At 42.4% G+C, this 70084-nt stretch overlaps 7 protein-coding genes and 1 pseudogene across 10 annotated transcripts; 4 read left to right on the forward strand and 4 right to left on the reverse strand.

Moving 5' to 3' along the window:
- Positions 1-11022: 11022 nt before the first annotated feature.
- On the reverse strand, positions 11023-12494 carry LOC127776900 (uncharacterized; annotated as a pseudogene).
- A 3808-nt stretch (positions 12495-16302) lies between these two features.
- Positions 16303-21361, forward strand: LOC127775366 (trigger factor-like protein TIG, Chloroplastic). Its single transcript, XM_052301590.1, has 13 exons — positions 16303-16711; positions 16867-16950; positions 17395-17523; positions 17911-17999; positions 18138-18321; positions 18961-19051; positions 19364-19518; positions 19737-19829; positions 20020-20112; positions 20262-20342; positions 20414-20563; positions 20663-20758; positions 21018-21361. Exons 1-13 carry the CDS (start codon positions 16421-16423, stop codon positions 21093-21095), a joined length of 1614 nt encoding a protein of 537 aa, XP_052157550.1. The 5' UTR covers positions 16303-16420; the 3' UTR covers positions 21096-21361.
- Positions 21362-26664: 5303 nt separating this feature from the next.
- LOC127777916 (protein-tyrosine-phosphatase IBR5) lies at positions 26665-30297 on the reverse strand. The gene is made up of 5 exons (XM_052304539.1): positions 29846-30297; positions 28344-28443; positions 28051-28108; positions 27856-27962; positions 26665-27338 (listed from the first exon to the last, which is right to left on the reverse strand). Exons 1-5 carry the CDS (start codon positions 30119-30121, stop codon positions 27025-27027), a joined length of 855 nt encoding a protein of 284 aa, XP_052160499.1. The 5' UTR covers positions 30122-30297; the 3' UTR covers positions 26665-27024.
- A 5705-nt stretch (positions 30298-36002) lies between these two features.
- On the forward strand, positions 36003-39174 carry LOC127776498 (pentatricopeptide repeat-containing protein At4g38150-like). The gene is made up of 5 exons (XM_052302891.1): positions 36003-36099; positions 36189-36346; positions 37026-37866; positions 38464-38660; positions 38761-39174. Exons 1-3 carry the CDS (start codon positions 36096-36098, stop codon positions 37860-37862), a joined length of 999 nt encoding a protein of 332 aa, XP_052158851.1. The 5' UTR covers positions 36003-36095; the 3' UTR covers positions 37863-37866; positions 38464-38660; positions 38761-39174.
- LOC127776901 (60S ribosomal protein L15-1-like) lies at positions 38361-39004 on the forward strand. Its single transcript, XM_052303468.1, has 3 exons — positions 38361-38365; positions 38505-38633; positions 38761-39004. The coding sequence occupies exons 1-3, from the start codon at positions 38361-38363 to the stop codon at positions 39002-39004; spliced, it is 378 nt and encodes a 125-aa protein (XP_052159428.1).
- Positions 39175-39953: 779 nt separating the features above from the next.
- On the reverse strand, positions 39954-44340 carry LOC127776497 (65-kDa microtubule-associated protein 1-like). 2 transcript variants are annotated; one of them, XM_052302890.1, is made up of 10 exons: positions 44085-44338; positions 43341-43401; positions 43029-43232; positions 42540-42797; positions 42230-42445; positions 41844-41999; positions 41436-41747; positions 41223-41310; positions 40877-41025; positions 39954-40542 (listed from the first exon to the last, which is right to left on the reverse strand). In XM_052302890.1, the coding sequence occupies exons 2-10, from the start codon at positions 43383-43385 to the stop codon at positions 40240-40242; spliced, it is 1731 nt and encodes a 576-aa protein (XP_052158850.1). In that variant the 5' UTR covers positions 43386-43401; positions 44085-44338; the 3' UTR covers positions 39954-40239. The 2 variants fall into 2 exon arrangements, with proteins under 2 accessions (XP_052158850.1, XP_052158848.1); XM_052302888.1 differs by having other exon boundaries at positions 41436-41999; positions 44085-44340.
- A 13785-nt stretch (positions 44341-58125) lies between these two features.
- Positions 58126-69582, reverse strand: LOC127777360 (protein S-acyltransferase 11-like). 3 transcript variants are annotated; one of them, XM_052303938.1, is made up of 5 exons: positions 69395-69582; positions 68044-68278; positions 67626-67924; positions 67033-67526; positions 58126-58135 (listed from the first exon to the last, which is right to left on the reverse strand). In XM_052303938.1, exons 1-4 carry the CDS (start codon positions 69416-69418, stop codon positions 67035-67037), a joined length of 1050 nt encoding a protein of 349 aa, XP_052159898.1. In that variant the 5' UTR covers positions 69419-69582; the 3' UTR covers positions 58126-58135; positions 67033-67034. The 3 variants fall into 3 exon arrangements, with proteins under 3 accessions (XP_052159898.1, XP_052159897.1, XP_052159896.1); XM_052303937.1 differs by lacking the exon at positions 58126-58135 and adding an exon at positions 65553-66292; XM_052303936.1 differs by lacking the exon at positions 58126-58135 and adding an exon at positions 65553-66541.
- LOC127777359 (protein HOMOLOG OF MAMMALIAN LYST-INTERACTING PROTEIN 5) lies at positions 59298-63737 on the forward strand. Its single transcript, XM_052303935.1, has 7 exons — positions 59298-59593; positions 59731-59831; positions 60911-61020; positions 61116-61191; positions 61376-61519; positions 62396-62467; positions 62565-63737. The coding sequence occupies exons 1-7, from the start codon at positions 59500-59502 to the stop codon at positions 63432-63434; spliced, it is 1467 nt and encodes a 488-aa protein (XP_052159895.1). The 5' UTR covers positions 59298-59499; the 3' UTR covers positions 63435-63737.
- Positions 69583-70084: the final 502 nt, after the last annotated feature.

Consider the following 70084-nt stretch of genomic DNA (forward strand, 5'->3'; position numbering starts at 1 on the left):
CTGTCCTCCTGTTAGGTAATGTTCACGTTAGTATTATGATAAGTTGTAGTAACGTTAGCAAGATAATTAAAATTCGCTTTACCTTCGTTTCACAAGTCGTGTTAATGTTTGGATTTATATAGGCCTCTTCGTGATGATTTGATAGACTCCCTAGGATCATTTTGTTCTTGTTCAACATCCTACATTAGAGTCAACTTTTTTTAGCGGTCTTACATAAGTAATATTAACAGTGTACTTTATAAACTTTACCTCAAACACATGCGTAGTATCTTTTCGATCTGGGCATTTTGAATCATTTGCCATGCAATCTAGTATCAATGATCACGTACGTGACCAAAAATTTATTGTGAAACCATAGAAATTATTCTCTAAAGTTTGCATCCTTTCTTGTCACCCTTCTTGTAAAGTGATATCGGCTGATTGTTCAGTGGATGTGTTGATATTGTTCAGTGGATTGTTACTAGAAATATAATTCCCAGCAATGACGTAGAAATATTCATGGTATATTTATGGTTACAGATATGATCCGCAAGTGCACGGATATACCATTGTAGCATTTCACCCGGAAGTATTCCAAGGTATCGTATTTATTTAATCATAGGGGAAGATATAATAAAAGCGAACTATGCTAATAATTTATATATTACTTCTATACATCAAAGTGTATGCAGCGCTTAAGTAATTCAAAGGGTAGGTGATACACAGAAGAAAGAACTAAGATACTCTCACTAAACAAATACTAAGCCAAGTGGAGAAAGAATAAGAAAAGAATTCATCCATATACTTCTAGTATACAAACATCTTTATTCTACACTTGCTAGTACACAACCATGCAACCAATACCCCCTAACAATGCCCTCCTAGTGTTTCGACAGACCACCCCGGGTTGTCATACCCCCTAACAATGCCCTCCTAGTGTTTCGAGAGACCACCCCGGGTTGTCGAGACGACAACTTGTCATGGCTGTCCAACCGGGGCTAAATACGGAGGAGTACCCTCCCTAGGAAAGTTTCTTAAGAATATATACTATCATGGAGCAATACCCGTACTGAGCTGTCACCATCAGCGACCCACCTCGACTAACCCGTAGCATATATGCCCAGATAATGATACTTAATAATCTAAGCACCACGCTTACATTATTAAATACTACTCTACATCCGTGCACCCGATATAGAGCAACCAGATTCTCAGACATTAAACCCACACCATTGCACCTCTCTGGTAGGCTAGTTACATAACTATATTGATACATGTATAAAATAAAGTCGGTACTCAGATAATATAAATGGAATAAAATACCGAAGATGTATAAAGAAGAATATTCTATTAATTCGATAAGTCTTACAAAAGAAGAGAGGAAAGCTACTAGAACCATACCCGAATTCTCTTGAAGAATCGAGGACTAAGAAGACTATTCTATTTCCTACTCCACTAGCACTAGAATAATACTAAACTTGAGAAAGAGCTCTTGATCTTCTTCTTTAGTGTGTGTTAGAGGGAGTGAGGGAAGCTCCTTAAATAGGCAGCTTATGACGGTTACGACGGTTGGGAAGGTCAGAAACGCCCTCCAACCGTCATAGGGAGTGAATCTCCACCATCCTGCCAAACCCTGCATCCAACGGTGCACAGGGGGGTCGGCGAAACCATGGTTCGGCCGAACCATGGGCCAACCCAACTAGGCCCAAATCCGGTAGGCCGTCTCCTCTTTAGTTCATCACTTCAGAAGTATAAATTTTGGGCTTGTTTGATCGTGTAATTTCTGTATTATCAGCCCATCTATCCATAAGTCTGATTCTCGATAGCATACTATTGATCATTCGTCTATTTTACTGTCGATTCTCCTCCATTTTATATGATAATCTCTGCAAGTAAATAGTATCCAAGTACAAATGGAAATAGATTATTCTAAAACAAATATGCATTGCATTTCAAGCACAACTAGTTCTCCTTTATTTTAGAAATATTGACGGTTGAAATTGATCTATAACGACCGTCAACACGAAGGTATGGAGTGTACCTGAATAGCACAAGTGAAAAGAGGATGTCAAACATGAAATATATTTCATTAAATAGAGGTCATATGAAAACCCCAGAATATGTACCTGAATAGCACAAGTGAAAAAGGGATGTCAAACATGAAACATATTTCGTTAAAGAGAGATCATATGAGAACCACATAATATACCTCGTCAGAAGTGCATTGAATATTTTGATTGCTATGTGTTTCCGAGTCTTTAGTCTGCTCTTTTTCGCCAGGGATTTCTTTGCATTCTATAGTTCCCCTAATGTCATTGACAATCTATGGGTTAGTCCAAAAGGTGTATTAGAGAGTTTTACGTAGTATTAAAAATGAGATAGTTGCCTTCCCTTGTCCAAAAATGTAAGAAATTCAGTCTTTTTCATTTTTTTTTGTCCCAGTACTGAATTAGTGGTCTTAGATGGCCAGAATAATATATTGCCGCAGCCAATTTATCTAATCGCACTTTTACCCAGTACCAAATCTGCAAGCATTTGTACATAAGATATTCAGTATTGGTCTAAAAATATAACAGAGTTATATGTGCATGTCAATTTTTTAAACAAACACAATTTCTACAATGTTTTGAAACAAACATGTAAGAGGCATAAGTTCCCCTAAATGTTTGTTATCTTCTCTCTAAATTTTAGTATGCCTTTCAGTAACTGATTCCGGGTTAGACTTGACCAGTTTAGTTGCCTCATTTTTTTCCATGTCGTCGACAAGATTGAGATATTCTGAGCACACATATCTTTGAGTTGTAGGACATATGAATGATCCAACTGAGAAAAGAATAAGCCTTCGTATGAAGTGGTCATCATTGCTAGAAGAGTTGATTATTGCTTCATGTAATGCTTGTAAAGTAATTGTTGTTTGTCCTTCCTTTTGTGCAGGTTGAACAATTCAGGTTTTGGTGCCTCAAATATCTCCTCTCCTTTTGATGGCAGTCCAAGCAAACAATTGACATCATCAAGTGTCATCGTTACGAAGGTACCATTTATAGTGAAGGCTTTCTTCTCCTTGTCGTAGCTTCTTGCAATCGCATTGCACAAGTTTCAGTCAATATAAATTTTGTTAATCTTTAGCAAGTTGCCAAAACCTGAATCCTCGATAGCTTCCTTTTGACGTGGACTTAGTTGGAGTGTTAGCTCATCATACATGGTGTATGGGAAGCATACTAGAGTTCCCTGATTAACAAAAGTTAAAATAAGAGTTTAGGCTATGTGAAAATTTTTGCAATTGCACATATATACACCAGCCATGAAACCAAATGGTGCACTGTATTGCACATCATATGCTATTTCTTATAAATATGCACACCATGTCTAGACTGTGATTTATTATGTTAACTGTCATGATTAACAAATAGTGTATTCCTTAGTAAAGTTCTAAATTTATGCCTGAGACTGTCACACATAGATGCAAGGGTATGCCATATGTAGTTGTCAATATCTATGGATCAATCCTCTAATTCGCATATAAGCATGAAACAGTAAGTAAGCAGATATCTTAACACATTTTCAGCATATTTGAAATTGATAATATGTTGGACAGATTACTATCTATAAATAGTGCTATACTTTCTAATCAAAAGGTTTAATAACCTTGCCGGTTCTTTCATTTCTGTAGCTACTACATCATGATGAAGCAAGTTGGGTATGTGTACGAAAAGCCAAGTAGACCAAGAGCAGCAGATCTCTGCTTTACAAGGGAGCTGACTGATCAGGTTACCCTTAATTCCAAAGTAGTTTATGCAATGAATGAGGATTTTATTGGATTTTTTCAATTGTTACCACTGACTGTGAGATGATCAGTGTAGTAGTCAAGAATACACCCCTATCATTTAGCCTTCAGCTTATCAGCATACTTAATTTAGAATTGATTTTATAATCGCTAACAAGTTGTTTCACACATAATAAGTTTAAGCGAAATGATGAAGGCTATAATGTCTTTTTTAAAACGGTGTTGTGAAGTTTGTTATCATTTGGACTCATTTGGAGAGTACTACCCACAGTGGAGAAAATCATAAGCATATTGTTTCTTGCTATTATTCAGAGTTTTTGAGGTAATTGAATTGAATAATTGTATTGTCTCAATTTTTGTTTTGTTTGCCAAGTTTGCTTTTCTGTGTCAAAAAATCCAGTAGGAAATCCAGCAGCATAAGCATCTCTATATGTTCTCAACTTGGTAATTTGGGGTAAGACCAATAATTTTTGTTTCATGAGAGTGATTTTGCTACATCTACCAACATGTAATATATTGTTAGTAACTGATAGATTTTATGACTAAAGATGTGCTCTAGGCTTAGTGTTGTGCATCCGGTTTCTTACCTACATATTTTGAGCCTAATTATATAATCATCGAAATATCATTATCACATGAAAATCTACCCCTTTTGTAGATCACCGCTGAATTGCTAAAGACCTGTTATATTCTCTCTAGATTTAAGTCATCATATATTCACTGCTATATGTTCTCGCTTTGTTCACCTGTAAATCATCATCCTATATTATCTCTGGTGCAGCAGAAACCCATCATGCTAACAAGATTTTGGCGTCATAAACTATTGGAAAAGAGAAGATTGTGGTTCTGAAAGTGTCAATCTGTGTATATCATAGCTTTTGTGGTTGAATGTATATTACTTGTAATTGCAATTGTAAAGTCTCTTTTTAAGAAAAACATACCGGTTTATTCTTCCGTTGCCTTGTGACTGTCATCGTTGGATTGGAGTGTTTCGATTGAAATTTGGATTGATATTTGCCATTGCAATTGTAAAAGGGCTATGTAAAAAGACGTACCCGTTTTTTCTTCCGTTGGCTTGTGCCCGCCATCGCTGGATTAGAGTGTTCTCCTTTGCTCGTCTTCGGGGGCTCGTAATTTGGCCTCATGTTGTAGTTTCATATTTTGATGCCTAGACAATCTAAAGAAAACAAAAACATGCTTGGTACGAGATAATAGGGGATTTTATCCGTAAGTACGGGAAAAATTAGATAATAGATTAAAAATTGGCCAAGCTAGGTAGTATTAAAAAAAACTCATCCATTTAAAACGGAATAATAAGTAATCAAAACGGCGATATTTTATCTGTAAGTAAAGAAAAAATATAAAATAGAGGGAAAAATGTTGGATTGACTATTCCGCTATATTCTATGTGCGGTCGACCAGAAAAACAGGTTTTTTAAGATCGTTTTAGGAATTCCAAATTCCATGATTATTTTATAACCATGAATTTTTTAAAATCGACCCAGTCCGGGGCTTAATACAATTTTTTTTTCCAAAATAATCCGCTTTTGCTATATTCTACGCGTGGTCGACCGGAAAAACAGGTTTTGAAAAATCGACCCAGTCCCGGGCTGAATACTTTTTTTTTCCAAAATAATCCGTTACGCAATATTCTATGCACGATCGACTGGAAAAACAGGTTTTTTTAAAATCGACCCGGTCCTGGCCTTAATACTATTTTTTTTGTCCAAAATAATCCGTTCCATTAAATTCTATGAGCAGTCGACCGGAAAAATAGGTTTTTTAAAATCGACCTAGTCCGGTCCATAATAAAAATTTTTTTGTCCAAAATAATCCATTCCACTACATTCTACGCGCAGTCGACCGGAAAAACAGGTTTTTTTAAAAAAAAATCAAATTAAAACACGGCATCATGTAGATTTATCTATCCGGACTAGTACTACTAAATGCACGGCATCATCCAAATCAATATGTTTGTTGGTTGTTAGCTTTATCTATTACTAAATCCGCGGCAACGAAAAACATAAATTTTAACAGAAATTTTGGCCATTATGTAACGATACAAAATGTGAAACTCGTGAGAAGTTAGAATTTGGAAATAAAACACGATCCGTCCATGCGCATCAGTTCATCTGTCCACCGAAAGCCCCAGTGTCTCCTCTCCATCTCACAAATTTTTGCATCTTCATTCACCATCATGGATCCCATCACTGGTCCATCGGCACCAGACGCATCGAGGCGTCAATCGCTGCAATTTTCTACGGTTACTGCAGGCGAAGACAGTTCTGCTCTCAACTCTACGGCAAAGATGTATCTTAAGTATTTGTAATTACTTTTGTATAATTACTATCGATTCACCATACATGACCCCTGTTAGATCCAATAGCCATCTAGATGAATAAACATAAGCAACAAATAGTTTTTATAGAAAACCAGCTAATTAAAAAACAATAGAAAAATAGGGAATAGTTTTCTTTTATAGATCATAATTATGATACTGAGGAAATTATCGTTGCCAACATAATCACTCCCATCTTCCTGCATCACCCATCCCATGTGTTCATAGCCACTAGTTAGATTAGTACTCTCGGGAATGTTTATGTTCGTAGATAACATAATCACTCCCATCTTCCTGCGCCACCCATCCCATGTGTAAGAAAATACAATATAGCATAGTTAGGTGAAAGAGAAATTATATTCATATTAACTTACTACTCTCGGGAATGGTCCGGAGCTGACTATTGCTTTATTTTTTTAGGTTTCTGGTTCGCTGAACAATATTCAATTTGATTTACCTATGGAGATTGCAGAAAAATTAACCAATTTGCAAATGAAGTAACTGAAATGAGGAGAGGATTTGACAACATCTTAATGGTTCAAGAACTCCAAATGCAACAGACTGCGGTATTCTCTTTTGTTTTTTTCATAATAGTTCAACATATTTTTATATAACTAAGTACAATGTATTTTTTGCTTCAAGATTTAACTCATGGTGTTTAACGATATCCACGCAAGAAACAGATCTCCATTGACCCTGCTGACTACATCGCAAAGCGGGTACATAGACTGGATGGTAGACCCATCATAGCAAACAAAAAGTTTGATTATGACAGAAGGACATTTATAGAAAATAAGAAAGATTACGATTTCGAGGCAATATTTCAAGAGCAACTTAGTGTAGTGGACATATAATTTTTGGATTGTAAGAACACCATCGTGCACATTGATTATGTTGTGCTTACAGGAGCAAATTTGGAGTGTCTCACCAAAGCATATTGTTAAAATGATGACAAATAATCCATTAGCCCAGAGGTGTGTAATTTCCATTATGATCATTATTTCTGTCATGTTTGGTACTAATTATATATATTGTACCCTTGTGTAGATCATTAATGCTTTTGTTGAACACTGCGGGCATACAAAACCTGGAATGGAAATGCATACATAGAGAGGGCATCAGTCGTGTCTATGCTGATGATATCCGCTTTCTATGATGATGATATCCGCTTTCTATGATAGGGTGGATATCAATAGTTATGAAAATATGATGCACGAATCAGCTGGCCGTAGATATTTGCGCCATGACATGGTATTTAATATGTGCTTATCTTGTTTTTTTCCCCATCATGGTTCTGTAATTAAAACAATAAGCACAAATTAATTAATATTAATTAAAACAAGAAGCACGAGTTTCAGAGTGCTTCTTGTTTTAATTAGATAACCATGATGGGGAATAAGCACATATTAATTACCATGTCATGGCGCAAATATCTATCGCCAGCTGATTCGTGCATCATATTTTCATAACTATTGATATCCACCCCATCATAGAAAGCGGATGTCATCAGCATAGACACGACTAATGCCCTCTCTATGTATGCATTTCCATTCCAGATTTTGTATGCCCATAATGTTCAACAAAAGCATCGATGATCTACATAAGGGTACAATATAAATAATTAGTACCACACATGACAGAAATAATGATCATAATAGAAATTACACACTTCTGGGCTAATGGATTTTTTGTCATCATCGTAACAATATGCTTTGGTGAGACACTCCAAATTTGCTCCTGTAAGCACTACATCGTCAATGTGCACGGTGGTGTTCTTACGATCCAAAAATTATATGTCCACTACACTAAGTTGCTCTTGAAATGTTGCCTCGAAATCATAATCTTTCTTATTTTCTACAAATGTCCTTCTGTCATAATCAAACTTTTTGTTTGCTATAATGGGTCTACCATCCAGTCCGCGTACTCGCTTTGCGATGTAGTCAGCGGGGTCAACGGAGATCTGTTTCTTGCGTGGATATCGTTAAACACTGTGAGTTAAACCCTGAAGCAAAAAATACATTGTACATAGTTATATAAAAATATGTTGAACTATTATGAAAAAAGCAAAAGATAATACCGCAATCTGTTGCATTTGGAGTTCTTGGACCGTTAAGATGTTCTCAAACCCTCTCCTCATTTCAGTTACTTCATTTGTAAACTGGTTAACTTTTTCTACAATCTCCATATAGGTAAATCAAATTGAATGTTGTTCAGCGAACCGGAAACCTAAAAAATAAAGCAATAGGCAGCTCCGGACCATTCCCGGGAGTATTAAGTTAATATGAATATAATTTCTCTTTCACCTAACTATACTATATTGTATTTTTATTACACATGGGATGGGTGGCGCAGGAAGATGGGAGTGATTATGTTGGCAACGATAATTTCCTCAGTGTCATAATTATGATCTATTTTTTCCATAAAAGATAATTATTCCCTATTTTTCCATGGTTTTTTAATTAGCTTGTTTTCTATAAAAACTATTTAGTGCTTATGTTTATTCATCTACATGGCTATTGGATCTAACAGGGGTCATGTATGGTGAATCGATAGTAATTATACAAAAGTAATTACAAATACCTGAAGATATGTCTTTGCCGTAGAGTTGAGAGCAGGACTGTCATCTTTGCCTGCAGTAACCGTAGAAAATAGCAGCGATTGAAGCCTCGATGCAAATGATGCCGATGGAACAGTGACGGGATCCATGCATGATGGTGAATGAAGATGCAAAAATTTGTCAGATCAAGACAGGAGAAACTGGGGCTTTTGGTGGATAGAAGAACTGATGCGCGATGGATCGTGTTTTCTTTCCAAATTCTAACTTCTCACGAGTTTCACATTTTGCATCGCTGCATGATGGCCAAAATTTATGTTTTTCGTCGCCACGGATTTAGTAATAATAGATAAAGCTAACAACCAACAAACAAATTGATTTGAATGATGCCGTGTATTTAGTAGTGCTAGTTCGGATAGATATATCTGCATGATGCCGTGTTTTGATTCGAATTTAAAAAAATCTGTTTTTCCAGTCGACCGCATGTAGAATACAGCGGAGACAAATAATTAGTATTAAGCCCAGGACTGGGTCGATTTTTAAAAAAACCTGTTTTTCCAATCGACCCCGCGTACAATATAGCGGAACAGATAATTTTGGACAAATAATTAGTATTAAGCCCGGGACCGGGTCAATTTTAAAAAACCTGTTTTTCCAGTCGATTGCAGGTAGAATATAGCGGAACGAATTATTTTGGACAAAAAAATTATATTCAGCCCGGGACCGGGTCGATTTTAAAAAACCTATTTTTATGGTCGACCGCGCATAGAATATAGCGGAACGGATTATTTTGCACAAATAATTAGTATTAAGCCTGGGACCGGGTCGATTTTAAAAAACACGTTTTTCCGGTCGACCACGCATAGAATATAGCGAAACAGATTATTTTAGGCAAAAAAATTGAATTAAGCCTGGGACTGGGTCGATTTTAAAAAACTTATTTTTCCGGTTGACCACGCATAGAATATAGCGGAACAGATTATTTTGGAAAAAAAAAATTTGTATTAAGCCCGGGACCAGGTCGATTTTAAAAAACCTGTTTTTCCGGTCGACAATTGTATTCAGCCCGGGACCGGGTCGATTTTAAAAAAACCTATTTTCGTCGACCGCGCATACAATATAGTGGAACGGATTATTTTGGACAAGTAATTACTATTAAGACCAAGACCGGATCGATTTTAAAAAACCTGTTTTTCTGATCGACCACATGTAGAATATAGCGGAACGGATTTTTTTTTACAAAAAATTTATATTCTGACCAGGACCGGGTCGATTTTAAAAAACCTATTCTTCCTTATTTTGACACTGGAGCATCAAATTTAACAAGCTACTGCTACTGGTCATTTAGACCTTATTTGCTGGTTGTATTGACCTTATTTATTATTTAGTGCTAGTAAATGGATCAGACTACCGCTACTGGTCCAATTGACTCTGTTTTATTAGACTAGTGCTAGGATACTGATCTTTTAGTGGTACTGGTCATATTGACCTTATTTGATGTCACGTCCGGAAATTCATTGGTAATTTCCGAACTAATTTATGCACTAAAATCCTCGTCCAGGAATCAGCCGAGGTACACAAACTAACAAGTTAATATACAGATTCATCGTAATAATAACGTTACATACTTACAAAAGAAAAAGAAAATAGCAGCGGATAAACGGTCTAGCGATGGCTTCATCTTCATTCCCACATGCAGCTCAACTAGGATATAAGCCAAACGTCTTCTCCTTCGTAACTTTTCTTCAACTTAGGTTTAATTAATTATTGCAAGGTGACTATATGGAATACTCCGCAAGCCATACAACAAGTTTGCAAGTGCACAAGGATCCCAAAGAATAGCATAATATAGGGCTCATTTGTAAAAGCAGCATTTAGCAAACATTTAAAAATAGAAAATACTATAGTAAATAATCATCAATTTTAATCAACACTAAACAGCACTCCAATGCTACACAGGCCCAACCAAACCTGAACAACCAACCCCAGTCGTACAGATCAAACCTCCAATCCAGGAATTAGTCATTCCAAACCAGGAGTTAAACAAGTATCATCATTTATCACATTATTATTATTAATGAGTAGTGTGGACCTAATCACGAAAAACATTGTTAGACCCGGCCATAACCACGGGCACGGCTATTCGAATAGTTTTACTCTAGCCAGAGATGTACCACTGTACCCACAAGATATAACTTCCCATCATGTCACCATGTGCCCATGCTTAACATGTCACCACGTGAGAAATTGTGAGAAGACCCTCCGCATAACACAACTCAAAGCAGTGCACCGTTCCTGGATCATAATCACCCCCTCAATAGCCAGAGGCATGGACTCCCCAGCGACACCCACGGACTTATCGCCGCTTCACAATCTGGTGCCCCACAATTTTTCACGTCTCTTTAAAGCATGTTCTTGACGCCGTAGCTGAGCAGCCTTCAGGCGGAGGTTACCTAAGTCACTAGCGTGCTGTGCTGACAGTTCTATTGAACCTTCAAAAAATAACCAAACTTAGTAAGGTACACCCTGTTTTATTCTGTGGTACATATATATGGTATAGGAACATTTCTAGCTTCTAATGTCATTCAACGTACAGTGATACAGGCTTGAAAGAATTATGTCTAATTTTTGCATATGGTATAGGAACATTTCTACCTGCGTGAAGTGACGGAGGTAGCTTCCAAAGCTGTACTTGGCGCCAAGAGAGTGGCTGCAGCGACCGGGAGCGAACAATTGGCTGCAAAAGCTGGTAATGTTCATCGACAAAGTGAATAACCATCTTCTTGTACAGATTGACGCCAAACAAGTGATGCTCCAGAAAGAAGTAAACCAAATCAGGATTGCTGGGGTGTATGCCTGCAAGGATTGGGACCTGGTTGGGCAAACCCGTTGCCTTGTAGGTCTCATTCTCCCAAATGTCCCCAAGAAATGCCATGCAATTGGTCTTCCAATACGACATGCTTCTCGGACCGCAGATCAGCACCCAAACAACAACAGTAGTTGACTCAACTGGAGCATTGTGTACACGGGTTATCTCCACGTAGCGCAATCTCTCTTTGCTAACCCTGACACAGCGATCAGCCTCAATATCACGCTGTGATTTGTGTTGGTCTTCCTTCTATCGGGATATGCTCTGGGAGCTGGTGAAACTGCAGAATAGGATGATCACTGAACGGGTTGCAGCTGATGAGACCCCTCCACAGATTAACAAACCAAAGGTTCCCATCGAACGAAATGACATCATCGTTGTGCCACCCCCAGTGCAAATTACTTCGTCCGGGCATGTCAGGGCGGATGAGACGACTCACTGCCCAAGCGGGAGTTCCAGAACGGAAGACAATCAGCTTGGCGAGTTCGGCGCCGGCCTCGATCTGCAACTCGGCGATGGCGTAGTCCTTGCCGCCGGTTCCAGGGGAGGTGAGGAAGCCGACGTTCTTGAGGTTGGAGATGTGGGGCACGGATCCGCCGACTCGCTCCGGGACACGCTCGGCGATTCCGGTGGCCTCGTGGGGGTTGCTGGCCCCGACGGGGAGGAATTCGCGAAGCACGGCGAAGCTGCCGGGTGGGTCGTCGTCGAGGTTGAGGCCGCAGGAGGGGCTCGCCGCGGTGTGGACGAGGAGGCCGAAGGGGTCGGCGGCGGCGACGTACGGTAGCTCGTCCGGGTTGCTCGGGAGGGCGTGGAACTTGGCCGGCACGGTGAGCGTCGACAGACGCGGCGGCTCGGCGACGTTGAGGGCGACCTCCCGCGGATCTTCCTCGTCGTCCACGCACGCGACGCGATCGAGTATGACCCACCCCCGCGCCAGCTCCTCCGCCGCAGACGAGCTCCCCTCCTCCATTTCGCACCACCACCGGCACCGGCGTACACCGAGAAAATTGACATTTAGCCACTTTCAAGGATGGGTTTCGCTGTAATGCCATTCCGCCAAGTTGCTTCGCTAAAATGCCATCTCCACGCTCGCGCAACACGCTGCTTCGCCATTTTTCCAATTTCACCGGATTAACACACAAAATTACGAGTGTTGTGACCAATGTGCCCTTGGGTCATTCTTCAGGTCAGTGAGACAAAGGGGATCGAGAGTGAGAGAAAGGGGATCGAAATGCGTCGGCTCTTGCTCACGGTGGCGCCCTAGATCGATCTCGTCGGCATCGCCATTCCACCCGCCGCCGCAGTCACCTCTCACCCTCACCCAGCTGTAGCTCACGACAGCGCTGCCATCGCCATTCCACCCGCCACCGCCACCGCAGTTCCAATCTCGCCCTCACCCAGCTCTAGTTCACGGCGACGCTATTCCACTCACCCGCCACCGCCGCTGCTGCAGTCCCCCCTCTCGTTGACGCCGAGGGCAGCCTCCGAATGCCGTCGTCCCCGACATGAGATAGGAACAAGGTGGAATCGATGGAGTATAGCAGCGACGGAGTAGAGCGGCAGCGTGGCGGCATAGTGCAAAAAACCGGACCGGGCCGCCGGTCAAACCGGTAAAAACCAGAACCAACGCCCTTCACGGTCTGTTGCTGAGAAAAGACCGAAGGGTCAATAAACCGGGCTGGTGAGTAACTTCTGGAGATTAATGGGCCAAATCGAAGGGCCAAGTCCACACGTGAAGGCCCAAAGCACAATACAAGTGAAAATCAGTGTAAAAAACAAGCATGCGGAGGACTCGACCCTGGGTCTCGAAAGCTACAATGTGCTCTAGTAGCCACCAGACCAATGGATTTCACATGCTCAGATGGGAAACAGTGGCAATATGGCCGGTTTTTACATGCAATTGAACCGGGCGGGCCAGCGGTTCAACCGCTCGACCCGTGAACCAGTGGCTTCGCCGGTTCGGTGTCCGGTTCGAGTTTTTCTAGGCGGCGCTGGAGAGAGCGCCGGACTAGGACACCGCTTGCTGCTTCATTTGGCACAAAACGACCCCCAAGGGCAATTTGGTCAGCAGACAACTCACTTACGGGCTTAATCCGGTGAAATTGAAAAAACGGCGAAGCAGCGTGTTGCACGAGCGTGGGGATGGCATTTTAGTGAAGCAACTTGGCGGAATGGCATTACAGCGAAACCCATCCTTAAAAGTGGCTAAATGTCAATTTTCTCGCGGACACCGGCGAGGTGGCGAGACGGAGAGGAAGAGGAGGAAGATTAGGAGATGGGAGAGGAAGAGGGGTTTGGGTTTGAGTTTGAGTTTTTATTTTTTCGATACGGGAGAGGAGTTTCGTTTTTTTCTTTTTTGATTGATGATACGGAGAGGAAGATTATTGGGTGCGGCCGTGCAGCGAGCATGCACCACTAGGCGTAGGCGCGCGGTACAGCAGCAATGCAGCGCTCGGTCGGGCTGGACGGAACGAGACCGCTCGGGTCAGCGCGTCTGCGCAGCGGCGTGCAGGCGATGCGTGGATGAGAGTGGACGTTTGTTGGGCCAGGGCGTGGTAGAAGCAAGCCACGCGTCGCACGGTGGTACACGGTACACGCTGCGTGCAAAAGGGGCAAGACCGCGAGAGTGCGTGGCGGAGACGGAGCAGAGGGCGGCCACACAGGTTTCGTGCGATGCGGCCGCACACGATATGTTTTGCCGCAGAGACGACGCCCAAGACCAACTGGGATTGTGGGGATTGTGCCTCGTGGTCGTGGCAGCGCCGCACTCGTCCGCCGAACACGGGCGTGTACACCATCTGGCGCACCATAGGCTTTCCTCTGGAGAAATTTACATGTCTGTAATCCTTTAAAAACCGACCGGTTTCGCTAGAATACCATATCTAAGATGGGATTGGCTTAAATGCCACTGTCAATTTTCATTGTTTCTTGTATTTCTAAATCATTTTACATCCAATTTATTTTATCCCGGAAATTTTTACTCCTGCTCTCCGTCGTGGAAAAACCAAACTATGGTATGTGGAAAAGCTGAATGGGCAAGAGGAAGAGTAAGAAGAAAAGTAGTGAGAGAATGACATGTGGGCCCTACAGGATGATTCAGCTATATAGACCGAGTCAAAGTGCCACATTAGCAAAACCACCCTCTAAAACCGTGAAAGGAGTTAAATTAGACCGGTTTTAGTAGTTGAACGGTCATGATATCCGGTATTGTGATTCAGGGATATAAATTAGATTGGAGCTATAATTTTTAGGGAGTCAAAGTAGACTTACTCCAACGGAAAACAGGAAGTGGGTTATTGGGCCGACAAAAACCAGCACATTAGGCTATGCAGACGCGGCACCGAAAAAGTACATCTAAGGTCAAAATCATCCCTAAACCCAAAAGCCAGATATATAGCATCTCTTAACTTAAAAAACCGGGTCACAAGTCCCTAGACAGTATTGACTCTGGTTGACCGCGGTTTTATCCGATGTGACAGCTGAGTCAGCGTGGGACTCATCTAGGACCCACATGTCAGTGAAACACAACTTCTTCACCTTTCACCCTAAACCCTTAATAGATATGGTTGGTCTAATTATTCCTAATTTTTAATAATATTATTTTAGATATATTTTTTAAAATTTTAATTAAGATTGGAATAAGGTGGATTCTATTAAACCGATTATGAGGCATAAGTCATAACTTTAATTATAAAACTAGTTTACCCCGCGCTTTGCTGCCGGATACGTGGATTAATGCATGTTATACATCATAGAAATGGCATATGTTTATATCTAAATAATGTGAAAATGATTTAGAGATAATGATTTAAAATCGCTTGCATATGGAGTTCTAAAAATATAATAAAATTATAAATGATATGTCATGTATGCATGATATTTAAATACTCTGGACAATAATTGCTAGTGAGTGATGATGTGGTATACTTGCATGATTTAAAATACTCTACTTAATAATTGCTAGTGGGTTATGATATGACACATTTGCATGTTAAGCTTTAGTAGTTAGTGAGCATCAATTTTGTTTTATAGTAGAGTAAATTTCACAAAACCCCAGGTATTGAGGTATCCGTTATATAAAACCCCGCTAATTGTGATTTGTTTCACGAAACCCCATGTTTTGAACCAAAATGTTTCAGGAAACCTCATATGTAAAATACTCATATCCCTATTTTATTATTATATAAGATTATTTTCTAATCAATTTACATTAGTTGGCTATAAAAGGACATATTCTCCTCGTCTACTTCATTTTTTTCTCAATTTTGCGCTGGAAAAGTTTAACATAATACCTACTGATTATAATATAATAATAGGTTAAATATACACATATGTGATCAAAACATGATTATCAACGCTTGTTAAAAAGCAACTAACTACTTAAAAAGTATATTATATATTATTTTACAATTATTATAGATAAATATATTAGTCAAATAAACGATGTAAGTTTGTACCTAAGGTTACATGGAACATTTTACTCTAAAACCTGGGGTTTCATGAAACAAATTGCAAAACCCGGGTTTTTTTGTGCTACAGAAGCCCAAAACGGGGTTTTGTGAAATTTACTCTTTATTATTAGTAAGATAGGATATGTGGTTTTCTACAGCTTAAACTATGTAAAATGTGTTTTTATATGCTATAAATTTAATTAAGATTTAAATAAAATGGGTTCTAGGAAACTTGTTATGTACTTGTGTGCAACAAAAGCCATAGGTCCGTGGTTTTCTTAAATTTACTTAAAGAAGAAAAAAAAAAAAGAAAACTCGAGCAGAGTCTCTTCTTTCACTCGCTTATCTCCCCTTCCAAATCCTAATCCGCTCGCCTCTCGTCTTCTCCCCCACAAAACCCACACACTCGCGCTTGGCTCATCGGCTGCCTCCGCGAGCCGCGGCCATGGAGCTCGCCACCGCTACCGCCGCCGCCGCCGCCTCCTCCACCACCCGTGCTCACCGACCCCGCAGCTCCAGGCTCGCAGTCCCGACGAGGGATAGCTGCTCCCTCCTCCCCTCCTCTTCCGCCCGCCAGTTCGCCGCGCTCTCCACGTCCGCGGCCTCCACCACCTCACGGTCACGAGCACAGAGGCGGCGGCTCCCCTTCGCCTCGGCCACCGTTGAGCTCCGGGAGGCCTCGTCGCAGGGCGGAGACTCCGTCCGGGTCACCGAGACGCTGCAGCCCGGCTCCAGTGTTAGCTCCTCTCTCTCGAATCGCAATCGCTTGTGTGAAATTGGAGAGCGGGAGTGATTCGCTCGCTATGAATTCCCTTTTGTCTCCAGCTTGGTAGGTGTTGTGGGACTTACGAATTTCTGCTTGATTTCTTATGTGTTTGGTTGTTTTTACAGGTCAAGTTCAGTGTGGAGGTGCCTCCTTCCATATGCCAGCAATGCTATGAAACTACTCTGCAAGAGTACGCAAAGCGCTTCAAGGTACCATTTCTGTGGTAGCACATAGACCAAAATGAAACAAATGCGTACATCATGGGAACAATGTTGATTGTTTGCATAATTTGAAAAGACTGGGCTGCTCACCCAGAGATTAGTCTCTTTTTATGGTTAATGGGTATATATGTTTTGTAACTACATAGGAGTTGCCAAGCTGATAACTTGTGCTGCATACCACTGATAGTGTTTTTTGCAAGGAAGACGTGCGGTTGCTCAGAAATGAGCTCTGGTCTTTTGTGTGTAATTGAGATCGACTGCATTTTGAAATTGGAAACTCTTGACGCAGCTATCATGTTTGAGCTTTCTGCATGTAACATCAATATTTCATGATAAATTTATTTGCTATGTTTTCCAAGCAGGATGATGTTCGCAACGAACATGGTATATTCTAAACAATATGCTAATATCCCTCCTATCTCTTCTTGTCAGATTCCTGGATTTCGTCCCGGGAAAGTAGTTCCAGAGAACGTACTTATAAACTATGTAGGACCAAAACACGTACAGGATGCTACGGTTGAAGCTATCTTGAGGCATACACTTCCTCAAGCATTGTCCTCGGTATGAATTTTCCTGAGTTCTGTTCTAAAAAGCACTACTCCAATGCACTTGTCTGAATTTTTTCTTCAGGCCATTCATAAAAAGCAAAATGTAGTTTCGATTACCTGTATTTTCAGAGTGATAGCGAAGTGCTGATATGATTAATACTGATATGCTATGTGTATCATTCATGTCAACAAACCAAAAACTCACCAGCCTTTGGCGTCATCTAATATTTGGGGCAGAAATGCTATGAACTTTGTTGCACAACAGATAACTTATCTCCCTAATGGTCCAACCTCTCCCTGAATCATGATATGCCTTGCTCCATCTCAAAAGATACTACATGTTATGTTGTACACACTATTACATCCTATTCGGTTGATACCTACCTTTCTTTTGTTTCAGGTAGAGGACAGGGCATTAGAAGATTCTGTACGCATTCTAACAAAGTTTGAAGATATGGCAAATTCATTCTCTCTTGATAATGTGTTTAGGTACATAGTTACTACTATCTATTCTAGATTCCTGTTTTTATTCGTCTAACTTGTAAATTTTTGTTTTGTGTACGATTTAGTGATTACTGTAATGTGCCTTTGAGTTCGTTTCTCTTTGTTTCACCAAATTTTACTCAGATATGATGTTTCTGTGGATGTTGCCCCTGAAGTGAGATGGTTATCTGAAGATAAATATAAGAACCTCAAAGTGGTCGTTGAAATAGATGAAATTGTTGATGCTGAAAAGGCAGCTGAGATAGAACTTAAACGTCGTCATAAAGCTCTAGGATTACTCCGAATAGTTGCTGACAGAGGACTGCAGGTAAAATATTTTGGTTTCTCTCTAGTATGTTATAAATGAACTGTACCTTTAGTATTAATTACTCAGAGTATGATTTTCCATTTTCAAATAAATTCTAGATGACAGTTTACAGAAAACTGGCCAATAAAGCTAACTATTATTTTACTCCCACTTATTCATGTTTCCATTGTATGTTATTTCCTGAGTCTTATGATGTCCATAATCTTCCAAAGTCCGTGTAACATTTGTATGCCCCTATTAATGTTGGTTAGCACTGGCAGTACTATTCAGGACCAATATGACCACTGTGATATTTACTTATTTCTATTCACGGGGATATTCCTTTGATAATATCTTGATCTGATGTTGGTGTAAGTCACACATCCTTTTCTTGTTAGCATAATCTATCTGTTCATACAGATAAAAGGGGTTCTAAATCTCCAAGTTTGTCATGTACATGATGCAACTGTATAGTCCAGGATTTTACCATGTTATACATTTCCTTTTACTTTCAGACGTTCTCTTAAAAATGTTGAGAAGTCTTGTATTCAAAATATGAATGAAGGGCTATCTGTATTTGACATGTTAATTTAAAACTAGTTTCATGGTTTTTGTTGGTAATATTGTTATGCCATGACATCTATTTCTGGACTTATGTAGGTAGGTGATCTGGTGGTACTAGATATATTTGCAGAAAGTATTACCAGTGATGGCTCTAAAGGTGAAAAAATTCCATCAGCTGAGAGTAAAGGTTTGTCAATTATTCAGACACATGTTTTATAAGATTTTCCAAAACTTCACTTTTTGGTGCATTATGACTAGTCAGCAAAGTGATATGCTAATGCTATATGTCAAAAGTGTGTGTCCTATAGTAATGCCTTGATGCTGCACTTGTTTGCAGCTAATTTGAGTAGCGGTGTGGCATTAATTCCACATGCCTGGATTTATCTTTTTGTACCGATAATGTGTGCGCAGCGGCTTCCATTTCCGGTTGTTTGGAAACCACGGTGATATATTTCTCTTTTGTGTTGTCACACTCATACATATTTACTATGATTTACAGGTTTCCACTTGGACACTGAGGAAAACAATAACCTTGTTCCTGGTTTTCTTGGTTCGTTAATTGGTATTCGTCCTGGTGAGACTAGATCATTTCCTCTTCAATTCCCTGAGTCCTTTGAACAAGAAAGTCTGCAAGGTGTCCGTGCTCAATTTACTGTGAGTGCAACTAGACTTCCCAAGGATCACATTTATAAATATATTGTGCCTATATCGCACCACATCAGTATCATTTCATATGCCAAATCTAGGCATGTTTATTTGTTTTCTGAGTATGAAATGTTTAATCGCTCTCCACAGTGACAGATTTGTGTCCCAGACTTTCAGTCTAAGGCTATTACCATGATTTTCATTCCCATCCTTCACTAATTCTGTAGGTTGTGTGCAAAGAGCTCTTCTACAGAGAGTTGCCAGAATTGGATGACTCACTTGCTGGAAAGCTCCTTCCAGGCTGCACTACCATGGATCAGGTTCTACCCTATTGCAGTAGTGTTTCTTACCAGTTGTGCTATTCACTGAAACCCTCATTGTGGGATGTGTGCTAGTTGACTTGCATCTTTGGATGTTACTACCGTGTGCTATTCCTTGTTCTTTGTTGAGTTTATAAAATATTAGCTTTAAAGTGCGTTCAATAACGATTATCCCTCCTGACCATTACAGGTTCGAGAACGCATTTTGCAAAGATGTAAAGAAGTGGAGAAAACAGCAATAGAACAAGCAACAGATAATGCAATCCTTGATCAGCTTGGAAAGGTAGTCTTCTTACTCCTAAATAAGGCCTTAAGTTATGAAGTCCTGACTTAGGGGATCATTGTACATCATGCTTGTTTCTGTTGTCAATTTTTTTGCACCTTCTCCAACATCCTGTAGTCTTGCTCTAAATTTTCATTTGGTTTGTATAGTTAGTTGAAGTTGATGTTCCACGAGCCTTATTTCAAGAACAAGGCCAGCAGTTGTATGGAGCCAAACTTCTACAACTCCAGGTACTGGATAATAGTCTAACTATTACCTCTCTTTTCTTCCTTTCTCAATGTAAATTTATTAATTCCTGCAGGCAGAAAGGAAGCTAGATAAAGACCAGCTGGCATCCCTTTCAAGCCAAAAGTCAGTACAGGAATACCTAGAAAGTGAGAGAGAAAATATTAATAGAATCATTAAACAAATGTTGGCTGTTGGTGAAATATTCAAGGCTGAAAATCTGCAGGTAACAATATATACACATGATTTATAATCATGGAACCTCTCTGCTTTATATTTCGTTTCAAACATTTTTATCCATGTATAACAACGTATAGTTCTGCAGTTTTCAACTGAGCAACTTGTAAAGGAAGTTGAGAACTCTATAGAAGAGTTCAAACACTATAATCAAGACTATGATGAGGGGAGCATCAAGCAGCAGGTTTTTAACTGCTTCATCTGATATTTCCAATTCTGAATACCTTCAGTTAACTGAGTGTGGGAATCTTCTCTTGATCGTGTTGTGACAACTTTTTGAGCTGCTAAAATATACCCACTAATTGATAACCATTAATGTGCCTAATATTTATAAGCATAATACCATGCTAAATAAATTATCTGTCCTGCGATGTTGCTTCCACAACTTGAAATCCTCGGTATTTATATGTAACTATGTCTCGTATGGGGGTTGAACCATGCAGGTTCAGGATGTTCTAGAGGCAGCGAAGGTGCTCGAATGGCTCAAGGAGAACTGCATTATTGAGTACATTAGACCATGAATCTAGTGTCAAAGACAGCTGGTGTGAAAATTTTGCTGAGTTACTTTGGTTCTACTCGTACAGATAAAATGAAGCCTTGGGCCAACTCATTGCCTACCGATGGAATGTAAAGTTTGCTTTTTATTTATAACACAAGAAAGAGATATGGTTCACAAATAGATTTCAAATTTCTTTCAAATTCTTTGTATTATGTGTCTATAATTGAACATGGTACAGATAGTTGTTGCAAAAAGTTGATAGTAAGGACGGAATGATGCGTTGTGCTACTTCATTGCTGCTTAAGCTCCATTTTGCATAGCTTCAGTTTTCCCCATTTGGGGTTTGTATGTCATGCTGTGGCAGGTTTCATTTCACTTTTGTCTTTCAAGTGAAAGTACTTGTTCGGTTAATCCCATGAGAAAGAAATCGGAGCCTTCAAATCTTTCCCTCAATTCCCTTGTAACAGAGTAACAGAAAACACCAGGCCTTGCACCTATGATCCCTCTGCTGGATGGCACAACTGTGATGGATCACTTTGGCGTGTGCTCGACTACTCGTGGGCGTATGGGGCTGATGAGCCGACGCTACCTTCCATCCAAAGATGTGGTTCTTTCCCTTAGGTTGGAGGAGAGATTTTCTACGCATGTGAAACGATAAAACTCATTATTACATAATTAATTAACTATTATAAACTTAAAAATTGAATTTATTGGTTTTTTAAACAACTTCTATATAGAAACTTTTTGACAAGAAAAAACACCTCTTAATACTTTAAAAGCGAGCTAACAGAAAATAAGGAAGGTAAAGTTTGAAGTTGAAGAAACAAAAATGGGATAGGCCGTTGGAATCTCCTTCGCCAGTGCTCTCCGCTCGCCCGACTTTGCATCGATGTTGTCCAGGTGAGTATGTGGCTACCACAGCAGAATAATGTTATACATACGACTGCCTCGTCCGACTGAGACGTACGACAATGCATCTCCAACATAGATTAAGCCCTTGCCCATAGCTTTATGCCCTGACGGTAGTACGTGGTGCATTGGATGTGTGAGTCAGAATGGAGTCGTACACTGAAGTCGTATGTATAGCACAATTGACCACAGCAGGCGCCGAGCGAGCCCTAGCCTGCCTCCTCCACATTTGCAAAAATCCAAGCAAACAAGAAGTGGCTGAAAGCGGAATAGGTTCAACGTGATAATTCATCAATCACAGAACACGAGTACATTAGGCAGGTGACTTTCCTTATCTTTACAACCAACTTGTATAAACAGAATAGTGAGAGAATAAGGGGATGAACTAACTAGGAGATACATGTAGAAAGTACACGTGACTTTCCCCTGCTTTTCGCTGCTGCTCACCTGGCCTTGTCTTGTCTAATTCAACACATTTTGACATTAATCCGACGTGCGTGCAGATCTCGAAAGGAAATTGCCTAGGACAGAAGTTCGAAAAACATCCCATTGAGCCTCAAAGGTCAGCTAGACTGTTGAGCCGACAGATCCCAAGTTCCTCGTGCAGCATACCTGTAGCAAACCCAAATCATTTTTGATCGCGCGAATATATGTGCAAGAATAGGATGCAATGTGCTGTGGGGTGACACCATACCCCGGTGGCCTGTTTGCGGGAGGCTTGGGAAGGAGCGACATTGGTTTTGTGTACCTGGGGACGTCCAGGGGTGTGGGGGGTACGGATTGTTATCCTTTACGGTTTCACCTTCATATCTACCTCTTGTAAGCCGCCGTTCAACGTTGTAACCTCATCCTAATATAGTGAAGATATTTTGCTAGTTGGCGCCCGTGGTTTTTTCTCTCATGCTTTGGGAGGGTTTTCTACGTTAAATCTCATGTATTCTATGATTGATCTATTGTGCTTTATCGTTTATTTGCCTATCGTTTCCTAACAAGTAGTATCAGAGTTTGTTCTCACATTAGGGTTTCTGCGATGGCATCGATGAAGTATGATCTACTGCTGCTAGACTACAAGACGAGATTCTCGCCGTGGCAAGTTAAGATGCTAGCTGTTTTGGCGCAATCTTCGGATCTTGATGAGTCGCTAGAAAGCTTTGGGAAGAGGAAGAAGGATGAATGGACCGCTGAGAAGAAGTGGAAAGATCTTAAGGCTCTGTCGCTGATCCAACTTCATCTATCTAATGATATTTTGCAAGAAGTGTTGTAGAAATGTACTGCTGCAGAACTTTGGCTCAAACTGGAATCGATCTGCATGTCTAAGGATCTAACCAGTAAGATGCATATGAAGATGAAGTTGTTCTCGCACAAGTTGCAGGAGAGTGGTTCTGTGTTGAACCACATATCGGTCTTCAAGGAGATCGTTGCCGACCTAGTGTTGATGAAAGTACAGTTTGATGATGAAGATCTAGGTCTTCTACTGTTATGCTCACTGCCTAGTTCGTATGCAAATTTCCGTGACACCATACTATTAAGCCATGGTGAACTAACCCTTTTGGAAGTTTATGAGCCACTCCAGAATTGGGAGAAGATGGAAGGTATGGTTCAGTCTGATGTGTCGTCCTCCAAGGGGTAAAGCATTGCTGGTCAGAGGCAGATCTGAGCAGAGAATCTACAACGATAGCAACGATCGTGACAAGAGACAGAACGGTATAGGCCGTTCGAAGTCCAGAGGTAAAAAGTTCTGTATGTACTGCAAAAAAGAAAAATCACTTCATTGAAGAATGTTGGAAGCTGCAGAATAAGGAGAAAAGGAAATCCGATGGTAAGGCCTCTGTCGTCTCGGGTGCTGAAAACTCTGATTCAGAAGACCGTCTTGTCGTTTTGCTGGTTGTGTTGCTGGTACAGATCGTTATCCTTTAGGGTTTCACCTTAATATATACCTCTTGTAAACCACCGTTTAGCATTGTAACCTCACCCCGATATAGTGAAGATATTTTGCTGGCTGGCGCCCATGGTTTTTTCTCTCCTTCTTTGGGAGGGGTTTTCCACGTTAAATCTCGTATCTTCTGTGATTGATCTATTTTGCTTTATTGTTTATTTGCCTATCGTTTCCTAACAGCGCCGACATAGACACTACGGATGGACGCCGAGGGATACACGGTGTTGTAGTTGTACTGCACCACTGAGGCGGGATGTGCCAATGTGGTGGACCTTCTCTTGAAGAGAAGACACGACTACACAAGAAAGTGTGAGAGAGGTGTGAGGGAGAAGAGGTGGCCAGTCGGCCCTTATTATATAGGCATCGGCCAATGCCCCAAGTGCCTAGTCGGCCTTCATTTCTATTTCCCAATCCCATCTGCAACCTATTTATCAAATAGTCGTTTTTGGTTTGGTACTCTTGAGATATCGTGCCTCCTACTGATGCCATAGTTTTGTTAGCAAGTTCTGAATTTTTAGAATGTTCCATCATCACTTGTGTGGTTTGCTTAGATTAGAAAACGGAATTGCCCCTCAAAGCGTACTAAAGCCCTTTTTTGAAACACGTGAATGGTTAAATATATGAATATGAAAAGAGTCCCCATCGTTTCGCTTATTCGTGGAATACGCGAACGAATAAGCAGAACGACATATTTACAAATGAAAAATAATTTGTGGATAAAATTTGTACATACGCGTTCTTAGAGACTTAAAAGCAAAGTTTGAAAAATAAACTTCGATAAAAAAAAACCCAAAATCAACTCCAAATTTAAGATTGAAAATTCAAAATTCAGCTGATAAGCATAAGCATAAGCGAAAAGATGGAGACGATGATTTGGGTAGAAATACATATGCAAAATAGAGGTAACAATTCTTTAAAATCTATGTGTATTAAGCCATTCCCAGAGAACTTCATAAGATTTGATAAGCTTCAATCAATTATTTCAAATAAACCAGATAGAAAATTCAATATAAGATTGGACTCCTTCGACATTCCGTATAAGTCCCAAAGGTGAAGAAGAAGTTTGCCTTGTTGAACCAAAGAAAAAAAATGATATTTCTTTTTTTTAACGCGCAAAAACCTTACACAACACTGTACTAGGCGTCTAGGCCAAAGACACTCATATCAGACCTAACAGCAACTGAAAGTCCATTTTAATCCCAATCTCAAATCCATACACTACACTATAGTAGTAGTAGTACACCGCAGTTGAAGGCCCATGCTGCAGCCTGCACACATCTTCCTGATAGCAGGGACTGCGAAGTGAGCCTGTGAATCTATGATGATCACTTCAGCGTGTACTCGAGATGGGGCGATGCTTCCTTATGGTCCATCCAAAGAAGGCTACGCGAGGGCCACCATCGGGCCAGCCGCCGCCGGGCGGTGGTGTTTGAATCTCCTGAAGTTGAAGTTGAAGATAAAGATAAAGATTATGTGTTTCACGTAAAAAGATATGGTAATAATGTGTGATTAATTGAGTTTTAATTACTACAAACTTGAAAAATAATCAATCCGATATTTTAGATCAACTTTCATATAGAAATTTTTCGCACGAAACGTACCGTTTAGCAGTTTGAAAAGCGTGCCACGAGTATCCAAAATTTCATCTGCTGTTTTAAGTGGAAACGAAGGGGACCTCGAATCTGCTTCACCCGACTTGGCGCGGATGCTTCCTCGCGTGGGCGTCGTCCTCAGTCACTAGGCGCCGCCGCCCTCGCCTGCCTCCTCCAGTGCGTCCAGCGCGCGCGCTCGGCGTCGAGGCCATGGATGCCACAGGTAATTTGGTTGGAATCTGTACTGTGAAATTTTGCGCAAAATCCGAGCAAATTAATGAGCAGGAAGTGACGACCACGTTCAGCTATGAGTTCTTCCCCTGGCTTTCCGCCGCTGCTGCTCGACGTCGCCATGTCTTCCCTAATTCAGCACATTTTGATTGCATCCGAAGTGCGTGAAGATCTTGAAAGGAAATTGCCTTGTACAGAAGTGAAGAACATGCCGAGTTCCCCCCACACAGCAAACATTAGCAAACTCAAATTTTGAAATTCTGGTCGCCGAATAGATGTGCAAGATGCACTGCTAACGGATGCAAACAGAGCGGATACATATGGATAGTGCTCATACCATGTTTTCATATCTTTTGCCGGATACGAAAATAAATACGAATAGCTCGAATACGGAAACAGATACGAATAAGAATCAAATGCTATTGGACACAAATACAGAAATATTTTTTTCTCGAAACACAAAAATCACCTCAACTTCTAATACTATAATTCATAAAAATATTAAAGGTTTAAATAATATTAATAGTGTAGACTACTGTTAATAGATGGGCTACTATTAAAATAGGTTATAGAGTAATAAAGAAACGAGGTGTGTTTCATGGCTTCAGCGGATATCCGTATCCGTCGGAAACCTAACACCACATTCGTATTAATATACTGGAGAAAAATATTTATATTTATATCTGTATCCGAACTGTCCGCTTCAAAAAAGTATCCGTTTTTTCTCCGGAGCTGATGGAGATTATCCGCTCTGTGTACATCCCTACTGCTGACTGTTCTGACCAGCGTGCACTGTTGTATTCAGCTTTTGGTTCGGGTATCAGGGGTGAAATAATCGAACCATTTCAATGCAAATTACATCGAGTTGGCAGGAAAGTTTCACTGTAAGCAAGGGACTCAAGCTAGTATATCAACAATTGCCAAGATACAAACAAACAAACCATGTGTGTGTATTTTCCAGATTTCTCAGTTCATCTTGCAGCCGTGGGAGTAATATTTCTGGGTGTTACAGCATTCTTGACGACTACATTCTCTACGTTTCAACAAAAACACATGCATAGCTTTTACTTGAGCTTTCCAGCGTAATTTCAATTAACTTGAATTACACTTGAAAAGTTCGACGAAAAAGCACATACATGTTTGTTAAAACGCAGAACTGCAATGGTCAAAACGCTTGAAATCCTTGTACAAAAAATGCAACTTTCCTTCTCAGAAATCTAAAACATCCCGAGAAATCTGACTAAATTCGGAGTTGATTCCTTTTGTATCAATGCAAAAACATACTAGGAGCTGTCCATCATGCTATCGCCCCCAGATGAGTTGACAACACCAAAGCTATTGTTATCTGGGAGCTTCACTTCAGTAGTTCTTTCAGCCCCAAATGTGAAATTGCTAGGGATGTTGTGTGGGCTTACACGCTCAAAGATGGATGCTGCAGCCTGCTGGTTAAAGATAGGCACCTGGATGTCTCCTGATGGTTTTGGGAAACCAAATCCAAGTGAAGGGAACGCATCCGTTGGAGCAAAAGCCTGAGCTGGAATGCCAACAGTGGAATTGAAAAGCTTCTGCTCATATTCGATCAGTTGCCGCTGCGCCGCTGTAGAAAACAATGATCAATATTGTAAGATTATCATGGTGCACTCTGGTAGCATTATGCCCATTTATATGCTAGAGCAAGGTATAAAAGCAGTCTGAATATGAGCAAGGTATTATAAATGCATGTATTTTTGTATCTCAATGTATGCTAGCTGAACTACTCAGTTGTTTCCTTACCATGCCATTAACAAGAAAACTGATGAGAAATGGTAACACTAACTTGGTGTACCACATCTTCTAAATATGAACAATCCAGGATACACTTTGCCTTGAGTTCCCTCTTGACAGCATACCATGAAAAGTTCATGTTACATCTTACCATGTAACTGTAAATTGTTATTTCCATCTAGGGTGTACAGATTTCACTTTTCTTAAAATGGGGGAATTGGATTGGCAGAAGATTCTTAAATGCGACATATTTCAGTTTACACTAAAAACACGTGTGATTTAGTCTCTATTTCTCGCCTAGTTTTTTAAGTGCATCATGTTGAAAATAAGTTGTAGATGTATAAAGGTACCATCAGCCAATTGCACTTGTGGTCTCCTTTCTTTCACCCATTGGAAACACTGGGCAAGTCTCCAGCCTCTGGTCTTCATCAAGAAGGCCATCACAAATGCTGCTGATCTGGTAAATGTGTTTCAGTAACATTAGATATATTGGATGCAGAAACATGAAAAAATCTGCTAACGAGAATTCAAGTATATGTACACACCTACTTTTCCCTGACATGCAATGGACTAGAACACGTGCTTTATCTCTTTCGCACTGTTCTGAAGTTGAAAATAACAAACTGATTAGATATAGGAAGGCCATACTGACTGAATGCTAAACCTATTATAATATTTTGGAACATTCAGAGCGAAGAATGTTATGCTAAGACATAATGGATGACTGCAAGCAACAATGACAGTCTGGCATAGATCATAGAACAACTAGAAAAATGATACAGCATAACTCAAATCTATTTGCTGCAGGCAAAAGGACTGGAAGCACAAGCATCAATACCTAAAAATTGGATTGCATCATCAAACTGCAAAGTCTTCTCGTCTTGAAGGCAGTGGTACGTGAACGAATTTCGGTAAAGGTTTTGACATAAGGGTACAGTCTGCCAAGCAAGAACTATGTAAGATATCATTTTACTTTCAAATAGAACAAGAACATTTGCAAAGTTGCAGAGTACATGTATAAACAATAAAGCATCAATCCTGTCAGATATTGGCTAGCTAACCATTGTTCCTAGTTGCCATCAACTAACTGGTACTTGCAATAGCAAGCTTCATCCCAAATGACACAAAATTAGTCATACAAAGAAGGATCAAATTAGAGATGACGATGTACGTGATAGCGTAGGGGTGGCACCAATTGAAGAGAAGCGTGTCCAATATTGCTTGACGTGGTTTGGGCATATGCAACAGTAGCAACTGATGCATTGCGGAATCTTAAGTAGTGTTAGAGATAAAAGAAGAAGCAGCGTTGGAGTTTGGAATTGGCCAAACCTGAACACCCCCCCCCCCCCCCCCAAACTCTTTTTTTCCCCTTGATATCAATAAATGAATACCTAAGGAACGAACAGCATACACTATATGTTAACCAACAAAAGTAGTTTTATGTTCTCTTAACATAATATTTTGTATGGTCAAAGCTTAATTATCTAATGTTACTATTCCATTTCTATAGTTGGTCTCTTCATTTTAGATAAAGCTTCGGCAATGATAGGATAAGGCAGTAAAAGAGATTTCAAAGCATATAACGTGCCGAAAGGTTTGGCTTTGGAAAGGTGTGTGTGGAAGTTGGTGATCCTAACTCAATGCAAAGCTCCTGAAAATAGACCCAAATTGTTCGTAGCAATTGAACAGATGTAATGTAAGATATTGTAACGTATTCTTTTCCAAAGGGATTGCATATTGATCCCTCTCTAAAAGGTTCTTTAAAAAAAGCACAAATAAGAGTGTAGTTACTTGAGAGCGAGATATACTTATGCATGTATCATAATGACTGACTCCCTAAATTTATTATCCTCTAGGAATATCCCTTTTAGGATAGAAATCCATACTTCTGCAAATGCTTGAAAGACTCCAATCCAGCTATTATAAAACCATCACCTTAAGTAACCTCAAGCAACATTGCCGCTCATCACCCTCAACAATCAGTACAGCTACAACAGGATGACGAAACTACACTCCGATGTCCCATATCAAAATAATTCCAAAAGAATAATCTTACAATTACGTAGAAAAAAAAACACACAGATGCTTCGCTGATAGGATAGGTGATTAACGAGACGCTAACAAACCCTATAACAATCGATCGATCCACCCATTGGCATGCATGCAAACCAATTAAAACGCTCTTACCACACAAACCAAAACGGGCAAGCAAGAATCCACCTCAGCATCGAACCCTAGAGGCCAAGCCAGCCCGTCCCCCCGCGCATCAACGAACCCTAACCAAATCGACCATGCGAAGACGCCAAGAGATCAAAGCAATCGCAAGACGAGGCGGCGTACATTGAGGATGTGGGAGATGCCGATGGTCTTGAGCAGCTCGGAGCGGGAGGCGTTGTCGTAGCTGCCGAGGAAGAGGAAGTCCTTGAGGATCTCCGACGGGAACGCCGAGTCCTGCCTCGGCGCCGCCGCCTGCGCCGCCCCCGCCGCCGCCTGAGCCCCCGCCGATGCCGCCGCCGCCGGCGGGCGGTGGCCGCACACCCCGCACACCTCCCCGAGCTCGTACTTGTGGTAGTGCCCGCAGATCCCGCACGGGTTCTCCCGCTCCCGCTTCCTCATGATGGCCTCCCTTCCGGCGGCTCGAACCGGATCGCCGGCGAGCGGCGGGATCGGATTGGCCCCGCGGCCACGGCGAGCGATCGAATCGGAGAAGGGGATGGCTATGGCTGGCTGGAGGTGGAGCTCGCTGGAAGGAAGAGAGGAGGAGGTGTTTTTCTTTTTTTTTTCTTTTTCTTTTGTCTTTTCGTTTATATGGGTTTTTTTTCTCGTTCTGACAAACGATTTTGTTTTTTTTATTAAGAGTTATTTTATTTATTTTGTTACTAGATCGGATCGGTCATCGGGACGGGGGTGAGGCGGGCGGGAGTGAGTGACACGGAGGCGGGTCAAAGCGGGACTCCATGGACGGACGGATCGGTGGCTGGTCGGGGGATGGACGGTTGGGATTTCGTCCGGGGGTTGTCCGTAGGTGGGTTGATTTGGTGGCCGCTGTTTGAGTGGATGGAGACGGATGACGTATGTATGCAGGAGATGATTCTAATCACCGGTGGACGTTCATCTATTTATTACCGTTAATTAAATAATTATAAAATAAATTGGTTAGGTGAAGATAAATTAATATGTAATATATCACTTCACGAGCATATAAGTTTAAATTCAAATTCTATAGGTACAACAATAATAAACTTAACTGCGATTATTTAACTGCGATTATATGTATACTAATTTGAGTTTTATTTGTTATTTTTTTACAATTTATAAAAGTTAATTTTTAACTTGTCTATTTGCGAAGTTAATATATATCTTGTTAATTTTTTAAAAATAATTATAAATATTTAGATAACATGTACTTCCTCCATTTCATATTATAAAACATTCTAGTATTGTCTATATTTTTTACGTGTTAATGAATCTAAACATACATATGTGTTTAGATTTATTAACATTTATATGAATATAGATAATGCTAAAAATTAGTCTTATAATATAAAACTAATATGAAACAGAGGGATTAATAAACAGGTGAATGTCCATTAGATGATTAGAATAGTTTTCCATGTATGTACGTACGTACCGTGCAGTGCAGGGTTCACATCGTCTGCCGTTTTGGCTGACGGCAAACATTGCCGTTCCCTTCATCCCTGCCACACATCCTTCTATCAACAGCCACATACGGTAGTCCCACCATTTGTGATTAATCTCGGCGGCAAAGCGCGCGAGAACAAAAGCAGAGCAGAGGGAAGTTTATGCTTTTTGGCGCTAATAATATGGATCGACTGACAGAAGCAGAGCAGAGCAAAATACTACAGCAAAGCAAGCTTCTGTTATACTAAGAAGCTATCCAAATACTTGAACAATAGTACATGTCTTATAAAATATTTAAGTATTCGTTTGACAAAAACAGCATTGCTGCACTACTACTATGTCCCAGATAGAGTATTTTTCATCAAAAACTAGCAGCGAAATGAAGCTACTGATGAAATTCTTTAGAATATGCTTAAAAAGATAAAAAATATAGAAGTGTACAGGTGTAGATTAAAAACAAACGAAATTATAGGCTTAGAAAGATAAAAGTGGAAGACACTGTAGGAGAGATTAAACAAAGAGAAATTTGCCTGTATCGCTTACTCGTTCGATGCGATGAAGGATTTCTTGTTCATGCTTTTTCCTACCTGTTCCTGTAGGATCGTTTGGCTGCTCCATTAATAAAGGATTTTGTTGCTGTGGTTCTTCTGTTCCTGGGTGAATAGAAATTTGGTGTTGATCTATATTATTGACGCCAAAAAGTAGGAGCTTCGCTATGCTCTGCTTTTGTTCTCGCGCACTTTGCCGCCGACGCCGAGATTCTATTTGCTGATTATTTTAAGAGAAATAAGTGATTCTGCTGATTAGTAGTCCCTAATTAATCACAAATGGTGGGACTACCGTATGTGGCTGTTGATAGAAGGATGTGTGGCAGGGATGAAGGGAACGGCAATGTTTGCCGTCAGCCAAAACGGCAGACGATGTGAACCCTGCAGTGTAGGTGTAGCTCAATCGCCAGTGCCAGGGACGTCTTCCAGCTTCGCTGATACTCTGCCCGTTTTGCCGTGTTGTTTTGGTCACCACCACGCATCAAAACACTGATGCCAACCGTCAACTTCTGCATGCGGAGTCATCAGTACGACTGTTCAGTTACGGTGCTCGTCTTTCTCTCCTAACTCTAACTGTTGGGATAAGTAGCTTTGTTGCTGACTCACAGAAAGTAACGTGAGAGTGGTGTGGGAATTGAAGAATCCTAGTCACTAGTCAGGGAACGAAAAAATTAATTAGGTGAGTGGTGATATATAAAAAAGGATTTGCTAAAAAAACCAGCGACAGTTTTCTTTTAAAAAAAACTACTGGCACAATGACAAGTCAAACTTTAATTATTAATAGAAAAAATAAAAAAAATCAATCATAACTTTAAATAAAAAAACTTATTTTATTTAAAGCATCTTATTTATATATATATTTGTCATGGTTACAAATATGGTATACCTCTTATCCTACGACTTACAGAATATACAATTATGACATATCATCGTTCATACGATATATTTCCGTATGTGGTAAGGAAGTCTACAAGATATTATGTGAAATGTCCTCACGGGCTGGTGATTAACAGAGTCCTACTCGAAGAGGGTTGGATTTATCCTATATCGTGCAGGGCTCGTTGTCTCCGAGTTCTAGTTGGAGACTAAGGCAACTCACAGTATAAAAGGCACACCCCCTGAGGGGTTTAGATCATCAAATCATAACGCCAACACACCCATCACAGTTTACGAAGCCGGGGGACGTGAAGGCAAATTCGCCGGCGGATCTCGTCGAACGGTCTCGACAAGGATCTTGCCGGGTTCATCTGTTCTCTTTGTACTCTGTGGTTTTCCATATCAATCTCATATAAACTGGATTAGAGTTATTACCTCATGAGGGGCCTGAACCAGTATATTTTTTGTCTTTGTCTGTTTTGATGTCGTATCGTGTAGATCCTCGCACCAATGTACCCCAATACCCTATTTATCCAGTCTACGGGTATCCCTCGTTGATAGTGGCGCACCAGGTAGAGACACTTGGTGCCCAAGGTTCTGCCAATATGACTTCAGGCCGCTCCGACAACTTCATCTATGTCAGCCCCAGCTTGGGAGATTATTGATGCGAAAAACACACACTGACCTAGGAGATCTGCTTAGCTCCAATGCAGGTCCAAGGAATTGCCTTCGGGTTTTGAGGCGCGCTAATTGGTTTGATCCTGCAACCAACAAAAAAAAACAAAAGGGAAACAAAGTTAAATCCATAAACGACAGCCGATCGGCTGGATTGCTGATGATGTATCGTTCAATATTAAGCCGATGTAACATGCATTAGATCGGGAACGAAGGATAAACATAGAAACAGTTAGATCTACCTGATCGGCTGCAGATATCAATAATATATAATCGATACATCGAAATACGTTTAAACCAAGTGGTTGGGATAGATCGGACAGCATGCCGAGACAGTATAAATCACTTGGATCCAAAAATACTTCAAAGTAAAGATTATGTATATTCATAGCATAGCCGATAAGGCAGATCTAATATGTATCGGCTAGTACTCCAATACCACTTTATGCTGAGATGTCAATATAGATGAAATATACTAAACAGGAATCAATCTAATATCAGGATAACCTAACAAACTAATAGTAAGCTTAATATATTCAAACAAGCGAGATCTCAATATAAAGGGCAGATTTAGCGTATCAAGTAAACATATAGGGAACAAGATAACTAAACCAGGTAAGATCGGTTGAAACTCCGATGCTATCTCTATTAGCAATCATAAGACAAGCTAGATATTATGGTTCTAAATATTACTTAACAGATCAAACTCAACTGATGCAGCATTAACCATAGAGGGAAACATAAGATCTAAGCAAACCGATGATAGCCATTTCGAGATGGTAAATATACTGTATAATCTAATTCAGTCATCAATGTTTAACCTTGTTGGTTGTTTTCGATGATAGAGGCTAGCTGATAAGGTTAAACAACGAGACCGATCTAGATTATACAACATATATGATAGCTCGGCGATTCACATAAGCATGATTAGAGTGTCATGAAGATGTAAGCACTAATTTCGAGAACGCAAACCGATGCTGCCCAACTCGAAAACAAGAACTCGTCGAAACAATGAAAGTAGAAAAAAGGTGGCGATGCGCCAAGAGTAATATCGAACTGATGTTACTTGTTTACAAGGTATCAGGTCATATTTATACCCATAATACATAATATGTCCTTGCCAGACAACGACTCTATCTCTATCACAACTCAAAATACAAACAAGTCCCTTAGGCGGACTCTTACCGAAAATATAAAAACATTCTAATTAATAGATGCAATTTCCCTCTTTGGACTCCTTTCATTTGTGGCAATGCTTGTACGGCGCCTCAACCGATCCCAACAATGATTCTAGAACCATCTTCCCGGCATCGGCTACGTCAGCTTCTCCCTGTCCAATTCAGTATTAGCCTATGCAGACAATAGCTGATGCTTCCCGTAGCCGATGCGGTTTCTGCTTCTATGGCCACAGACCTCCAAATCCGTGATCTTAGACCGAATCTATGATTTATCAATTTTGGTCGTTAACAGAGATCCAACCTCAGCTCCGCTAATGTGGACTCAAGTCAAATTTATCGTGTTTCCGGTTTACTCTATGGTACCGATCTCGTCTAGCCCAATCTCTATCCAAACGAGAACGACGTAGCTACGACTCCAAGAAACGACATACCGTCGATTGCTCCTTCCGTCTGAACAGAGAAGCAGACATCGGCTACGACGACATCTGGGGAACGACCTCAAGCGGCCAATCCCTGTCCTCTTATCGGGAACCAGGCGCCGACAAGGACGTTTTGCTAGAAGTCAACCGCCTGGTGTGTCATTCATAAGACACCCAAACATTCTTTGTCGGACTGCCCGGTGGTACAATATGTGAAGGCTGAACTCAGGGTTTGCAAAGAACGAGGGATCCAACGTACTTCACCAACAAATATCACCTGGTGTCTGATTCATAAGTCGAAGATGCATAATCTCTCGAGTTGCAAAATATTTCTCAATGCAACCAAATCTCCACGCCCTCAAATCCAACAACCACGAGCTCAATCTCGATGTGTAGAGTAGGAACGGAACGTAGAGACAACTCCAGATCATTTTGTGGGATTCATAGGTTTGGACCCTCACGAGCCCTCGGTCCTACACGGTCTGGAAGATCGAGAATCATCTTCGTTGAATACTCCGCGAGAAATTGAACGTGATTAACGGGGAGGGCACTAGTGAGGCAGTGCGGTCGTTATAGACCAATTTTGACCGTCAATATAACTATAACAAAGGAGAATTAGCTATGCTTATAATGCATATTTGTTTTAGAATAATATAGTTCCACTTGTACTTGGAGAATAAATTGTTGCAGGAATAGAGCAAATAAAATAAAGAGAGATAAGGAAAACTCACACTCAAGCAAGCTCAAGATTCCTCTCTACACTTTAGTTTAGTATTTTTTTAGTGCTAAGTAGAGTAGAATAGAATAGTTCTTGGAGTCCTCGGAGTCCCACGGATTTTATTATTTTTTCGGATAGAATCGTCACGTAAGCGCCACGTGGGATGAAGACCTAGTCAATGGAGTGCCACGTAGGCACCACGTCAGCTAAAACCGGAGACAATACTGCGGAGGGACCTTGCTAGCACTGTTTTGTAAGTTGGGGGATGAGTTATACCCGGTTTTGTGGTGTAGAGACGAATTTCGAACTCGGTGACAAATTGAGGGACCTAAAGTGAACTTATTCCTTTATTTATCCCTGCTTCCTGGGCCATTATGGGCTGACTCTGACTGGGCTTGACATCCTGCTATAGTCAAGCTGAAAAGAGCAGAAGGCCTCATCCGACGGACACCCTAGGGCCTGGCTCTCCCGCTCCACCTCCCCGCGGCCGCCGCTCGCCGTTCGCCGTTCGCCGCTCTCCGCCGCCGCAGAGACATGGGTGAGCTCCTCCTCCTCCGCCGCCGCTTGTTCCTCGCCGTCCTCCCCTTCCCTTCCCCTCTGATGTTGTTTGCTGCGGGCGAGGTGCAGGGGCTTACAGGTGCGTGTCGGAGCTATGGAGAAGGAAGCAGTCGGGCGTGATGACGTTCGTGCAGCGCGTGCGGTGCTGGGATCACCGGCGGCAGCCGGCCATCGGGCGCCCCACCCTCCCCGACAAGGCCCGCCGCCTCGGCGACAAGGTCAAGCAGGTCGCTCACTCACCTTCCTCCTCTAGATCCCTCCCTGTGTGTTCAAGCGGTATCATTGGATGGATGGATTTGGCCTTGCTGGTAGCTGTCTCTAGTTTATGTTTTTTTTTTATATTTGCCGCGTCTTATATACCCATATATCTGTTCCTAATTTATTCAAATAGAAGAATTGATCTGTTTTCTGGAAATGGAGGTTTAGTTTTTTGTGAGATCATATCGTCCTGTTTATGTGTTTGATCAACTTGAACCTACTAGTGCCGCCATTTGTAGTTATCCTGTTTAGTTTTTTTATGAAGTAAATTTCACAAAACCACATATGTAGTTTTTTTATGAAACTTGAGGACCATAATTCCCAGGGTTATGTGCCACGTGCCAAAATCCCTATGGTTTTGTGCAACTGGAACCATAATAGATGGGGTTTTATGAAATTTACTCTTTTTTATAGTGTGTTATTTTGTGTTGAATGGAATGGGATGCTGAATAGATAAGTGATTTCTGATAACTATTCGAGGGTACAATTAACTGTTATAAAATTGAAAGATGGATTTAAAGTGGTGTTTAAAAATTCATATACATAAAGTTTTTGCAAAAATGGCACCATTTATGGTTAAATTTATTATTTTTTTATTAGAGCAATTGAGCCAGACCGAGTAACCCATCTTTTCTTTTTCCCTTCCAGGTCCCCTGCCCCCACCGCTTCCTACCCATGGCCGCTGCCGCCGCCACCCGCCCCCTCCTCCGGCCCACCTGCTCTGTTGCTAGATTCAACACGCGCCGCCTCCTCTCCTCCACATCTTCACCTCCACCTCCCAACCGCAGCTCCAACACCAACTCTCCTGTCGCCTTCGACTGGTCTGATGATGACGACAACCCCTCCCCACCTCCAATGGAAGCTAAAAGCCCCAATCTCCCGCCGCCATACGACCCCTTCAGCAAGAAGCCCGCAGTCATGGAGCCATCTGACCCCACGAACCTCCAGGAGGTCTTCCATCGGATGCGCACCGAGGGCCTCACCGACTATGCCATCAAGATGTTCGACGGATTGTCGAAGGACGGGCTCACCCACGAGGCACTGGAGCTCTTCGCGATCATCAAGGACAAGGGTGCCATGCCCGATGTGGTCGCGCACACTGCCGTCCTAGAGGCCTATGCCAATGCTGGCCCCGCCCATTGGTGTGACGTTGTGCGCACCTACGACCGTATGCTCGCGTCAGGGGTCACGCCTAACGCGTATACGCTCGCGGTTCTGGTTAAGGGGCTTGCAGCTAGCGACCGGTTCACGGAGGCTGGCAAGTACATAGTGGAAATGCTTGACCATGGAATGCGGCCAAATGCAGCGACATACCTGGCTGTGTTTGAGGCATACGTGAGGATGGAGAAGGTGGAAGAAGGCAGAGTTCTTCTGGAAACAATGAAGAGTAAGGGGTTCACTCCAAGTGAGGAAGCAGTGCGAAGCGGCACGGTGAAGCGAGGGCATGTGTTCAGGGGCATCATGAACATGCTCTTTGACAAGTGATGCGGTATGCATTGTTTCTTGATAGGAAATTGTTGGGCTGTGACTCTTCGTATAGAATGGATGGATATTCTTCTCGGGAAGTGTGTCACCATTCCATTTGGAGAAAATGATCAGATGCACCGTTTTCTTTTATTGTGTCACTGTAGTATCTTAGGTTCTCTGTCTCTACTAGATTTTATTAGGTAGATAGCATTTTCAAGGGATACTTTTGTCAATGTAGGAACATCCCTTGTAACTGTAATTGGCTTAGGTAATATAGTTCTATAACATGTTTTTGGTGCACTATTTTGCTTGGAATTGGCATGGTACATTGGTTTGTCTGTATTTACTGTATTAGTTATGATGTGCTCCCTCCATTTTTTAATATGTGCCGTATATTGAAAATGGAGGGAGTGCCATTAGCAATCTGCTGCTCATGGTTGATAAATTGTATTGTATTGTATTATTTGCTATGATTCTAGCAAAATTTTGTATGGTTGCTCCCATTTTTTAGCCGACATGTTGTATGCATATGCTGCTGTCTGATTCACATTTGAATGTTTTGGCACTATATTGTTAATCTAGATATAGTGCTGAACTACTTTTTTTACCTTGCCTTCAGGGCTATGTGGTTTTACCGTGTCCGAGTCGGCGTGGTGGCAGGAAGAGGCCAGTGCCCAAGGGTATCGTTTACAGCAAGCCCAAGCACCAGGGTATCACCCAGCTCAAGTTCCAGAGGAACAAGAGGTCAGTTGCTGAGGAGCTGCTGGGCGCAAGCTGGGTGGACTCAGGGTGCTCAACTCCTACTGGGTGAACGAGGTATATAGCTTGATTTCATCTGGGATCTCGGGAAGACGACATCAAAATCATGTCTGCTTTTCTTTAATTCCTCGGTTTTTCCATTGTTGGCTTAACACAGGACTCCACCTAACTTTGAGATCATCCTTGTGGATGTTGCTCACAGCGCCATCCGCGACGACCTAAGGATCAACTGGCTCTGCAAGCCTGTGCACAAGCACGGCGAGCTCCATGGTCTCACCTCTGCTGGCAACAAGTACCGTGGCCTGCGCGGCAAAGGCCACACTCACCACAAGGCTAGGCCTTCTTCCCCAAGGGCGACCTGGAAGCGCAACCAGACCGTCTCTCTTCGGCGCTACCGTTAAAAGCTTATATATGCTTTCTTGTTTTGTTATAGTGCAATCCGTTTATTTTTGGTGTTTGTGTTTCTGAACGACTGAACTATCTTCTAGCCTAGAAGAACGGACTCATCTTTTCGTTTATGTTTATTCTTATCAGTTAAAATTTGAATTTTCAACCTTAAATTTGAAGCCGATTTTGAGGTTTTCATCGAAGTTTATTTTTCAGCCTTTGCTTTTACATCGCTAAGAACATATATATAAAAGTTTTATTCACAAATTATTTTTCATTTGCAAATATGCCGTTTGGCTTATTCCGCAGATAAGCGGAGCTCGAAATGTTGTGAAAAACGATTCTCTATTTGTCTATTTGCCTGTGCTGGGACTAAGAATGAATGAGTCAGTTACCGAATGTTCTGTGAGCTGTTATAGTTTGGAGTATATTCTCGTCTGTCTCAAGCAATTGGTAGAACAGAAAGGCATTTTCAGTTTGTTATTCGTAGCTGCTGTTAACTAAAGGCATTTTCAGTTTGTTATTCGTAGCTGCTGTTAACTATTCGTAGCAAGTGTTTTGAAGCCACTCATACTTAAAAGATCAGATCGCCCAACCCCATTTTATCTCTTGACCTGCCAGTGCCAATATAAGAGATACCCAGAAAGGAAATGGTGGACGATTATTTTGGGATAGGCCCCAATATGAAATTATTGGATGCTAATTTTTACGGACCTCGTGAAGATGCTCTAACCAGAGGGGCAGAGACAAAATCCCATGTTTTCTGAATTTTCTGCAATTCGACTGTCTTATACTCCCTCCGGTCAAAAAAAAAAACATGTTTTCAAGACATTTTAAAATTTTGAAACATCAATATAACAAATCATATGGTAGATTCAGCACGGTAGATTTAATGACTGAACCACAAGCAGAGTGGTAATTAAAATCAAAAGAAAATGCAGAGTCGGGCACAAGCAGGGCAGGGGAAAGGCATTCCAAGAACTTGTACATGTAGCAAACAGGTTAACGAATAGTAATACATACCAGCAAAGGCTATACTACAGAGTCTGATGAGAAGGGGAAATAGTACAGCTGAGGGAACTAATCAAAAGTTGAACTCCACTTACTCTACAGAAGCAAAAGATCCTGCCTGAAGGATGGACGTTATATAATTACTCCTCGCTACAAACACAATACATTATATAGCCACAAATCAATGGAAACATCAGAAACTGTCCTCTCTTTATCTAATATACCATAAGGTTAAAGATCATGGTGTGCTCGGAACCGGATCAGTGCCAGAAATGTGTGAGGATGCGTCTTCCTTAGCAGCTGCTACATTCCCGGGGGAAGCTGTCTTGGCAGAGTCCCTCTTGCCATCCTTTCCTCCAGACCTTCCGTTCTGGTGACCGCTGACCGAAAGTCTCCTATTCGGAGGAGTGCCATTAGCACTGCCATTTGATTTTGCACCAGGTACCTTCTTTGCACTGACTGGTCTGTTAGGGCTCACACGTGAACCAAATGGCCCTTCATGGTCGGTGTTCAGTTGTTGCTCGATGTAGCGCTTTTGTTCCTGGGATGTGAACACAGGTGCGCAACATATAAAATGAAGAGTTAGCAAAACGGAACCTGCTGTCAAAAGCAATTGTGCTGTTGGTCTGTTACAAGTTTTATTTATTCCCTCACAATACCAATCTATACAATGCATGGATTAGCCGTATGCAATTTTCACCTAAATGCTGTCTGCAGAACATATTTTTGGTGTTTTGTGACTTGAAAATACTGACATAATTCATCACCAAATAGAGACATGACTCAACACGAGATTTAAAAGAAATTGATCAACGCTCAAGGGTGATACGTGTTCAAGAAATGGATTCAACATTTAAAGAGGAAGTGGCACTCACCCTCATTCTTTTCTTATCTTCTTCCCTTTCCTGCCTTAGCATGACATATTCATCCAACATAGCTAGAAGAGGTACACCATCATACATAAAGGACAGACCACGGCTCTCCTCCCATGCCCTGGTCTTTGCCACCAGAGTTTCAACAAGTGCTAGAATAAAACCATTCATTACATTAGCCAAACACTAACAAAGCATATGATTAGCAGAATTCATAAATTTACTCAAAACAAAAATGAACGGTACAGTAAAAAAATAAGCCCCATGGACATATAGTGTTCCTAGGTATGAAAAAAATTGCAACTGACTAACTAAGCAAGAGGTTTCCATTGCTGTCATCCAAACATACCTGGAATCTTGTTGACAAGAATCCGAGCTTTTTCAGCACGTTTGAGATTCAGGTGGGCACCTCGGCTTGAGTTATATCTGTTGTCATCCTGCAGAAGGATTTTCAATTCATGAAAGGCTATTTAAAAACAGCATAATTTGGTAATATCACTTAAATCATGAAAGAATAAAAGATGTAATACTTTTGATTTGCTACAACAAAATATCAACTTACCCGGTTATAATCTTCAAGCCAGCTTTCTTCTTCACAAGCAGACATCCATCTTTCAACTTTGTCTAATATTTCTTTTCTACTCAATGCTTCTTCCTTTGCTTTTGATATCTGGCTTTCCATATCTGCAATCAATTCTGATGGTTCTATGTTCCCTGCCTCAATCAGCGCCAATATTTTTTCATGGGCAGCAGCTGTATCTATTACCATGTGAGCACCAGCATAGATGTCTTCCAACTCAGTTTGCTTCTTGAAAGCTATTTCCTTCATCTTGCTGTATTTTAGCTGGTCTAGCCTTTGAACCTCTACCTCAGCCTGAACAATTTGGAAACAGAAAGTCAAATGCAGTGGAAGGATTAGCGTAGCATCAGACAGTAATTGCACCAAAAAAGATTTACTGTTTAATCTCACTTGCTCAATGAGATCCAGGGCAAGAGCTCCAGGTGCAGTGACTTTGTCTACAGAGGCTGATCTGTTGCAGGTGACATGATCAAACATGCTCCTTTCTTGCATGGGGGCATCCATGAGATCCCAAAGATCATAGAGTTGACCAGCAAGCTCTTGAAGCTGAGAACAAGAAGCAAGCCATTAGATGCTATTGTCCATGCAAAGAGTAGTCATATTTCAATAAGACAAGAACAATGATGAAACATATTACAAGAATCAAGAAGAAAAACCCAGCAAATTTGTATAGATCAAAGGCCTGAAAGGCCCTGCTTCTATTGAAAGCATAAAAAAAGAAATACTGCAAATAGAGTATGATTCAATTTCAGTAAGGATTTAAAAATGTTCTTTACCTTGCTTAGTCTTGACTTTTTGTCTTCATTAAGTGTGGCTACAGTCTTGTCAAGTTTTGACAGTGTATCATTGCTAATGCTCTTGCAGTTGTCACCAATAGAGTCATCCAAACTGGGATGAACTTCAGTCACTGTGCTAAGAAAATCCATCCCTAAGACAGTACAGAGATTATGTATCATGCTCACATAATCAAGAACCTTCTCCAACCTATTGCTCTGCAAACCAATTCCCAAGGGGACCAAATCTTGTCAGCAATGGTCAGGCATCACAACTAGCACCAAATGAAGAAATTATACAGGTTACATGTACCTTCTCTTTTTCGAGCTCCTGTAGTTGTGAACGAAATTCTTGAAGCCTCTCAAGTGTCAAATCATCCTCATTAACTTGTGGCGTTGCCACCTTCTCACCCACCTCTGTAGTGCCAGCAATCTCACCACATATTTGATCAATTTGTGACTGAACGTTAACAAATTCCCGCACTCTTTCATTTTTCTGCTTGTTCAACTTCTCAAGTGTTGGCGCTATAGCAGCAAGTTGTTGCTTGATTGTCCCTGACGTCTTCTCAGGCTGCATGCATCGAGCACTCTCTTTTTACTTCAAGTTATAATAATGAAAAACAAGAAACTAAACATTCAGAACGAGGTATTGCCTGACTTCTAAGCTACAACACCAAACTTAACGGAGAAGACATTATTTAGGATAAATAAGTTGCAACTTGCATCACCAATTGTCCTCCGCTGAGCCACTCACGTTGCATCGAACAAGTGACTATTCAATGTGAAGATAATGCTCACTTACAGTTCTCGCTATGGCCTTCTCTCCTAGAGCAGATAAAAGTCTGGCCAGCTCAATCTTCGAGTCATCCAGCGCCTGGATAAGGAGATCCCTAGAGTCGGTGGCCTGGTCAACTTTCCTCTTGTAAACATCCAGGCACTCCTGATCTAACTGGTACAGGACCTTGTCGCGGTCCTCGTCGCTCTCACCAACTTCATCCCATATCAACTGCAGTTGAAAGAACAGAAGCACACCACTATCACAACACAAAGCAAGGCACAAATGCATAAACTAGACGCGAATCGCAAAAGCACAAGCAACAAACCAATCACGCACCTGCAGTTTCTGCAGCAAGGATCCACACGTAATGTCGCCAGCCATCTCAGAACAGATGAACCTGTCAGGAAGCAGAGAGTTAGTACATGATGGGTACATCCCAGATCAGCTTAACTAACAAGAATTAGCACCAAATGCACTTCCAAATTCGATTGGCACCAACTCCACAGTTAGCCATTAAATCTGCCATGCATCGCATGCAAGACTTAATAGTTAAATTAGCAGCTAGTATACAAGTCGTGCTAACACTAAGATCCGACCCCCCATCATTGCCAATAATGAAGACCTAGGCCTACTTTATGAGGATCCTACAGCTAAGATTAAGCTTAAACCCATGAAGAAATCCCCAAACCCCACAAATCCCACACCAAAAAATGCTAAACCCGAATGCTTTTCACCAATTGACCATATTTGACCAAGCAATAATTCCATCCAAAACGTCACGATCTGAGCACACATGGAAGGAGCAAACCTCACAAACAAGCAGATCAACTGCAAACCCCCGAAGCAGAAGCGGATCCCCCACACAACCCACCCCCACTGCCGCCCAAAACTCCCCCCCAAACCCACACCCGCACCCCCACCCACGGCAAAAAAACCCCCGCCCGCATTACGCCCAGCCACTCGAGATCTCGGCATCCATCCATCAATCCATCCAGCAGCCGCACCGCCGCCGCCCACGACGACGAGACGGCACAAGCGTCAAAGCACACCCCAAAAAAAAAAACGAAAAAACAAACTCACCCAGATCGAAGGAGCGGAATGCGACCGCGCCGCTCGAGGCAGAGTGATCCGCGGCGCCCCCGACACACCCAGCGACAGACGAGCACGAGCCCCTTCTTCCTCCCCTAGTGAGTGCTCCGCCGCTCGCCGCCGCCGGCAGGAGAGAGACGAGAGAGAGAGAGAGAGAGGAGTCTGGAGTGAGAGTGAGTCACTGTACTGGACTGGGAGGGCGACCGTCTCTCTCTCGTCTCGTCTCGTCTCGGTGCTAGTAGTACTGGGCTGTTGCTGTTGCTGCCTCGACACGGGCAGGCAGGAGGCAATTATTAATGGGGGAGGGGCGGGGCGGGTGCGGAAGCCGTGGCCCCGCCGCTGGATGCCACCGGTCGCCCCGATCCGACGGCCGCCGTAAATCGGGTTTCTTTCTTTCTTTTTCACCGCGCGGGTCGGGTCGGGTGTCGTGTCGGTGAAAAATATGGGTACGGTATATTGTCACCCGTGTGGGCCCCACGCGTGACAGTAGTTGCGGTAATTCATTCCGCGCTCGTAATAAATAAGGCATTTTCGCGTCTGGTGCCCTCGGGCCGTGTTGATTTAACTAATTAACCGGAGTATTTTGCGGGGCTTTAGTTTTTAACCTGGGTTTGCGGGGGGGGTTGACCGGTCAAAGTTGTCTCGGTGCGTTCTGGGTTTTCCTGTCCTGCGGCGGTTTAATGCGGGTTATTTGGTTTTTCTGTGAGTAAAGATTTTTCGTGCTGACACTGTTACCCATTGATGCGAGTTGCTGAGAGTGAGAGTTACTACTAGCAAAGTGGAGGGACCAGAACAGTACGTGAAATAAAAATTGCTGAAAACTGAAGAAAATTTGAGCTTCCTACAAATGTTCGGGTATATTTTGTACCTATGGCCACGGTACTGGTTAAAGTATACTCTATTAGTACTCGTAAAAAAAGTCGTTTATAATAATATCTAAGTCAAACATTTAAAATATAAATCATGAATAACTCTCAGGTTGTTGAGTTTAAAAATATAAAAACTATATAAATAAATTTATCTTGAAAAATATTTTCATAAAAGTATACATATATATCATTTTTTAATAAATATTTTAATAGAAACAAGAAGTGAAAGTTGTATTTTGGAGACCATGTCATTGTCCAAAACAACTTCCTTTACGAGTACGGAGGGAGTACTATCAATTGAATGCTACTCAATTGATGCATCATTGCTTATTTAATTTGTCCATGGAACAAGCTATTTTTGTTTAAGTTGCATGTGCCCAATATTTGTCATGTGTATATATCTCTTGAAATAAAGTAATATCATACTGCATTACCATGTTACTTGGAAATGGAAATGATAGTGCCATATCCTAGTACATTAGCTATTTTTGACGTGGATATATAGCTAACTAAACTTCAGTTGTGCTGGCCAATTAATACTAACTTGATATATAGCTAAAAGTGAAGACTACAAGTCAAACGATCTCTTTTAAAGCGATAGCGAGAGCCTGCCTATGCAATGTCGAACGGTACTCATATTTTAATGTAAAGGTTGGGACAGAACGTACACTAAATTTTCATAAAGGAAGATATTGAGTAAAGAGGTAATCGCAGAATACAAAATCATGGTAGTATTTTTTGATGTACCGTGAAAATGCAAGAGCCAAGAGGGTAAACTGATATAGATGATCAGTCCTAAAAAGATATGCTAATGAAGAGTGTGCCCGGAAACAAAACAAGCATACCCTCTGGAGAACGAAAAGGAGACACCGAGCAAAGAGAAAAGATTTAAAGTGCTGTGAGAATCAGATGGGTAGACTTTCACTAGATCAGTGACAGTAGCATCACTTTACGGTTTTAGCCACCACTCCTGGATTCTTTAGTGACCTGCTTTGTAGGAGTATTTAGATTAGATCAATCAAAAGGCGATCACCGCCGGCCAACCAACCATTGTTAATACTAAAGCACCCTCCCAACGAGCCTGTAATCAGGTGATCAACAATAGCACTCCTGTACTAAACTACTCCCCCGTCTACTCGACGTTCGTACTCCCCATTTCAGGTTATATCAAGTTTTGTAAAAAAAAATAGTAACAATTTTTTTATCTATGACAAATTTATTATAAAAATATATTTAATTATTGATTTGATGAAACTACTTTAATAGTATAAATAGTACTATATTTATCTATAGATTTAATTAAACTTGAAATAATTTGGTTTTAACTAAAGTAAAAACGTTTTAAGACCTGAAACGAAACGAAGGGAGTATTTTTATCTTTTAACCCCCGTTTCACCTATTGCGTGTGTCCGTCCACTGCGACTGGAGTTGCGCTTTTGTCCTTTTGCGCCGGGATGGATGCGGCACATGGCCCGGCCACGTGCCGCTGCAGATCTCCTCCGATCAATCATGCGCGCCTCACCATATGCTCGTGCCATGCAGCCGCGCCCGTGCCTCTCACGACTCACCACGGGACGCCGCGCGCCGAGCTGAGCGGCACCCGGCGTCCGCGTGTGCGTGTGGCCGGGGGCCGCACCGCACCACCGCGGCGTGATTGCCTCGTATAATGCCGCCGCGGCGGCTGCTGCTGCTGGTGGCTACTGTGACGGGAGCATTTGCCGTGCCGTGCCGCGCCGCGCCCGTCGTCGTGTTGTAGTACTAGTACTACTACTCAACTGTTTGTTGTTGTACTAGGAGTAGAAGAGTCGTGAGTCGAGTCGAGTCGAGTGGAGTCGAGCGTCCGGCGCGTGGGCGTGGGCTCCTCCGCTCCACGCGAGGACGTCTCCTGCAGTGGCTGCTGCGTGGGGGGACGGACGATGGGCTTTGCTTGCATCGTGGGTTTGGTTTCGACGGGGGCACGCACCATGGCTTTTCGGCTTTTTCTTCTCCTGCGGTGGCGGTGATTTGGAAGAAAAGTGGGGGATTTGGAAAGGAAGGTGAACTGTAAGATGTGACGACGAAAGCAGACGGACGGGGACGTCAAAGATTAATCTGCTACAGTACGTACTGCTAGTAGTCATTTGTGGTACAGTTGTGAAACTATTCTGTCGCTCGGGTGACACGATCTCGGTTCTCATTCTCTCTCCCGCTGTCATGATGGGTAGTGGCAGAGCTCCGGACAACTTGATATATTTGTATAGACCAACAACATGAATTCTATATTATCAAAGTATAGTCTCATCGTGAATAATTTAAAGATTAAATTTCATAAAACTATAAATAATTTGATCAACCTATAAATAAATTTGATGAGCAATGCAATGCCAGCTTTGCAATTGATATGTAGTGCTTCATGCAATTTTGTTGAGAAATTATGGACTCTATTAGAAACACTTGGAAAAGCTTATGGCTTTCATACACATTGTTCATCCTACCACTTAACATGTCGCTAAGGTTATACTAATAACTACTGAATATTTTCTAAAACACATCTTTTATTTGGACTTAGGGACAAATTAATAAATTATCATGTTCCAACTATCTGTAGCATTTATATATTGATACATTGGAGAAAAGCATCAGCGATGAAATCTTTTTGAACGACTCGCATGAAGACGTTGCGAAGTTCTATTATAAAGACGGTGCGAAGTTCTATTGATAGAGCAGAAAAAGTTTTTTCCAACCAGGAAAAAAAGAAAAAGTATACCACCACCCACACACCGACAGCGCCAACACACAACTCGGGAGAAGGCTAGCACTGGATCGGCCGCCGCTAAGCGGGACCGACCGCCGCTAGACCAACAAAGGAACACAGACGAGATCGCCCCCTAGGGGATGCCAAAACGACGTCTTCAAGAAGAGAAGCGATGGAAAAAAAAAACACCTCCGCCGTCCGTCGTGCTCAAAGGAGCCGAGACTGGGCTTTCGCCCGGCAACTGCCCTTGAGGGGTGAGACAGCACGACAATGCCCTCAAGAGGAGGAATGAACCATCGTTGTCGGTCTGGCCAATGCCAGGCTGGATTTTCACCCGCCGCTCAACACCTGCGAATCCATGGCTGACGCACCGATGCTCCACCACCACTCCAACTCTGCCGACATGTGGGACCCCTGCACCAGCGTCTCCCGCCGGCCAGTCTTCGTGCGCCGGAGACCGCGCCACATCCACCGGCAGCTCCTACTCACACAGAGGTCGCCTCCTCCACCGCCGGCCGCGCCTCTCGCGCCAAGCCGGCCTTCTCCACCGGACGCGCCTCTTGCGCCAATCCGGCCACCATCCATCGGCCGCGCCTCTCGTGCCAAGCTGGCCTCTATCTCCGCCACCCGCGCCTCTCGCGCCGAGCCGGCCTCCGCTGCCAACGGCTGCGCCACTCTGCGCCAAGCCGCTCTCCGACCCCTCCTCCAAACGATGCCGCGTTGGCCAGATGCAGCCATCTGCCACGCCCTCAGTTCGCCGTCTGAGGCCGCCATGCCTCCGGTGACCGCGGTCACCGCCACCGCAGCCGCTGCTGCCAAACACACCACCGTGCCTCCTCCCACGGTGCCAAAGCAGCCGCTGACGCCACCGCTGCGACGAGCTCCAAGGCCTCTCTTCCTCCGCACCGTGAGCCACCGCCGTTGCCACCATGGGTGTTGCCGCTGCTGCCTCAAGGCACAGCCGCGGCTGCCACTGGCACCGCCGCCGTCGTCCATCACCAGTCACGCCGCCGGTCGCTGCCATCCGCGAGCCTCGCGCCACCGCTGCCGCTGTTGCTCGGCCCGCTGCCGCCAGGCCCGGCGGTGCTGCAACCGTCGCTCGCTCCCAGCGACGCGAGCTCCGTCGCCCGCGCACATCTCGCCGCCGCGGCGGCCGCCGCCAGCAACCGTGCAAGCATCGTCGTCGTCGCGTCATCGCCGCCGCCTCCGCTGGCAACGCGGCGCCGTCGCCGCTGCCTCAACGCGCCGGCGTCGCCGCCCTTGTCGCGCCGCCGCACCATGGCCTCCTCCGCCGCCAACACACCCACTCCGCCCGGGTCCAGCCAAGGGATGGCCAGATCCGACAAAGGCGGCGCCGGATCCGCTGTCTCCTCGCCGGGATGGGCCGCCGCCGCCGTTCGCCGCCTCTCCTGCGCTGAGAAGGGTCGCCGCCATGGAGGGGGCCCCGCCGCCGCCATCATGGCTCACTCGCCGGCTTTCCAGCGGCGAGCTCCGGCGGTGGTGAGGTGGGGGAGGGGGGAGAGGGAATGCGGCGGCGCTGCTAGGGTTTCGCCCCCCGTGTCGCCAGCGCGTGGGCGACATGGGGTTGGGTGGGTCAACGATGAAATCTTGTACTTTCTAACATGATAGATCTTTCATTCTTATTGGATACTCTTATGTGTTCCACATGCATGAGGGTACTGCACAAATACAGGGTCGTGGTCCTCTTATTGTTGCTCACAAGGCACGGACAATGGAGGGAAAGAATGGATGGCAAGCAAAAATAGGCAACATGTCCAAATATTAGTAGGTTGTCATTGAAAAAAAATTAGTTATTATAATATTTTTACTTTGTCCAAATTAAATGGATTTATAGGATGCAAATGTTAGAATTAAATGGGCTAGGCCCAATTAAATCCTAGTAATTCCATGGACTCGTAATTGATGTTAATAGATTAATGTCATCTTGAAAACAAATGAGAAGAGACTGTAACTTAAATAGATTGCTAATTGAGAACACTTGTTGAGTGGTTGAGGTGGTGCTGGGACTGCCACATGCACGCGCGCCAAGCCACTCAGACGGGCCGTGGTGAGGCAGATGGGCGTGCGACGGAGACAGAGACGGTGGTCAAGTGCGATTAAGTCAGAAACGCTATCTCTCTCCCTCAACGTTATCTCTTACTCTCTCCCTCAATGTTATCTCTTACCTCCAACCAAGTGCGGTTAAGTTAGAAACACTCCTCTCTCTCCCTCAACATTGTCTCTCACGTCCAGCCCCCTCAACATTATCTCTCACGTCCAGCCGAGGCAGAGGATTACTGCATCTCTTTGGTTCCATCTTTGAATGGACAATGCCATGAAGTGCCATCAAGTGCGGTTAGGTTAAGTCACGTCTAGCTGAGGTGGAGGATTACTGCTTCTCTTTGGTTCCATCTCTAGATGGACGAGACCATGAAGTTCCATCAAATGTGGTTAAGTCAGAAGTGCTCCTCTCTCTCTCTCTCTCGACATTATCTCTCACCTTCAGCCCTTTCTCTCCCTCAACAGTATCTCTCACCTCTAGCCGAGCAGATTGGTTGTTCTGTTCTGAATGGACGAGACTATGAAGTGCCATCAAGTGTGGTTAAGTCATAAGCGCTTCTCTCTCTCCCAACGTTATCTCTCACCTCCAGCCGAGGCAGAGGATTGCTGATTCTTTTCGGTTCCATCTCTGGTTCTACTTCGAAGGAACTCGGTTTTTTTGTTTTTGTGCAGCTTTGGCTTTCCTCGGTTATGGGTACTTGCGCGCACAGGTACTCAAGAGAAGCAGGCCTTTAGAACTCCGTCAGCTTAAGTACCTGCACGGTAGGCGTGCGATCAAGTTGCGCTTCTTCAGCACGACTACTCTGCTACGTCTCCACTGCTTCCTCCGCGTCAATTTTTTTTTGCATCACCATGTTTAGGGAGAATGGCAGGAATGGTGACACCAACATCAACCCCAACACCAATACCGCCTCTAGATCTAGAGCGTTCTCCGAGTATGTTATTTTAATATTTTTAGTGTTAAATATGTTACTAAATGATGCTATTACTGTTGTTAGCATTTTCATGTTTAGCACTATCACTAGATCATATTTTTATTCACATGTCATATTTAGTATATTGTATTTTATTAAAATATACCGAATTATGATTATATTTCCAACCGTATATCGAGAATGCACAATCTTTTATTTTTTTTATTATATGGAAGATGCACATGCACTGTTGTCACTATGCACACGTTGCACTACACCACCTTCATGAGGGCACCTTCAAGAGATAGAGATCTCATGATTAATCTATGAATAGTATTACATTTTTATTGAAAACACATTCGCACATGTATAATAAGCTATATTAAGATTTGAATTCTCATGGTTGGAACACTGTATTTTTTAATTTGTATTAAATAAGTTATATATTTCTCATATAAACTTACACAGAGTGATATCGATATATTTCGAAATGAAAGGAGTGCTTTGGTGAAATGGATTAGGGGAAATTTTTATCATATTTAATTTGCTATGGTTCTATGTGACTAATTGGTATTTCTATCTCTACATATCCATGGATCTGGATTTGCAATTACGTTGATAATATTTAGATAAAATATTTTAGATGTATACAAACTTTAAATTTACTGTAGATCTGAGGTATGAAGTCATGAGGATTACTTGTGACTTTTTGCACAGTACTCTCTCCGTGTCGTTTTGATTTTTATCTAGTCAAATCTTTTTAAGTTTAACTATATTTTTTTATAATATGTTTATGTTTATTTTGAGTTGGAAATGCTACTATTTTTTTTTTATAAATTTGAAAAAAATTAAAATAGTTTGAATATGAAAAATATCAAAATGACAGAGTGAGTAGGATAGATGGTACATGAAACAAGTTTGATTATGAAAAAAAAATCAAAACTGATTATAGTATAAAACGAAGGGAGTAGGATAAGATGATTTGAGGTTTGAACCTTTGAGGTTGATGTTGACTCAGGTTAGAGTTTAGGGGCCAAATAGAGTAATTTTAAAAATAGAACAAATGAGAGGGGGGGGCGGTTCCATTACGCCCGCGGTGGCCTTGAACCATCCATAGCGCGATCTGCGGTCCAGGATCATATCGCGCGTGCGTGACCAGAATTTTTTACATTTTGGTCCTTTTTGAAAACTTATTTTACAAATAGACCCCTGGGAAAACTTAAACCAAAAATGGTCCTTTTTGGGGCGCCAGAGCGGCTGGCGCCGTACCCCAACATGGCGGCGCCAGCCACACTGGCGCCGAGCCCGTGCCACCGTGGCACTAGGGCTGTCCGGAGGTGCTGACTGGGCAGAACGGGGGCGCCAGCCAAACTGGCGCGGCACCTCATACCACGGCGCCAGCATGGCTGGCGCGCCCCTCCTCTGCGGCCCCCCAACTTTCTCCCCCCCAAATTTTTTTTGCCAAGTCTGTTCTGCCTCCGGGCAAAGGCTGGCGCCCAGCCCCAGACCGCGGCGCCAGGGTGGCTGGCGCCGCCCTCCTCCTCGCCCGACACCCTTCTGCCTCCGGGCCCGGGCTGGCGCCGCCCTCTTGGACTACGGCGCCAGGGTGTCTGGCGCCGCCCTCGTCCCCCACCGAAACCCTTCTGCCTCCGGGCTACGGCTGGCGCCGCCCTCCCCGACCGCGGCGCCAGGATGATTGGCGCCTCTGCCTCCCTGCAAATTGAAGATATATATTGCACAAATGTACCAATTCACAGTTCGCAATTCAAATCACAATTCACAGTATCATACAGACTAAAACAAGTTCCAATTGCACAAATCACAATGCCAAAAGTCCATCACATATTCGACACATCAAACAATGCCAAAAGTCCATCACATATTCCACACATGAAACAATGTCAAAACTCCATCACATAGTCCTCACATAGTCCATCACATTTTATATCACATAGTGCACCACACATGTCATACTACCAACAAATAGATTAACTTCATACAAATCACTTCTTCCGTTGGCGCCGAATAGCTTGCGAGCCCGGAGTGTACCTACATTTGAAAATCCAGTGTTTAAAACATTTTAAAAACAAAATGAGGGAAATCAAATAACATTTGAGAATGGTAAGCTCATTTTACCTCTTTTTCGCTGCCCGAGTGGATCGCAAGTTGTATTGCGTGGGTTGCGTCCCCTGAGGCGCGTCGGGAAGCTGCGACATGTCTATCTCCTCAGCGTCTGGTGCGACGTAGTCCTCATCCTCCTCGTCGTCGTCGTCATCGTCGTTGCTAGGTGGAGCCGGCGCCTTCCCCTTTCCCCTCCCTTGCGGAATGCGTGACGATGACGAGCCACCAACTTCTTCACGCTCTTCTATCCTGATGGAGTGTCGAGCGGTACTTGGACGCGCGGATTGAGGTAGTGGTGGTGGTAGTCTCCGCGGTTGGTACACGTCGTCCAATCCAACCGACCTGCAACCTAATCTTGCTGCAAGTTTCCGGCACCTTTGACGAACTTTCTGCATTTTAAAAAAAAGAAGTTTGTTAGGCATAACTCAAGTAATGCAAAGTGCTAAATAAATTTTACCTCTAAAACATTGCGGAGTGTGTTCTCTGTGTCCTCACCACCCCTCGGAGCTTGGAGGGCATGCCCCATTTCATTCACACTCCTGAGGAGCTCTCTCGACTGAAAGCGTGAGAATGTATATGTTAGGGTCTAGGGTGTAAATGGAAATAACTTTAACAAATGCAAGAAAACTTACGACTCTGTCTCTAAGTGGGGCGTGCTCCATTTGATATCCAACTCTAGTCCGGACATCATAGGGATTCCGCCCCTCATCGGAATCGCGGTCATCCTCTATGTCGGCTTCCGTCCAAGTAGGGCGGAGGAACAGTCTATATGTCCTATGTAGCCAACGAAGGTACTCTGAGAAAAAATGATTTTGGTGTATATTCTCGATGTACCTGTCGTTCCTTCCGGCTGTCCTCCATTCATCAATGTATCTGTTATGCTCAAGCCCCCAGTCTTTCACTTTCTTTGTTCTCACCCTGTCATACCTAGACAAGTGGAAGGTGATGAAACAAGAGTGAGCATCGACAAAGGTTAAATGGTACAAAATTGAACATTGACAATGAAAGCAAAACAAAGATAAGAAATATTTACTTGTGTAATTCAACTCCAGTTGAGATGTCCTCAACCGGCCAGTCTTGCTTCTTCCCGAATTGTCGCATGACACGGTGCGGAAGGTGGTACTCAACTGCCCAGAAACAAATCAATGGGCACTGGTACATGAAGTAGTCAGAGTCTCGATTGCACATTGAGTTCAGGGTCAGGCTTGAAGCCTCATTTGTGTGGTATGGTAACCACTCAATCTGCAAAAGTTGAAGAGATGTCGTTGGTTAGTATCTCAATTAAAGAAGTAAATGTCTAACTAGAAGTGATATTGGAAGTACTTACATGTTGAGGCTGTAAGCAGTCCATCTCATTGACATAATGCTTGTATGCCACATCCCGGTGAGCATGTGCAGTGGCTGTCCTCTCAAAAAGGTAGGCCACTGTCTTCTCCATGTCTGGCTCATTGTAGGGCCAAGTAGTGGAGCTTTGCCTCCACTTAGGCCTTCCAATCGGTAGTCTTAACCACATCCACAGCTGAATCAATAGCACACAACCACTCATGTTGGACGATGGTGCCTGGCGACAACAGGCCTCACAGAGCTGTCTATATGTCCACGCCAACACTGCTGAGCCCCAACTGAAACGGCCCAGATCACCAAGGTTGGCGACCAAAGGAATCCATATCGCCGAAGCAATGTCACCCCCAGCATCAGGAAATAGAACCCCTCCCAACAAGTGCAAGATGTATGCACGGGCGTAGCACTCAACACGCCATGGCTCAGCGTCGTCGTCAAGCTGTGAGAAGTTCTGACTCAGCCAAGACAGGGGTATTCCATTTTGCTTCTTCTTGCCCCCTTGCCCCTGCTCAATGTTCAGTGGAATGCCAAATAGCTGCTCCACTTGTGCACGCCATCCAGGATTCTCTGTCCTGCCCGTCACGGCATGCCCCCGTAATGGGAGGGCCAAGATCATAGCCACATCCTGTAGAGTGATGGTCATCTCACCACTGGGGAGGTGGAAGCTGTGTGTCTCAGGCCTCCATCTGTCCACAAGTGCTGTCAACGCAGGAGCGTTGAACACTGGCATTCCTCTGCTCACGACCAAGGCCACCCCGAGCAACCCGGCCGCCCTTAGGTACGGGATGTACCTATCGTCGAACACTGGGGGGGCATGAGCTCTAACTCGGAGTGGTTGAAGTACCTGCAATAGCAATTGTAAATCAATTAGTTAATATAATGTCAAACACACGCTACCGATACTTGTCGATTCATACCCTCCCCGCCTCGATCGCAGCCCCGCGATGACGGGCCTCGTAGTACGCCTCCAAGGCTGGGTAAGTCGGTGGTTGTCCCTCCTCGGCCATCCTACATGACAAAGTAATAAATTCACCGTTAGTTACCAATATGACATACATTAAAAGAAAATGAATGCGATAATCCAAAATAAATAAATAGACATTACATAGACAAGAATAAAACATGCATTGACTTAAGTAGGAAAACAAAATATTTACCTCCGTAACACTTATATTTTTTTTGGACTTCTTCTTTTTTGGACGCTTAGGACACTTAGGTTTCTTGTGACCCTCCTGGTGACACAACGAGCATCTATTTTGCACCGGCGCACCATCAAGTTGAACACATGAAGGTGGTTTCCTTCCAGAACCACCAAGACCCGAGTCCATTTCGTTCTTAAATCGCTTCGATCTCCTCTTCCCTCTTGTTTTAATCTTCAAATTTGGGTCAGCAACAAATTCTTCACCATCATACGGTGGCCACTGTGTGGGGTCGAGGTATGGCTCAAAGCGACTTGCCCATGTGTTCACAACGGCTCTTGAAGAGAAATGATACGGCATTCGGTTGGGAGATTCCTCATCAATTGCATGAATCAGATAAACGTGGATAAGATGTGAGCAAGGCATATGGTACAGCAATGGCCTTTGGCAAGAACATGAGTTCCCCTCACCTTCAACTTTGAAGGCTCTTGCGCCGAATCTAACACCGCCTCGCGTTATACCACCCCTCTCTGTGACCTCGTATGTCTTTTTCTGCTTATCGAAACACCTTGAAGTGTGTTTGTTCGCCTTACTTTTTTGCACCTTCATCTTACTATCAACCTTGGTGGACGAACGCTCCCCTAACTGGACTCGCTTCACTGCTTCATCATGTCTGTTCACAAAGTAATCATTGCACTTCATAAACGTAAATGATACTATGGCCGTCACTGGAAGCTTACGAACACCAACTAGTACGCTATTGAACTGTTCGGCCATGTTGGTTGTCATGTAACCCCACCGGCGGCCATTTCTATCGTATGCACGAGACCACTTATCTTTATCCAACAACTCATCTTCAAGCCATTTACGAGGACCTTCGGGAATACGCTGCCTTAGTGCCTCAACATCCCTCTCAAATATCCACTTCTCGTCAATCTGACATATCCTTAGGAGCTCTTTTGTTTGATGCTTGTCCGCACCGGCCTTGTGGAAATTAGCACTGAAGTGCCTCATGCACCATCGATGGTGAACCGGTGGCAATCCTGGAACAGGAGTCCTCATGGCATTCATTATACCAGCATGTCGATCTGAGATAATACAAACCTCCCTATGCGGCCCAACCACAACCCGTCGGACAAGATCGATAAACCAGCACCAGTCTCGTGAATTCTCTTTCTCCACCAAGGCAAAAGCTAAAGGTACAAGTTGGTCCTCCGCATCAGCTGATAATGCAGTCATCAAGGCACCACCGTATTTCCCAGTTAGGAAGGTTGCATCTATAGCTAGTACTGGCCTGCAATGCTTAAAAGCCTCTATGGAAGGACCAAAGCACCAGAATGCACGCATAAAAATTTTCTTGGTCACTCCATCAACGTTGACAACCCGATCAGGATGAGTATCGATGTGGTAGACCATACTGGGATTTGTCTGCTTAATGGCTTGCAGCAAAGTGGGCAAACGGACGTACGCTTCACCCCATTCACCGTAAATGAGCTTCATAGCCTCCTCTCGTGCCCTCCAAGCCTTGCCATACTTCACCCTATACTGGAAAACCTCAAATATATACAAAGCTAACGCAGAAGCAGAGAGTGTAGGTTGCAGTTTTATGGCATTGCATAACCTATTTGCTATGAACTTAGATGTCAGCTGCCGGTGGCTCCCTGAACCTTCGGCAGTAGCACAACTATGGTCCTTACCAACCCGTGATATCCTCCACGTGCCACTAGACCTCTTAGTTGCATGGACCTTCCATTTGCACCGTGGGTTTTCACATTTAACAGTGTACCTCCTGTTTGCGGCAGAATTGACAACACGGTATGGACGATGGTGCACGATGGCGTACTCCTGAAGCCATAGCTTCAATGCGACCATGGATGGGAACTCCAAACCCTTTCTGAGACCATCCACCTGGAATGGTTCTGGCAACTGATCTAGGTTGATGCCGCCATCTAGTATTGCACCATGGGCATGTGTTAGGTCCCTAAACTCAGGAATGTCCGGCTTCCTCCCAAACACCTTCTCAAACGCACGACATTCCTCTAATGCTAACTTGTCATTGTTAGTTAGTGGAGGGAATGGACGGTCATCATCAGAGTCTTCAGCAAATTCAACATCATATTGCTCAACACTTGCCTCCTCGTCAACCTCCTCTCTATTGACTTCTACTGAGACAGAATCGTGACCACCACTCAATTCGACATAAAAGTAATCATCTGGATTCACATATTGGCTTGCTACTTCCGTCGTGTATTCACGGTTGCCTCCGTACAACGACCAATGCACACTCTCCGACAAATGTTCACTTAGATCAAGCCCCTCTTGTACTAACTCCCTTTTCATCTCCCTCGCTGCATCCACATCATCACTACCGCAATGTCTCTTTGATGGGCCTACCTCCCCTAAATCATTTCCAAGCAAAGGTCTCTTCTTATTTTCTTCCCCCTCCAAGTCTTCTCGTACCAACTCAGTCTTACTTGCACCCCCTCCACGACGAGAAGAATATGTCACAAAATTCTTCTCAATGTAATGATAAGAAGGAGATTTGTTTAGATCCAAATTTTCTACGGTACGTACCAACTTTGATGCAAACACCTCTAGAGATCTAAACTGAGACTCTTTTACCAAATCAAAATAAACTTCCCATTCCAACTGACCTATTACATTTAATATATACTTATGCCCTTGACCAACATCGTATCTCCCATAAAAACAAATCTCCACATTATCCTCGGTCCATCCAAGAACTTCTTTCACTCGTGACCTTAGTTCATCTAGAGTTGGGTGGGTGGGAAATAAAATGGTCTTCAATGACATATCCTCAAACTCAACATGTGCACCAACATAAGGTTCCACCATTCTACCACTGTAGTAAACACGAACAATTCTATCCATCTACACCAAAAAATCAAATGTAAATTTGCAACATAAATTAAATCTTCATTCCTAAACGTAGTCCAAACCGACGTATTATAACCAATGCATAACTTAATTTATCCCAAAGCTACTACTCCAAAAAAAAATATTTAATCTACCGACAACTATCAACAAGTTTACTAGTGCATTACACATCTAAATATTACAAATACTCCGTCATACAACCCAACCTAGTTCTAATTAACTATAATCAATTTCTATAATGCAACTAAAATTTTCTCCCCTTCATATAATTAATGGTTAAAAGTTTAACCTATAGGCTCTAGCATCAAGTCCATCAAATTAAAATTACTTTCATGCCTCAACCATAATTTTTCATCCATCCATCCAACCAAACAATCCAAATATTAACATTACCACATATATGGTTAAAAAAATCATGACACCAATGAGTACATTGCAAACATGTAGCATTACAACAAGTAAATCCTAAGAACAAATGCTAAAAATCACAAATTTGGGCAAAAAAGGGATTCTAGGGTTACCCTTCGATCTACAAATTCAACCAATAAAAACGAAAAAAAAGAGGGGGGAATGGAGGAGTCTACCTTTCTCTTCGATTTCCACAAAAAATCCCGCGAAAAACAAGTTCAAATGGAGTGGATTTGAGGTGGGGAGGTGAGGGGGAGAGAGTGGGGAAGAACTGCTGCTGCTCAGCTCGGGCTGATGCTTGGGCGAAAATGGGAGTGGGGAGAAGAAAGGTGGTGGGGCCCACGGGGTTTAGGGGGGCGGCCCACAGAGAAGGGGCGCGCCAGCCATGCTGGCGCCGTGGTATGAGGGGCGGCGCCAGTGTGGCTGGCGCCCCACTTCTGCCCAGTCAGCTCCTCCACGCCAGCCCTAGGGCCACGGTGGCACGGGCACGGCGCCAGTATGGCTGGCGCTGCCATGTTGGGGTACGGCGCCAGTAACTCTGGCGCCCCAAAAAGGATCATTTTAGGTTTAAGTTTTTCCAGGGGTCTATTTGTAAAATAAGTTTTCAAAAAGGACCAAAATGTAAAAAATTCAGCGTGCGTGACCGCGTGAATGAAAATGCGTAATATACCGTTTATGTAGGTACCTATTTGCAAAAAGAAAAATAAAATCACCCCACGATCCGAAGCTTCCCCCTGTTCCCTCTCCCTCCTCCGTTTCCTTCCCCTCGAAGCAGCGAGCAGCGAGCAGCAGCAAAGCCGCGGCATCGGCGGCGATCCCCCAACCGAATCACCCCCACCTCCGGCGATCGCCGGCCTCCGCCGCAGGCATCCATCCATCCGTCCATCTCCGCGTCCGGTTCACCCAGCCCCCCCCTGGCCGATGGGGAGCGACGCGGAGCCGGCCAAGGGGCTGCTGCCCTACCTGCAGCGCGCCGACGAGCTGCAGAAGCACGAGCCGCTCGTCGCCTACTACTGTGAGGACACGCCCCTTCCCTTCCCTTTCCCCCCCACCACTTAGCTTCGTTGATTCAGTGGAATTCCCCCCACTCGATCTCGGCTGATTGCTAGGGTTTGGTCTGGATTTGTTTTTTTTTGGATTTGGGTTGAGCAGGTCGGCTCTACGCGATGGAGAAGGGGATGAGAATTCCGCAGAAGGAGCGCACCAAGACCACAAACTCCCTCCTCATCTCTCTCATGAACCAGCTGGAGAAGGTATAATATATGCTTCTCTGCCACTACTACTGCGAGGAAAATCAAGCAATTGCTCTTGTTCAATTTAGTTTAGATCTATTCACTTTGTGGAAATTAGGGTTTGGAGATGACAAAAATGATGCTCCTTATATATTTTTTTTTGTTGGGCTTGCTGCATCTTAGAAGACTAGGATTATAACCCAACTGGGCTATCTCTTGATAGGAGTAATTGTGCCCATTGTTAGCATATGCGCGTGAGTGCAAAGGAAGAGTGAATGAAAAATTGAAATCCAATGTTCACATCTGAATCCCAGCAGTCCTCAAGGTGATGGCTGGGGATTGCACAGATGATCTTATCTGTGAGTTGTGTTCAGACTGCTGTTAGAAGCTCGGGAAAGCAGTGATTTTGATTGGCAGAAGAAACATGGCTTTTTTGTGCTGACCTTGAGGTGGCATCAAACTGTATTGAACCAACGTTAGCTTAACTGTTGATAACTGTGTGATAGTTTGTGCCTTTTTCCCACCTCAGTGCTTAGATTCTTTTGGGCGCATTCCAAACACTTCCATAATCATGACAGAGGGATTTATACTCCTGTGACACTGATCAGTGTTCTGTAATAGTTTAACAGTAATTGGCAAGCAAGTTGAAGGCTATAGCCTTAAACATGATTGAACTATACAGTAAAATAACATGTGTACACATGGTATGGTGCGCAATTAATGTTATGTATGTGACACTAAAATGTGCATTAAAATAACAGAAATGAAATTTAAATACCAAAATGTCTTAACATGTGCTAAACAGAACAAGCTGTATTGCACATTATATCGTTATACGACTTGAGATGCTTTGCTTATATTTTCCAATAGTGTTGCATATTGCATGTTTGTCATTTGATTACTTAGTTGTGTGCAGGATGCCATTGTTTATACGTTTGTTAAAATGAACTTAATCACCTATCTTTAATATATTAATTGCCTTATCTTTATCCTCTGAATGGCATGCATCTTTTTGGCTGTTACATCTGTTGCTTTATGCAATGTGGGAACAAAATATTTCTTCAGATTTTTAGTCCTGATTAAGTTTTCACATCCTCCAGGATAAGAAGTCGTTGACTTTGGGGTCTGATGACCATCTTCATGTAGAGGGGTTTGCATTGAATGTCTTTGCTAAAGCAGACAAACAGGATCGTGCTGGACGAGCGGACATGTACTATACTCTGAAAAATTCTCACTCTTCAACCATGCTGGCATAATCTATTAATGTAGTCTCACTAATGCATATTAAAACTGCTCATTTTGCAGAAACACTGCAAAAACCTTCTATGCTGCCAGCATCTTCTTTGAGATCCTCAACCAATTTGGTGAGCTTCAGACTGATGTAAGTCTACTAAGTTATTGTTCGCATTTGTTATAACATGATTGATTTTAACTCTTGGCTATATGCTAGTGTTTATACTTATTATCTATTACTATATAATCTTTTCCTTTTGACCTATGCTCAAATATACGGCAGCAATTGTGTATCCATATTTTACCTTCCTTATTCCTGTGGTCTTTAACAGGTTGAGCAGAAACAGAAATATGCCATCTGGAAGGCTGCTGAAATAAGAAAAGCTCTCAAAGAAGGACGGAGGCCTGAAGCTGGTCCTCCTGGTGGGGACAAAGATGAAGCACCTGACAGCACCACCACAAATTCCCATCTAACGGTCTGATTCCTTAGCAATAATTTCATGTTACATATTGCTCACAATATTTATTTAGGCAATGTAAATATTATCAAATTTCTATCATACAAGCCATGTTTGCTTCTGTTCTACTCTCTGTGTTATCTGCACCATTTTTCATGTTTGAAAACAGGTAAAAACATATAATAAAAACCCTTTTAATAACTCTCTTAAGTCATTAACAATAACTCCATTTTATGACACATCGTACAATTCTCATCATGTTTCTATCATACAAGACCAGTTTGCTTCCATTCTACTTTCCATGGTACCAGTCTCATTTTTTCTTTTTGAAAGCAGGCAGGGGAAAAAAAGTCTAAAAGATGAACTATGATTTGTATTATTGTATATTTTAATAGTTAATTAGTTTGATTGGTATCCCAATTTATTTATTTACTTCAGTGCAGTTTCTCCCATGAAATAGTTTCAATAGGAATCTTACTAAATAGTAAAAGCTATTAAGCCTTCTTTCCGTTAAATGTTAATTATCCATCCAAATACATGCTGGTACGAGCGTCTTAACACAACACAGGGTTTGGGATGCATGCTAATTAGCTAAGGGCTAAGGCTTGTTATTTTCTACTTTACTTTCTGAAATCTATATTGCCATCCTCCTGAATGTCTGAACCTTACCGCAATCCTGGATTGTTCCAGTTCCAAAGTTACTGCATAATTACATGGAACTTACAATTTTAATTACATGCAATGAGGATTCCTTTGGACCTTTTTCTAGTGCTTCAGTTTTCCTGAATTAAGTCACATGTTTAGAAGTTAGGAAAAAAATGTCTTTTTTGATCGACAGACTACAGATTTGGTACATTCCTGTTCTCAATCAATGTTGTTTGGTCTATTTATCAGGATATGGGGCGCAGCCAATCCTTTGGCAGTGGGCAGCATGGGAACGAAGCATCATCTCAGCATGTAGATCAGGTTATTTTGCTTTTGTAGATTACTGCATTTAATTTTTATGCTTGGATAGTTTTTTAGCAAGTGGCTTTATTTCTCTTGGTTATATGTATTTACGCAGGATTTTAGCAGGAGGGATAGCTTCTCTGCGGTCCAACCAGGAAATAATGCACTCCGGCACAGTACAGAGAAGTTCAATGACCATGTCTCTGCCCAGTCACCTTATTCACCACCACCCCCACAATCCCAGACGCCCCCACAATCCCAGTTTTCATCTCCTGCACAGTCATCTTATTCCTCTCCGTCATATCAAGGAACAGATTACCCTTCTTCTGATGTTCACAAACCACCCCACGGTTATTCATCCGCCCCATATACAAGCACAGACTACCCTACCAATGAGGTCCACAAACCACCATCCAATTATTCCTCACCACCGTACACAAGAACAGACTACCCTTCCAGTGATAGCTACAATCCCCAGAGCAATGATAAACCAGATATCCCTACTTATCCTCACACATACCACCAGCCACCCTACACAATTGAACCGCAGCACACATCTCAAAACTACTACTCTACAGAAACCCCAGCTGCTCCGTATAACTACTCTAATTTTCAGTCCTATCCAAGCTTTCAGGACAGCTCGGTACCTTCTGTCCCAACTCATCAGTCTTCGTTCTATCCTGCTAGTGATGGTACAAGCGCTGTATCATACTCTCCTTCTGGATCGAACCATCCTGCACCAACACAATACCACCCGAGTGCTGATACTACTACGCATCAAGTTACTCCCCCTGCTGCCGCACCACCGGCTAGCCAATACAAGTATGATAGCAGTTACCAGCCAGAAGTTGAAAAGATTGCCGAGGCTCACAAGGCAGCAAGATTTGCAGTTGGTGCCCTCGCATTTGACGACGTGTCGGTCGCTGTTGATCACCTGAAGCGCGCGCTGGATCTTCTGACGAACCCTTCCGCCGAAACTCATTAGTTCTCTCAGGCTTTCTTATGGTCTTCGCAGAAAACATCTTCTGTACATATGCTACACTGGTAATTACTACGACATGGAGTGGAGATGTTGCCTGGTTGCATACAAACAAAGATAGCAAAGATACTGGGTTGGCTACACAAATCTAGGAGATCTCGAGGGGCACCTTTTCTCCTGTACCTACAACCAGTGAACGGCTTCTTGTGTGAAGTTGAATTATTTGTCACAGAGTTTTGCAAGAAAAGGATATACTGTACATTACATTTGTTTGAATAAATCTTGAGAGGTGATCTGGTACTTCTTGTATATTGACTGCTTTGGTTTAAGGTCTCATTTGTTATTATTGCTACTTTGCTTAAATGCTTTGGTTCATTGCACATCAAGATGATCTCCTCCGGTATAATGTCAATAGTGTATTATGCGATTGTAGATGCCAGCAATACCATGATGGCAGCGGTGAGCCAGCAAGGCCATGTGCTGCTTGCTCTGCCAGGGTCAGCGCTACCAGGTACCAACAGTAGCACACAGTCGGGCTCAAAAGCAACAAGTGGTCACTGGTCACACATCCAAGCTACTCCATCCGTTTTAAAAAAAAATTCATCCGTTTTTTTTAAAAAAATCAATCCTACTGCTCCCTCCGTCATATAATATAAGGGATTTTGAGTTTTTGCTTGTACTGTTTGACCACACGTCTTATTCAAAAAATTTGTACAAATATAAAAAACGAAAAGTTGTGCTTAAAATATTTTGAATAATAAAGTAAATCACAAAATAATAATAATTCTAAATTTTTTTAATAAAACGAGTGGTTAAATAATACGAGCAAAAACTCAAAATCGCTTATATTATGGGACAGAGGGAGTAGTTATGAACTTGACATGTTCCAAGGTCGGTTGCCAGCTTCTGACATGCTACCTTCTTGCGCGTGGGAAAGTTACGAACACATTTTTGTTTTTCTTAGGGCTTGTTTAGCTCGCGAAAAGGAAATCTTTTAGTGTCACGTCGGACGTTTGATCTGATGTCGGAAGGGGTTTTCGGACACGAATGAAAAAACCAATTTCATAACTCGCCTGGAAACCGCGAGACGAATCTTTTGAGCCTAATTAATCCGTCATTAGCACAGGTGGGTTACTGTAGCACTTGTGGCTAATCATGGACTAATTAGACTCAAAAGATTCGTCTCGCAATTTCCCCCTAATTGTGCAATTAGTTTTTTTAATTTATCTATATTTAATACTCCATACATATGTTCAAAGATTCGATGTGATGTTTTTAGAAACTAAACAGGGCCTAAAAGGGAAACAGAAATAGGAAACTCCTTTGGACGAAAAATGCTTCGAAGAAACTACTGAGGCCAAAAGCTTGGGTGCCCATGCTCCAAAGCATGGCCTGCGTGCTCGCTCTCCTTTTCCTCTGGGGTAGTAGTGATAGTCTGATGATAGCATGTTGCAAGTAAAGAACAATGCTCTTTAAATGATTTTTTTTCCTTAAATGTTTATCCGATATACAATCTGATTACATCATCATCGTATTCGTTATAATAAAATCTTTACAATGAGATCTAAAATAACTAATATTTTGATAACAATGTTTTCCAACCTGAACTATGCAATAGAAATTATGAACTATAAAACCCACTATCTCTAGATTCTCACGAAGTGCCAAGGTTAACAAAACCGTGCGGTTATCATGTGCGGTATCCTTTTCAATTTTTAAAACCACAATATATCTCATGGTAACCCATAACCGCACGATTTTTGTGGTAACCGTGCGGTTACTGCACTAACCGCTAAACCATATGGTAACGGTAAACAAGGCGGTTTGGTAAACCTTGCCAGGTGCTTCTCATAAACTGTAAACAAGGCCATAGGCTTATTCGTAGAATCTATAGCCTGTGCGGGTTAAAAAGCAGTGGTGGAAAATTTCCTTTACATCGGCCGGCTGTCTTGGCCGGCCCAGCGAACAAAAAAAGGTAATACTGAAGCTTGTCCTTCTAATCAGACAAGGAAAAAAAAGTTCTTACTCCAAGGCAATCTTGCATACTCCAAATTCCTTCCCCCACAAAGAAAAAGAGAAGAGAAAGAAAGGCTCAGAACTGTCGAAGCTGAAACTGAAGACAAGTTTACCCAGCTAGCCTCCATTCGAAGGCAGACAACGCAATCATCAGTATATAGTAGTATTAATATAATGTACTGTTGCTATGAAATGATGAAATCAATGCAGCTTGGTTAGTTGCATGTATGGCCAGGCAGAGTAACCATTTGCATATATGGTCAGACGAACCATTCAACAAACTGACGCAGGCAGCTCCCATAATTCCAAACTTTGATGATTTCATGAAAGGCCGTTCTCCGTAAGGAACAACAATGTGGTCAAATGGTTACAAGGGCAGCAGCAATATTAAATACGTGAGCTGTGTCCCGTTACAGTTGCCTGGCCAAAAAGATCAGTTGAATGAATTACATAAAATCTGGCAAAACTGGAAAGAACACATGGAACAGTATATGACACGTTCATAAGATTACTACCAATTTAAGGCTAGTTTAGTGTGTAAATAGTACAAAACCAGCCGTGGGGTTCCTTTTCCTATAAACCGTGTTAATGGATCAACAACAAGCAGATGTGGTCCAAGCATTTTACAACACTGAAATCACTGCCAGATTTAATCTTCACGTTGATTTCTCCTGCAACACCGAAGCATCAGACTAGGATCTTTCACACAGAACAAGTACTGACGATGCTCACAATTACGGATAGAGCAATTTATGGCCTCAACCATCAGCACCTCAAGATTGTCCGTGCTCTGTAGGCAATAAATATATTGAACCACATTGTATTTCAGCATCTGCTGAAATTGCATCCTGTAAATCAATGTGAGAATAGTTCCAGCTCAAGACTAATGCCGACAGTATAACTTCCCTTCAAAATGAAGTCCTCTACCAGATTGTGTGGACTATTTTGTGTAATGTTATGTTCACAACTAGCTTCAGTTAAGCAAACTAATGGGCTATTGACTGTCAATGCACTGTTTTAGCGTCAGCAGCAGAACCATTATATCTGTAAGAAGGCCCATAAATGCTTCTTCAAATGATAATATACACATTCTACCACTGAAAACATGTAAATGAAACCTCTGCTTAGTTCATGATTACAATGATTGCAAAACATCATTAATGAATTGCATACAGTAACCAAGCAGGTGGAAGAACTAATAACATCATCTACAACCATCTTACAATCTGTAAGTTGGCTCCAGTCTTTTTTCATTGCAGTGAGTAGTCTAAAATTAATTTAAAGAAAATCACAATGAGAAATTAGTATTACCTAGATACTCACATTATGCATGATTGCATGCTTATTCATTTCCTTAAGTGAAAAAAATAAAAAGAAAAATTTGCAGAAATATTAGTTGAAACCAGCAAGATGCATCATTATGACCAAGCTAAAGGATTTAAGAGGCAAGGAAGGTTTAATTAAGGACCAGATTTTTTACTCCAACAATTACATAATCTATGGGGAAGGAGTTCATAAAAAATGGCTTATGAAATGCATGAACCAACATATGAAATGAAGCAGTGCTCGAAGAATTGTGATTATGTACCTCTAAAGAAGTTTTGAGCTCGAATTGTCCTGTAACTTGCCAGTGTTTGAGTAGCCCGATAATACTCTGGAAACTGAGTAGGGGCACCCAAAAAATCGAATAAGATTTTGCAGGCCTCTCTCGCCGTGCATGACATTCGGCGAACTTAAACGGTTAAGGTATGTATTTCCTTCATATATATAACTAAGTTGCTGGAACAACAGCACACCTATACCAGCGTTAACTGATAGACTAGCAAATGCAAGGTATACTGTAACAAAACCCCTTGCTGACAAGAAGAATGCAGAGCTTGCCAAGGTACCAATAATCTCAATTAGCATCTTTATATAACCCATTGAACGGCGAGTTGATGCTAGATTTTCAAAATCTAGTGGAGGCCATATACGATAACTTGAATAAATGGTCATACCAGCAGCATAACTACAACTGATGACCACAGAAATAAGGAAAATTACAAAAGCATGGTGATTTGAAGCTCCCACACAGTTCCCAATCTGTAGGTGGACACAGAAAAAGGAAACAAACCAAGTCAAGTCAATTAAGTAGAGAAGAATAATGGTATCGGAAGTTAGTTTTAGAGTTGTCAAACTTACAAATGGGCAATGATGATCCATGTCTAACACACACATTTTACAAGATCGGCAGTGATGTGCCCTTGGGGGCTTTGGTTTACTACAGTATGTACAGAAGGTATAGTTTTCCAGATCATTTTTCCCAACCATGGGATAGCTGCCCCACCGCATGTCTGCCGGTGCACCAGCAGATTTAAAAGAGGCCAAGCAATAACTTGTGATGGTAAATACAGCTAGTAGACCTGTTAATATGCAATGAAAGATGCCACAAAATGTGCTGATCGAGAAAACAACTGGATATATCGCCCAGACACCACCACCTGTAAGACAAGATTAGTCATATGGAACAGCAGCACAAATTGCATGAATAAACAAATAAACATGGAGAGGTCAAGATGGAAAGTTTTATCTAAAGCTAATGACAATAGTCGGAACCTACATATGACGAAGAGCATGAAGAGGATAAGCACAGTCACAAAGAACCTGTCCCGGAAATTCCTCCAATGAGAAAAGCATACACTGTCAGGTTTTCTTGAAATTTGGTTACTTTGTGTGATTGCTCCACACCAGCCACACTTAAAAACAGGTGCATAACTTGCAAAAATGAGACGGAGTCCACATCCCCAACAAGTGGCCTCATGATCTTCCGGTATAGATGTTACACATTGCTCTACCTAAATGGAAGGACAATTGCAATTAGTGCATTACTGTAGAGAATATTAGTCCAACTTAAAACAACTGCAAACTGTAACACATAACCTTGACTTATTTATCATTTCAGTCAAGAAACCTAAAGAATCATTCTTGCTACTGAGCCAAGAGCACAGAATTTTATGCGCTACAGTCTCAGGGGAGAAAATCTGCATAGCACAGATTTTTTATAACAGCATAATTTTTTTTATAACAGATTTTCTCCCCTGAGACTGTAGCGCAGATAGCACAGCTTTTAGCACTTATATCTAAATCAACAAACAATCATGTATTATAAATGATGTCCAGTGTCAACACAATTTACAGATTATGCTGTGCTAACTGCCTATCTCTGGGTTCTTTCTGGACGCAAATTAAATTTATTTTAAGTTGCCAGTACCTGTTTCAGAAGATTTACCAACAAAAAAAAGGGTACATCAGTGATTCTCGGAGCACATTGTTGTAAAATATCGTGACAGTTTTACCACAGATAATATCCGTGTTTCTGAATTGCATTACAACTTAAGATCATGGTCATAGACTCGTTGTCTGGTGGTATCTTCAGGCCGACCAACAAAGTTACAAGGCTAAAAGCCAAATCACTATCCAGACCAAAGCGTATCAGTTATAAGGCTACAGCAGGGTTGCTCATCGGATATCAGTTACTTCCCAGAGCATTTGGGCATACTACAAATAATCCAGATATCAGGTATCAGACGTCTCCTTTAACAAAAATAACCCAATTGAATGAGTGATTATTGACAACCTAAGCTCATAAAAGGATAAACCCCAAGCTCATATCCAACTTGATGCGCCGATTACCAAAGAAACAAAAAGAACCACCTCTACAATAACAAGTAGAGGGCGATGCCCCGACCCATTATTAATTAGTTATCCTAGGCTAGAAATTCCCTCGCGTGTTGGCAACGGAGACCAAAAAGATGGGACCGAGCCGACGGCTGCAAATCAGACGCAATGATGCGCGCAATCATGGACCCAATTCGACGCAAGAGCACTAGAACAGCACGAAACCCCCTACCTACAAGGCGATGCCGCCAAAGCACGCGGCAAAAGGAAAAGGGGGGGAGACGGGGGCAAACCTCGAGCAGCGGCTGCTGCTCCATCGCGGATCCACCACAGGAGACAGGGAGGGCGCGGATCGGAGCGAGGGTTGATAGAGCGGAGGCGGTGGTGGTGGTTGGGAAATCCGCAGGAGCAGGACTAGTTCGGAATAGAGGCGGAGACGGGGAAGAAGAGAGAACATATTTCGGTTGTCTTTTCCGCCAAGGATTCCTTCGATAAAAACAGTTTGAGAGAAGATGACTTGAGCATAATTAAAAGGAAATGCCTCGTAATACTCTCTCCATTCCAAAATAGATATCATATCATTGTCATGAATCATCTCAACTAGTACAATCCATGCAACCAATATAATTAAAGATATTATAAGTATAGGATTTAAAATAATACTCCATCCGTTTCTAAATATTTAACACCGTTGACTTTTTAGCACATGTTTGACCGTTCGTCTTATTCAAAAACTTTTGTAAAATATATAAAACTATATGTATACATATAATTATATTTAACAATAAATCAAATGATAGGAAAATAATTAATAATTACTTAAATTTTTTGAATAAGACGAACGGTCAAATAAATTTTAAAAAGTCAACGGCGTCAAATATTTACAAACGGAGGGAGTAATAATTTAGGGGAGAGAATGTGCTAATTAACTACATGCATGTATGCCTTATATTATGAAACAACTTTAAAAAGTAGTTGTGCCT

This window comes from Oryza glaberrima, chromosome 6, assembly GCF_000147395.1.
Source record: "Oryza glaberrima chromosome 6, OglaRS2, whole genome shotgun sequence".
In the NCBI taxonomy this organism is placed as follows: Eukaryota; Viridiplantae; Streptophyta; class Magnoliopsida; order Poales; family Poaceae; genus Oryza; species Oryza glaberrima.

Bases quoted from the DNA above. Each gene is read 5' to 3' on its own strand.
- LOC127777916 (XM_052304539.1), bottom strand. From the start codon at position 30,121: ATGAGGAAGCGGGAGCGGGAGAACCCGTGCGGGATCTGCGGGCACTAC. The intron at 28,444-29,845 runs GTACGCCGCCTC...CTTGCTTGGCAG, and splicing joins GCATCTCCCACATCCTCAAT to ACTGTACCCTTATGTCAAAA. The intron at 27,339-27,855 runs GTACCTTTATAC...TGTTTTCTACAG, and splicing joins ACAAGTGCAATTGGCTGATG to CGGCGCAGCGGCAACTGATC.
- LOC127776901 (XM_052303468.1), top strand. The intron at 38,634-38,760 runs GTGCTCAACTCC...GGCTTAACACAG, and splicing joins GCAAGCTGGGTGGACTCAGG to GACTCCACCTAACTTTGAGA.
- LOC127776497 (XM_052302888.1), bottom strand. From the start codon at position 43,385: ATGGCTGGCGACATTACGTGTGGATCCTTGCTGCAGAAACTGCAG. The intron at 42,446-42,539 runs GTACATGTAACC...ATTGGTTTGCAG, and splicing joins AGGAGCTCGAAAAAGAGAAG to AGCAATAGGTTGGAGAAGGT. The intron at 41,311-41,435 runs GTAAGTTGATAT...ATCCTTCTGCAG, and splicing joins GGCTTGAAGATTATAACCGG to GATGACAACAGATATAACTC.
- LOC127777359 (XM_052303935.1), top strand. From the start codon at position 59,500: ATGGGGAGCGACGCGGAGCCGGCCAAGGGGCTGCTGCCCTACCTGCAG. The intron at 61,021-61,115 runs GTACTATACTCT...CTCATTTTGCAG, and splicing joins CGTGCTGGACGAGCGGACAT to AAACACTGCAAAAACCTTCT. The intron at 62,468-62,564 runs GTTATTTTGCTT...GTATTTACGCAG, and splicing joins CATCTCAGCATGTAGATCAG to GATTTTAGCAGGAGGGATAG.
- LOC127775366 (XM_052301590.1), top strand. From the start codon at position 16,421: ATGGAGCTCGCCACCGCTACCGCCGCCGCCGCCGCCTCCTCCACCACC. The intron at 16,951-17,394 runs GTACCATTTCTG...TCTTCTTGTCAG, and splicing joins AGTACGCAAAGCGCTTCAAG to ATTCCTGGATTTCGTCCCGG. The intron at 20,564-20,662 runs GTAACAATATAT...ATAGTTCTGCAG, and splicing joins TCAAGGCTGAAAATCTGCAG to TTTTCAACTGAGCAACTTGT.
- LOC127776498 (XM_052302891.1), top strand. The intron at 36,347-37,025 runs GTCGCTCACTCA...TTTCCCTTCCAG, and splicing joins TCGGCGACAAGGTCAAGCAG to GTCCCCTGCCCCCACCGCTT.
- LOC127777360 (XM_052303938.1), bottom strand. From the start codon at position 69,418: ATGGAGCAGCAGCCGCTGCTCGAG. The intron at 68,279-69,394 runs GTTTGCCCCCGT...CCTTCCATTTAG, and splicing joins AGCAGCAGCCGCTGCTCGAG to GTAGAGCAATGTGTAACATC. The intron at 67,925-68,043 runs GTAGGTTCCGAC...CTTGTCTTACAG, and splicing joins CTTCATGCTCTTCGTCATAT to GTGGTGGTGTCTGGGCGATA.